Consider the following 72,089-nt stretch of genomic DNA (forward strand, 5'->3'; position numbering starts at 1 on the left):
TCCTGGTATCCATTGTAAACAACAACAAAAATAAAAATAAAAATGGGGGTTTGAAAGTAATTTATAAATGTGAGTGAATGGAAGGCTCAACCCCAATTACTCTGAAAAATATAGAATGCTCTGGGGTAGTGTGGTATTGGGTACCCATTTACCCCAAGGGTTATTGAATATTCTGAGGTAGAATGAATCCCAATCAGACTATTATGTTTTATTCATTATATTTTGTATACGTGTTTGTTATTTGTGTTATTGTGCCCACAATTGACAAGCCCTTGAGGTACACGAGGCTAGAAGTAGGATAAGGAAAACAAGAGTTGTTACAGTTATACCACAAAACATTAAAATAAATTAGGATTAATATGCAAAAAAGAAGGAAAAAATTGAGCGCCACAATATAGTTTGCTACAGGTAGAAAGCCATGGTGCAAGTCTATTGTCTGCAATTCAACAAATTGAATATCAGATTGAATGTTTAGAACAATTGAAGGCAATGTGGAATGAACACCAAAGGCCAAAATTATTTTATCTCCATAACGGGATAAAATACAAGGGTAGAAACAGACAATTGTATATAGAAAAAAAAGGAATGTTATTCAGTAGTGACTTTGGTCAGGTATTACAAACTCACAATTTGGTATTGTACTAAGTAATAATGCCCCTTATAGTACCAGAACAGAATTTAAATTGGAATATATTTGTACATTTTTCTTACATTATTTCATTTATGCACAGCAACCTAATTATTATTATTATTACTATGTTAGATTAAACTAGATTTTTGTTGTCAAATAAAACAAGCCTTTAACAAATGTCAAAATGAGTAATAAAATAATAAGATTTGTAACTCCAAAAAACGTGTTAACAATGATTAATCATCTAATTTAAATTCTAAGGTTAGAAAGGCTTTCAGATGACAGTCTCAATTAATTCGAAGAAGTACATGGTTGCATTTAATAAATTTAAAATATAAAATGAGGCCTTGAAGAGTTTTTCCTTAGATTATAATCCAACAAAAAAGACCTATTTTAAAACAGTTATTTTAATGTTTTTTTTTTTTTTTTTTTTTATTCACAGAAATATAAAATGGTGAAAACAAAAAAATATATTGTCTGCTTGGCACATTTATTCTGCTTACAGGACATTTAATCACCTAATGTTAAATCGAATTAATTTCTTACATTTTTTCTTCATAAAAATCACCACTCAAGATAAATTTCAAGAAAAATCACAAATTGATTAGAAAGTATATTATTAAAATTAGTCAACAGTAATTTGAGTTTGTACAGAAATATATGTTTAAAACTCAAATTATATATTTTGTTTTTATTGAAAAGACTTTGTTTTTCTCAACTTGTAATGTGTAAATGCCCTGCGTAAAATCGTTGTTTAAATTAAACATAAGAATATAAAACTAAAATGTAAAGCAACAATATGAGAATTAAATAAAATAAGCGTATAATAAAAAAAAATATTTACAATAAAAAATATTAAATTATTTACATAAATTAAGTTGAAAATTTATGAAAAATTACCCAAAATATATATTAGTATATACACTATATTACAACTCGATGACCATAATTATTAAATGAATTTGTTAATAACAAAAATTGCAATAAATTTAAAAATGATGTCATTATTGAACAAAATTTCGCTGTTGTTGCATGAGGAGCCACACTGCATTGAAAGTAATAAATAATTGAAAGAAAAAAAATATATTATCACCAGAAGTTTTGCTAGTAGCTTTTCAGTCTTGATTTTTTATTGCAGATTTTTGTTTTGTTTTGGAAGACTGTTCAAACGTTTTCTTTATATTTCTATAGAGTCCAACTGTCTAAAACTAACAGCGATGAAAAGTTTTATCTAAATTACTATTTTGTTTCCATCTACTCGATACATTTATAACGAAGTAATGTGACTATTATGTACAATGTTGATATCACAAATGAAGTGGTTAGTAAGGCACCATAAATTGATTATTATTTAGTCCCTGAATTAGCTGGCAATGTCGCTGACTTTTGTTGAGTTGTCATATACGGTTTTAAAGTTGATCGTGTAGATTCTCTTAAAATGTAATAAATTAAAATTCATATGGAATTTTATGTAGAAACCAGACAATACTAACTACCTTGGAGATATTTTTGCACCATCTATCGTTGTATTCGCTTTATAACCAGATTTTTGAATTTTTTTACTCAACCTTTGGACCCAATGTTTTTGGTCATCAATTGAATTAGCTAGGAGTAGCAGTTCTTTGGCACAATTTGGATCATAATTTAATTTACAGGGAGCTATCGCATCCTCTTTCCTGTCTAAATGTTCCCTGTGTAGTTTGATGTGACAACCTAAAAATCATACATTCAATCAGTCTCTTAACACTTTTCAGAATCAAATAATAAACTAAAATTAAGAGAGGGTCAACCAATTCTCAATCATTTTCCTAATCCTTCCATTCTTCTTTTAACATCTCATGAACTAATGGTCTGATCACAACGCGGTCTCATTTTGTTCACAGCTTTCTTACGAACATTTTGATATAAGTTTATAAGTTATGCAAATACAATGGACTCTGGATAATTCGAAACACAAGGGACCACAAAAACAATTCAAATGATCAAGATATTCGAATTATCAAGAGGAAAAAACAATAAGTTATTCTCAATAAACATTCTCATTTAAATTGTACATATTTAAAACACAAAAGTGAAAATAGATCAACTGTAAAACTGAACATTGTTCAAAAAATTCAGGAAGCGGTTTTTATTTCAGGCATCCTTTGTCTAAATGTTTTTCCAAAAGTATTCAGTGCTGAGAAAACACTGATAGCTGATTGCTGAACATAATAAACCAGAGAAAATTCAGACTCTTTAAGCTGCAAGGAAATAAAAAAATACTAGTTTTCAAAGTGAAAAGTTTGATCAAAATTTTCATTTTGAACTCTTCCGGTGCACAAAAAATCCATTTTTATACAAAAAAAACTTAAGATTTCTAAAAAAAATTTGGTCAACCTTTTGATGCTCAAAACTGTAAATCGTTTAAACCAACACAAAAATTTTATATTATAATTTTTGGTCAACATTTTCAAAATTACAAATCCTTTTGCACCAAACAATGCAGGAAAAAACCTAGTTCAATTTAAAGTTTTTATCAAAATTTTCTTCTTTTTTTAGCTCTTTCGGTCCTCACTATTGCAAATGTTTTACACCAAACAAAGCACAAAAAAATCTAGTTAATGTAAAAAAGTTTTGGTCAAAATTTGCATTGTTTTAGTTATTCCAGTGCTCAAAATTGCAAATCTTTTACGCCAAGCCACACACAAAAATTCTAGTTTAATTTTTAAAAATTAAAATTTTTGAAAAATTCAAAATGTTTGGTCAAAATTCTTCTTGAGCACTTACAGTGCTTAAAATTGCAAATCTTCTACTCAAATGTTGCAGGAAAAAATCTAATTTATTTTATTTTTTATAGTGAAAAAATATGTACTTCTGGTGCTCAATATCCTTTTCACATTAAACAACGCACACAAAAATCTAGTCTAATAAAAATATAAAAATATATTTAAAAAACAATAAATTTTTGGCAAAATTCTTATCGAGCCCTCCTGGTGCTTAAAATTGCAAATCCTTTAACCAAACGATGCAGAAAAATTCTGGTTTAAATAACTTTTTTAATACCGAAATTGGTTGAACCCCGTAACTTTAAAGTCAGTACAGTAAACCAAGATATATAATTCAAACAACTCACCGCTGCATTCTAAAGCAGGGGGTGGTTTAAACATATGCCATACAGGTTTTGTACACACTTCACAATTAGAAGGCATGTGGAAAGTAATCTGAACAAATTCATGACCCTTGACCGAAACAGTGCCAGGTTTACCATCTGGTCGAGAGTCCTGAAATGTATTACCATCCTCTGGTCTTCTAGCTTCCCCTTCTCCTGCATATAGTAACTGAAAAAATAGAATAAGTTAAGATTTTCAAACAGTTTATTCTATTTTTTTTTACTTAAAAGTAATAAAAAATATTTCAATAACAGACTTGAAAAATTCTAGGTATATCTTTGGCTTCGGCACGAATCACATCACCCTGAGTTACAGATCTCACGTGAAAGACTTTACTGAAAACATAAAAAATAGTGTAAAAATTGGAAGATCTGTAATTGTTTTATTTTATTTTTTTTAATTTAATACCTGAGGTCGAGAATAAGAGTGGGGTTTTGTTTATCACTCTCAGAATTGTAGAAAATAATTTTCTTCGATGATACAACAACATATAATTTTCTCCAACCATGCCTACGAATATTTTGCTTGTTAGGCACACTAAGCCAACCTTCCAATCTTGATTCTAAATAAAACAAACAAAATTAAAATTATTCAAAAAATTAAAAATATTTTTATAAGTTTTGGTTTAATATGAATGAAAATAAACAGAAATATTGATACAGAATGTGGACTGTACAAACCTTGTAGAAAATTGTCATCCTCATTATCAGCACTGCTTAGAGAAGCGGTTTCGCTATACAATGAGGCAAATTTAAGCTGAAGTTGCTCTATTTCTGATTCTTTGGAATCTAATTCCATCTGTAATTTTAATTTTGACGCATTCTCTTCTATAACAGAAGCTTGGAGTTCTTGCATTTCCTTCTGCCACTTAACCACTTCTTGACCATATTTCTCTCTCAACTATTAATAAATGAAAAAATAATTAACAAATAATAACAAAGTGAGCAGTGCAAACGTTACCATTGTAAGCTCCTGTTGGAGTTTCTTGCATTCCTTCTCTTTTCTCCTGAGGTCTGCAGATGAAACTTTGGCTTTGCCCTTCGATGAAACATTCAAATCCTTCCTGTTCATTATTTCTGCCAGTTTGTTAACAGCCTGTGCTTTAAGCAACTGTTCTTGCTTCAACTGTTTGTGCAGCCTTTCGAATTCTTCCATACAAGATTTAGCATTTTGTACATCTAAACAAAGTTCAGTATTAAAAATACATAAGGGCAAAAAGTTGAGCAAATAATACCTTCTTCCATGATCTTCTTCTGTTGAATTAATTCATCGTTATCTTTGACTAGATCATCAATTCGTTTCTTAAAATCTATTTCTCTTTCCTTGTACTAGAGTTAAAATATAAAGACAGTTTAGAATAATTTGGTAAAACTGGAGCAAAAAAATTCAATAAACAGACAAATAAAACTTACGTTAGTAATATTGGTATCTTTGGCAGCGCTATCGGCCCTGTGTTTGGCCAAAAGTTCCTTTAACTCTAGTTCTTTCATTGTCTTCTCTTTTTCAAGGTCTGCTACAGTTTCCTCAGCTATAGACCGGGCCAAAGCTTCACTGTCACCTCGTGCCAACGCCAACTGAAGTTGATGAGCCAAGGAGCCTCGTTCTTCTTCAAGTTCGTTAATGCTTCTGATTTTCTCCTCGATCTCATCCTTAAGCTGTTCTGACTGTGATTTGTAGAGGGATGTGAAATGTAGCTGGTCCTCAAGCTGATCCTGGAGATCCTTCATTTGCAGGTCATCGACAGACTTTTGAGTTTTGACCCGGTGGAGTTCTTCTTCAGTCTGCTTCTGCCTTTCCCTCAGCTGAGCGACTTCCTTGCTCAGTTGCGCCTCACGCGCTCGTAGTGCGGCGACCTCACTCGTCTGTACTGCGAGCTCTGTAGTCAACGCTGATTTTTTACCATGCTCTTGTTCCACTTGAGCAGCTAATGTTTTAGACTGGAAATATTGTCACATTAAGTTGCTAGTAGTTAATTAAATAAAGGAAGTAAATATTAAGTTGAAATATTTACTTTATCCAATTCTTGTCTATGTTCTCCTTCGAGTTTCTGCAATCTCTGTTGAATTTGCCGGTAATCAACTGTTAACATGCTCATCTGTCTCTCCTTTTCTTGATAATTAAGATCTGATTTCTGCCTTGCACTTTTTTCCTCATTTAATTTGGCTTGTAAAGCTAAAATGAATATAAAAAAATGTGTATTATACATTATTGAATTACATTTCACAAAATATGAACAGTACTGTCAATATATATTAATCAATTTTTCAAAATTTAAAATAGTTTAAAGGCTTACCCTTTACTACTTCCATGTTGGCTTGCTGATTGCTTAACAACCTGGATTTTTGGGTTTCTTCATGTGCTCGGACTTCTTGTTGATACTGGTTCTGAGCAGCTTTCAGCTCAAGACCGAGGCCGGCGCATTCTTTTTCCAGGCTACTTACTTTTTCACTAAGCATTTGATTATCATCAGACAACTTTGATTCTCTTATAGACCCTTTCTCCAATTCATTTGACAACATTGTTAATCGTTCTACAAGCAAACAGGAACAAATAAGAAAAAATTCTACAAAAAACATACAATGTCATACTTTCAAGTTCTTTTTGAATATCTATCGCATGAACATTGGAACTTTTTTCTTGTGATAACTGCCCTTGGAGATAAGCCACTTCTTGCTGTAGAGTGTCCCTCTGAGACTGTAAGGAATCTAGCATGGCCTGAAGTTCCGTTGCCAATTGTTCACTGACAGCTTTTGCCACTATGAGCTCAGCTACTTGCTTTCTCAACCTTGAATTAGACTCCGATTCACTTTTCAGCTTTTCTTGTTTTTCCTTGAGCTATTGAGGAAAAAAATTAATTAAACTATATTTTTTGTATGGATGAAGTTGCAGGACTTGGGCAAAATAAAACACAATTTTAAATCAATAAACTGTGATCTCGAAATTATTCCAGCTGGGTAAGCTGAGCCTCTACTCTGATGTTCACAGTCTTACCTTTTTCCTACAGACTACAATTAATAGACAAATAGTGAAAACCAAACACTTAATTGGTACATCTTCCTGACTGATCGTTCCACTTAGGACAAAATAGACTGCAATTTTTAACAAAACTTACTTACAATATTTGGAAGTATATTTTATACACAATACAATATTATATATATTTGATCAACTAAAATCTAATAAAAGAAGAAATTGAAGAAGCATAAAGTCTAGAAAAAATGAAGACTTAGACGATCGTGAACCCCCATATGTTGAAGAAATGATGGATGCAATAGGTAAAATGAAGGGATGATTGCCTGCCAGCATAGCTATTTAAGAATGGTGGAGAGTAATTCTACAAGATATTTCATAACATAATTTGCCACATAATGGAGGAAGGTCATATGCCCAATACCCAAAAACAAGGAATCAACTGGAGTGTTGAAATTACAGAGGCATTTCACTCCTAACATGAGCCCAAAATTCCTCGTTAATAAGTAGTCTACCGACAGAAAGAACGGAAACTATCCGGTATGCTTTAGGAAATATAAGTACGCAGGGCTCCTGCAACAGGAAGGCAACCGCAAATGACAGGAACTTCTGGCATAAACGTATTAGGGAGGTGAGAACCCGCAAAAGGTTATAGTGCCCTGAAGAGATAAGTGAAAGAGTTCATCTAGTTTCAAATTAAACACAAGTGTTGGCACACATTAACAAAGGATATATATGTATGTTAACAAAAAGTTTTGACTTTCTACTTTATTCTAGATCACTCTTAACAACCTTTACTATTCAAAATATCTTTCAAATGGAAAAACTATTTTATTTCTGCATCTATTTTCAAGGAATTTCAAAACACTGGAAAATGCATATCATCAATTGACAACATTTCCAGAATTCCAATATCTTTTCAAAACAAATATTACATGATTAGTTTGTACCTTACCTAAGCTAGCCTATTATTTATGAATTGTGATGGTTGAACTTAAAAAATTGAAGAAAAAAATGGAAGAACAAAATTCGAATAACTTTTGAACAATACAAATTTAACAAATACATGTGTCAAGGTTTGTTTTCATGCACAGGCACATAATTAATTAGAGCAGAAAAAATATTTAAAATATGTAACAGAATAAGGCTCTAACAAAAAAATATAATAAATATACCAAGAAATTATCATTAAATGTTATTGCAAGGTTTGTAGATGTGATTATGTATCAAAGCAGAAATTCTAGTTTTCTAGTTACTCGTCATTAAATACAGTTAAATATTTAAAACTTATTTATTAGACTTATTTAAGGATTATTACAAATTATTCTTAAAAGTTTAGTGGTCATACTTGACCATATTTCAATTAATTATACGTTTATCTTTAGTCTTGGTTGAGAGAAAAAGCTAGTGTCACGAGCGGGATTCGAACCCAATTCAAACTTTAGATAAAACTATAATTAACTGAAATAATTAAATACGATCAATTATGACCGCTAAATATATAAGGATTAATATAATAATTAAAGAAGTAATTAGTGTTCACTAACAGCTCCCCTGGCCATTTCAGAAGCCACTGAGAATCGAATCCTGATTACACATTTGAAAAATGAAAAAGGAGGGAAAATTCGAAGATAAGTTGAAATGAGAAGTTGGTGTCCGAGTCGATCTTGAAGTCACGATAGCTCAAGTGGTTAGAGTATTTAGCCGAAGGTCGTGGGTTCGAATCCTGCTCATGACACTAGCTTTTCCATCTCAACCAAGACTAGATAAATGTATAATTAATTGAACATATTGCAGATTATTCCAAAAATGTGTGCTTCCAATCGTTAGGTTTCATTTAAACTATAATTACTTATTAATTTAAATTTTTGTTTGAATTATATTTGAAACTGGATTAACTGACCTCTATAAAATGAAAACGACAAATACATAGTGTCATAGACATGAAATAAATAGTCCTTCAACAAAAAGCATCTAATATTAAAATATGGGTATGGACTTGAGAGAAGAATGTAGATATTGCATTCGTACATTTCACAAAACAATTTGTCCTAAACATTTCACAAATGGTGGATTGGCTCTTCAGTAACTTAAAACGTACATAAGCATATTTATGTTACAAACGCCGCATTTATCTTTTTACATTATTTAGCCAACTTAGTGACTGCTTCATTACTATCATGGAAACGACCCAAAATAACAGAGGTTTAATATTAAATGACGTGCTTCACGATGTCAATTACGTGCTTCACTTCAATTAAATATTCAGTGCATCTCCTAAAGAAGCTATTTTCACAAAAGCCAAGCTAAAAATACATGCAATACATGAAGTAAATTGTAAATTGTATGGTACAATATAGTGAAATGCGATAATTACCTATTAATATATAATCATTAAGGTCATATTTCTATACTCTTTGCATTATGTAATATAAAACCATAAACACGTTTAACACGTTCGTTATGGGCATCATTCTGGAACAACACAATAGACTGTTCCCCATATACCCACATCGTTCTAGAATGGTGCACTAGAAAAATAATCTAAAAATCTAGAAAACTCCCGCTTTTCACTGTTGGGTTTTTCAGTATGACAGGTAACTGACCATTTTTCAATTTGTATTTGTGTTCATCTTTTTACAATTTTTTAGAAAAAACTCATTTTTTGCATTTGTTGTGAGATACATTTCTTTGATGGTAAATCTCCCCCCCCCCTTCAAAAATACTTTTATTTGAAGAATACAGAGAAACTTCCCTTTATGGACAATTTAAGTAAGAAAGATTAAAAATGTATATTAACACTTAATTAATATGCATTTTATATAACATAAGCTAAATCCTCAAATCTAATTTATATATTAAAATAAATACTTTTAACTGTTATCTTTTATACAAAACATTTTAGTTTATCCATTTATATTTAGTGACCTAATTGATTGAATTACTTCTTTCAATTAATTATTCTTTTTATGTAAGGTTTTGGTTGAAATGAAAAAAATAAGTGTCACGGGTGGGATTCGAACCCATAACCTTCGGCTCAATATGCCGCTGCTCTAACCACTTGAGCTGTCATGACTTCAAACGAAGGCTCGATAGCTCAAAAGGTTAGAGCAGGGGCGTATTGAGCCAAAGGTCGTGGGTTCGGATCCTGCACGTGACACTTATTTTTTTCATTTCAACCAAAACCTTACATAAAAAGATTAATTAATTGAAAGAAGTAATCTGGTCAATAGACCACTAAATATAATGGATTTAACACTATAATTTTCTTCTTTCCTCTTAGTAATTTGAATTATTTTTTTATCCCTAGGGTTTCAAATTATCAAAATTTGACTATATAAATATATATGTAATAATAGCAATTGTGTTTAATTATTTATGATTATCATTAATAAATATTATATAAAAGTCTACAAATTTCAAGTATAATTATCAAATAATATCAAATGTCAGTTTTTATCAATTTATAACCTATTATTTTCATAATTATAATTATATAACCCTATATTTTTTAAAAATTTTAAGTTACTTAGTAGAAATATACAACTGTCCAATTTTTTCGTAATATACAGGCGTGCGTAAATATTGAGCGAGGAAATGACAGATATTGCTGTTTGTCTAACCTGATCTATTATGTACGTCGTTCCAGAATGAGGCACCCAAATATCTAAAAAAGCAATTTATTTAGCAAAATTTTAATTAAGGGCCATTTATAAACCTACAAAACTGAAATATTCCGAGAGTATCTTTACAAATCATTAATGAACGTGTTAACATTTTGAAAACAACTTTTTTTCAGAAATTTTTCTAAAAAGTTCCAATAGTGATTAAAACATTTATTTATTTTTGTTCAGTACTTTCTTATTGTTCATCGTCTACAGCTAGTAACCACTAACACAACACACATACACACACACGTCTTTTTATCTTTCCATTAAACTTATTTTATTTTTTCATCACACTTAATGCTGCATGCTAAAAAAAAATATTCCATGAAAAATTACTCTTTTTAACACAATCTGAATGCAATCTATGCACAAATAAATATTTGTGAGATTGTTTTTTGTTAAAATTATTTAGATGCTTTGAAACAAAAGATAATTCAGAAGCATTAAAATCCGAACAAAGTATTGTTTAATATGTATAAACAAATATTTGTAAAGAAGTTATTTCACTGTTTTACCACTAAAATCTGCCATTGTGAATTTATAAAATATTCCTCATATTGTAATTACTTTATTGTTCATGTTATATATAAAAAAAATAATAAAAGGTAAAAATTATATGGTGATATAATAATTTAAAAAGTCTCTAGATTAACTATTACCTTGTAAACATTTATAAACATACAGGTAAAAATCTATCCTACTTACTCTACAAGTAGAGGTCACTTCTATTTTCTACTTTCTTGAAGATAATGAGTTATCTTCTTGTTTTCGTGAATGTGACCATTCTGATGATTTAACAAAACTGTTAATTTTCTTCAGAACAAACAGAATGGAGAAATGTTTAGATATAATAATCGAAGGACTCACTTGTTTTTCCAATATAGCCACTTTGTCAGTAACTTGTTGGTTGTTATTCATTTCCCTCGTCCTCTTATTGTGTTCCTCTTCCAGTTTCCGCCTCACGTCTTGTAAGTTTGCCTCTGCTTTCCTTTTCTGCTCTCCTTCGTTTTCAGCTTTCCTTTGCCACTACATTTAATCCATATTAATTAAAATAGGCCAAAAGTGTAATGATTTTAATCTAGTCTTACCTCTTTCAGATCGTGTTTGAGTATGGCGAGAGATTTTTCAAGAGCTGTCATCTCTTGTCGTAATTCCACTTCCCTCTGAGTAGACAATTCCAGCTGGCTGATTAAAGAATTTTGCCTCAATTCTATAGCTTCTTTCAGTTTTCTTTCCTTCTCAAGCTCAACTTCCAACGCTGAAGGGTCAGTCTTAAAAAAAATTAATTAATTAATAATTAAATAAATTACTACTTCTAAACACTTATTAAACTATTTTATATCCCCAAGTTTGAGTCGTTCAAAATACAGACATCAGACACAGTTTTACAACAAAAATACTTACAATCATATCAACCTAATGAACCAAACACCACATGGAAAGAAAAAATTTATGTTAAGAGATTAATTCTATATTAGAAGGAATGTTTGCTGTTAAATACAATAAAATCACTTACGGTATCGACTGAACTCTGTCTGTTGGGGTTGTTTGCTGATAAAAGTCTAAACGTAAAATATAATAATTATAATAAACCAAATAATTAATCTTTATTTTAAGAATAAAAACTTACTGGTAATCCCGAGAGTAAGTGAAACCGACGAATGGTAAATGATTTCCGGCAAAGGCTTTTGGAGTAGGGAAATTCTCATCTGGGCTTTCATCTTTTTCAATGTCATCAAAATTTCTCGTATCAGCATCACCCGATAGTTCTGGAACAACTGGAGGAGCACCTAAAAGCAAAAAAAATAGATAAACACTCTTTTTTTTTTTTAATTTAAATTCATGGTATTTGACTGTCCAAAACTCACAGTCTCTCAGGTTGTCAAATGTCCATTGATCATTTTGAAAGAATGGATGTGCCTTTATTTCATCAACTCCTTTCCTTCCAAGGCGATTTAACCTTCAATCATAAATGATCAATATAAGTCAAAAATATTACACTTTAAAAATCATAACATACCTATCAGTTAAAAAACCACAAATTAAATTTTTAGCGTTTGCACTAATTTCAAGGTCAGGATCAAAATGAAGTGACTTTCTATGATCCATGATTTTACTGTATGTTCCAACGAGTGAATCGGCAAAAAATGGGGTGTCTCCGACGAGAATTTCATAAAGAAAAACCCCGACAGACCACCAGTCGCATTCCTTTCCGTAAGTACCTTCACCACTTTGTGATTGAAGAACTTCAGGCGAGATATAATCAGGTGTACCTACTGCAGTGTCTGATCTTACCAGGCCGTCCTAAAACATCAACCTTTGAATTCTAATCTCAACACAAAGCATGTAAATTCTTACAGCATCCATTCTCATGCAAGTGCCAAAATCTGCAAGTTTCAAGTGGCCATATTTGTCTAAAAGCATGTTATCAGGTTTAATATCCCTGCAAAATAATTAATTAGATCGAGTAAGTTGAGAAATTTTAATTTAAATCTTCACCAACTACAACAAATATATGTTACCTATGAACGAATCCCATTGAGTGTATTGCATCTAGTGCCAACACTACTTCAGCACAATAGAATTGGGCCCATTTCTCAGGAATATCATAGTTGGAAATTAAATTCACTAAATCGCCGCCTGGCATGTAATCCATGACCATGTAAAGAAATTTATTGTCTTGAAATGCAAAATGAAGCTGGACAATCCATTCTGAATTTGCATGTGCCAAAATATCCCTTTCTTCCCAGAAAAATGCTGAATCGGATCTTTTAATCTAACATATTTCAAAAGTCAACTTATATTCGATTAATAATACAACATTAAATAAATAATAATAATTACCATTTCAAACTTGCTTAATAATTTCATTGCATAGACTTTTTGTGTTGATTTATGGCGAACCTGTTTAGAAACATTCAACATTTAAGAATAGTCATACAAAAAATATATAAATTTTATTAACCATTACGACAGGTAATTGACTAGTAGTAGAAATAATGAAAATAACAATACAGATAAATATTTTCTATATACCAATTGGACTTCTCCAAAAGCACCTCTTCCTATTACTTTTATGAGTGTAAAATCATCAACTTTCATGCGCAATTTCCGGATCTCTGTGGCAACGTTGTTATCTGAAAAATAAGCGAATTTAATTAAAGAAGGAAGACATATTTTGTGACAGACAACCAAACACGACCAAAATTGTAACATGATCATCCTTATCATTGTGCGAAGCTTTTGCAACATTTTATCAGCCTTCAGTGGTTAGTTTGTAGTTGGCCAGCAAAGCACAGTTAAAAAAAAAAGGCTCAGCATCAAAAATGGAAAAATTCCTCGCTTCTGCCAAAGATGGAAACTTAAAATCAACTCCACAAAAGCAGAATCCATTCTATTCACCAAGACCTACAGTATTCAACCATGTCATGGCAGCAGGAAATAACATTCCTTAGTCAGGCTATGCAAAATTAGCAGCTGTTTTCTCTACTATCACAGGTCTCCGTGAAAATTGCTTTTAACAAAAAGCTCCCCTACAGCAGCATTGTTAAACCTATGCTTCTGTAACAATTCTCCAAGCAGGACATGCGTATGTCCTGCTTGGAGAATTGTTTGCCGGACAAAACTCAACATGTTATAAGTGATCCAAAATAAGTTTATGAGGCCTGCCCAAGATGGTCCAGGATTGAGCACCTCCATGAGATGACCAAAATGAAGACCAGTGCCATGGAGGCAAAGTCAAGAAGGTTACACTTCTTCAGCAGATGTGCTGTCAGCAGGAATGCCCTTTACAGGGTAAAAAGAGCCTACGACCTTAATAAGCACTGGAAGCACCAGCATGTAAGCCTAAGATTGAAATTCTGGAGAATAATAAATGTGATTGTGGCAACAACTTAACAGCAGAGCCAGATCATGTGGTATTTTCAAGCCCTTGAATGTCTTTAGGAATAATTTTTTAATAACCTGATATTAAAACCTTGGGCCTACTAATCAAGTTCCTTGAGGAACTACGACTCACCGGTGTGCTATAAGCACAGAAAGAGGAATACAACAAATCTTAAAATCCACACCCTGTCTTAATACATCTATATCTACATACTAATTCTTCCAATTTAACAATAACTGAATGCCTGCTGTACTCAATTCGTGTGGATAGAAACTTTCCGGACAATAATGCTATTCTATCATTTAATGATAAATTAGTTAAGGCAGCTCCACACATGCGGGATTTGCTGAATGCCGCCAAATATTTGCCAAGTCTCGAGATGCTTGTCTTGGCATTCGCCAAATAGCATGCCTACTTATACGCACGTGCGGGGCTTGTGTAACCTCTAGTTGTTGCGGAAATGGTGAATACGTTTTTTCCAAATGTCGTGAGAGACCTCAACTGATGGATAATAGTGAAACTGTAATTGTTGTAGTGGCTACAAACTAATTGAAAAAATATATTTAATTATATCTTTTATATTTGTAATTATTGTTTTATTTATAAAACAATGTGTGGTGATTAGTGATCGTTAATCGATATTTATTTAGAAATCGTGAGATGCGGCCTGGTGTGATGTAGGTTTCAGAAAAACATTTTCTTTATCGTGCCAACGTTTCGATCTTTATTGAGATCATCTTCAGAGCCTGGGATTTATAAACATTGTTTACATATAACAATTACATTTTGGATGTGGAAAAGTGAATTTATACAATGCAAAATATATTTTTTATATATTCAATCAAAGTATTTCTACAAGAGAGTAAAGCGACATATCTATGATTGCAAAAAACCTAAGCAAAATCCTACAGCACTCGCTACCCACCACTTTGAATTTCGACTTCAAAAATCCAAAAGTATTACACACAGAACAAAACAAACATAAACGTAATTTCTTAGAAATGGTTTATATCAACAGAGATAAACACAGCATCAATTACAGAACAGATACATGTAAACTCAGTCGCAGCTACGCCAATATCATTAATCAAATTCAATACAGATAACATACCTATATCATCACATTACATTCCACACATCAAATATTTTTCACATAGTCTAATTTCCCAACTATTTAGCTTTCTTTTTCCTATTTATCCCTTTCTATATAATCCTGAAAGGATTATCTGGCCGAACCATTACCAACACATTGTTTCCCTTCGTTGGCTTTTCACCTCAAAGAAACCGACACCTTATACAAAAATGTCTTTTCTGTACCGACATCCTTCCCCACCCCTTCAAAATCCAACGTATATAAACACAAAATAGCAAAATCTCACTGGCACTCTCGACACGACACGCAAGAATGGCACAATTACACAGAAGACACTTTGAGTGAGTGGAAATACTTTGATTGAATATATAAAAAATATATTTTCCATTGTATAAATTCACTTTTCCACATCCAAAATGTAATTGCTATATGTAAACAATGTTTGTAAATCCCAGGCCCTGAAGATGATCTCTATTAAAGATCAAAATGTTGGCACGATAAAGAAAATGTTTTTCTGAAACCTACATCATACCAGACCGCATCTCACGATTTCTAAATAATTATAAAACAATTTATGATTTGTAAGAGAAGCTTTCCAAATTATTGGCTCTGTTTCATAAACATCGAGGAACTCCAAAACTGTTACGTTGGGACAATCCAATCCTAACAAAAAAACAAAAAAAACTGTTGCTATTGTGTAAATTAATGCATCAATACTAGTTAACAATGGTATATCAATGAAAAATAAATAGTATTAAATAGAAGTATACACTCACTGTTGATTTTGATAACAGTTGACAGTTGGTTAATGGTGCGTACAGTTATAGTTGATTCCCGAATGTGTGGATGGTTTAAGTGCGATTACTTCACGAATATTTGTGCCCTTTGGAACGGACAAGAAAACCGACAAAAAGCCGAGCACGGCGAGCACCGGATATTGTTCTTTGGTGAATAGCCGAGCATCCACCTACACTAGTCGTGATTAGGCGAATACCGCATGTCTGGAGCCGCCTTTAGATTATACCAATAGTGAGCTGGTTGGAGTCGACCCCAAAGCGCCAATACAAACAGACCTACACTGTACTCGAGCCAATTTTAGATGAGTTTTTGATGCACTCGAGTAAAAGATTCTTCTAAGGCAAAATGTCGGAATTTACGAGACAGGCAAAATGTCGGGAGTAGCGAGACAGGCAACAAGTGCAATAGGCAGGCGAGATAGGAAACAACTTGACTACAATTAGCAGTTTAGTTATTGGCTTCGAAGTCTAAGCATAGCTGAATTGTTTTACCAAATGTTGAATAAACTTGAAAATTCGTTTACTTACATCTGTCCATGTAGGCCTCGACATTTTTCATCCGTTTGACAGCAGGATGATCACAGTCGGCGACGAGTGCCTGCACGGTATCCTGCAAAACAACGTATTACTCCAGTGTAGCTGCGGTTCGAAATACGCCAAAATTCATTACCAGTAGGCAGTCGACGTTGGCCACACTCCTCGGATCCTGTATCACATCTTCCAACTGCCTGAGGCGTCGTTTGCGATCTTCGTCACGCATATTGTCCATTGTCACATTTATTCAGAAGGGCGAATTTTTGGATGGGAAGTGTGCGGACGAGCCAGGCACATTTCACACCCGGCTGCCACCCTGGGGCTTAAGTCGTTGGGTCATCGTTTGAAGGCGATCCGAAAAATATTCTCGCGCCCAAGAAACACCGACACTGGTCGTTTCCAACTGTAATAAATGATAAAATAATGATGACAACGGAAACGAACCTTCCTGTTTCATTAACAACACCTTTTAGGCGCTGTCCGACTGGCGTTCGAACCGATTCCTCCTCCCCGGGACTAAATTACTCCTTTGAAATAGAAATACTAATCTGCCGATTTTCAAAGCTCATTGAGTACTTAAAGCATGAAAACTTTGTTCTTTTATTATAAAGTACAATAGTACATTTCTACATTTATCCATCATGGCTACCTAACTAGACTCCAGCTGTAACGCTCCAAAATTAAAGCCGGACGGACTTTACATTCCTAGGGGAAAATAATCTGATTAAACTTGAACGTTTGTTAATTTTTTCCTTTTTTTTACTTTTCTTCGAACTGAAAATTGGTAGCGTAATGGTTTAAGATAAAACGCAAAAAAAAAAAGTTTGAAAAGAAAGTTCTAATACTGGCGGGAAATTCAAATGAACTTTTTCAGTTCAAGCTTCAACAGGTTGTTTTAGTTTTTCTTTTCTTTATTTATTTATGTATAGACACAGTTCAAAGATCCTTTTACAAAGAATATAAATCATGAGGTTATAAACAAGTTTACTGATAAACAAAATTGATAAAATAACAAGAACCACAACAACAATAGCAAACATCAATAATAATGCATATATGTTTAGCAGTCATAATTGTCCTATTTAAGTATTTTAATTAATTATACTTATTCTTTAAAGTCTTGATTGAGATGAAAAATTGAGCCGAAGGTCATGGGTTCAAATCCCGCTTGTTTGAGACTTGTTCATCTCAACCAAGGCTTTAGACAAGAAGTATAATTAGAATTACAAATTATAACTTATAAGAAGAAGAAGATAGATAAGAAATAATAGATTAAAAGCCTTCTGTCAGCTAGTGCTGGAGTATTATAGAGAGAAAAAGACAGTTCTGAAGACAAAAGGAGTGAAACTCAAAAATTAAGGATTCTAATAAACTTATATTGAACTTTATCTCAAATTTCAGAGTGAGAAGATAAGTGTGGATTCCATACAACAGTATAAAATTCAAGTATAGGATGAATGACAGTCTTGTACAATACCAATGATGAATTGGGATTATGAAAATTACGAATGTTTCAAAACGAATGCCAGAATTTTAACAGCAATATCCGCACTTCCTAGTGCCATTATCATCATCATCTGCTGTTTTGCATGCCATAAACTAGGAATTAAGCTCTGGCATGATCATTTGTATGCCTTACTCCTGCCTGATTTACCTGATTTCAATCAAAGGTCTATGGAACAACTCCTTTTAGCTACACTCCCCAAATCATATATGGACAATTTTCATCTTAGTTTGGCCCAATTTATAAAAATAAACAAATATTATTTGAAATTGTGATACAAACTCACCATTGTTCAAATTTTCTAACAGGATAATACATCTGTTAATCAAAATCTCTTTGGACAAATTATTAATCTTTGCCAGTTCCAATCTTCACCCTAATATTACCGACAAGGACAAGGGATTCGCTACAGTGTGTATCACAACAAAATGGTAAAACATGAATAATAAATATATTAAGAGACTTAAATCCATCTCAAATAGAATGTAGACTGATATAGAAAGAACAAAATCCTAAACACAGGCCAGGAAGGAAAGACATATGCGAGTTATTCAAATTCAAACAATTATGTAACATAAGTAGTGGTACACAATAGAACGCAATAAAAGAAATGGGCAGTATTCTTATCTTAAACGATATACAGAGAAACAACTAGTGTATTTCAAACGAATGTTTGTACAATGAAGATATGTGGTCAATTAGTACAAAGAGAACAAAAATAGCTATCTTGTCAGATAGCTAATTAGCTGGATTCAATCCAACTCAATTCTGACTGACAACATAAAACGAAACAAGTAGGGAATGCAAAACTAATGCTATGACTAATTCTGTAAGTTAATATGATGAGTTGGTGTCCTAGGGGACTGAAGTCATGATAAATCAAGTGGTTAGAGCAGCGACAAATTCAGCCAAAGGGTTCGAGTCCCTCTTGTGTTACTAATGTCTCATCTCAACCACACTTTACATAAAAATTATAAATCAACTTAAAAAATATATTAAAGATAAAATAGTTTAGGGGAAAAACATATATAAAAACCCCAGGCATTACACAAAACAATAAATATATTAAACACAGCACAAGATGCAGGTACATGAGTACAGTAAATAAATAGAAAAGTAAATGAGACAATAAGAATATTCAGGTAACTAATAGAGAAATTCTTAACATCTATTTATGCGTTACTTTACACTATTTATTTTTCACAGCAATTGGTTAAACCTGGTTAAATCTTTTATGCTTTTCTGGTAGTTCAAGTCATCTCTAATATAAATAAAACAATTTCGGATATGTAAAAATGAGCTAATTATGCCATAAAATGCCAGCTAATTCTAAAAATTTACAATTGCTCTAGAGATTGGGTAAATAAGCTAGGTATGTTTAGCGTTAAATGCATTTAGTCATGTAGAGCACTATTTTGCACTACCTGGAGCTTACCAAAATTCAGATATATTTCAAGGTATTTTAAATTCTTAGCCAATGATATGGGAGAAAGTTATTAAGTTATTTATTATGGCATGATTGACAAAGTGTGATCTGCATTGAGTAAACATTCTTGCTACCAAGATTCTCCATTTTTCACAATATTTAAAATACCTATCTACAGTTTGTGATAATTATCTGCATATAGAATCGACCAACCCCAAAGGAAGCTCTCATAAAGTCCATATTAAATGTATCAAACACTTTTTTACTCGCAAATAATATGGATCTTGGTGTGATCAAGTAGACAAAAAAGCAAATTCAACTGCTTTCTGCCAAGGTTTTGGCCTATTTTAAGGTCATCATCAAGGCAAAACTATTTGAAAGGAGTCTTACAAATTAACATAATTAAGTTTTTTGTTTAACATTCCATTGTTGGAAAGATCTGTGTTGGGACTAAGTCTATATTCAAAGAAATTTGAAACCAGTTATTAAAAACTTAATTATGTCAACTTTTTTAGACATTTAAGATTGTTTTGTCCTAGTGATGATCTTAAAGCAGGTCAAAGCCTTGGCAATAACAATTATTTTTCCTCCCAGTTGACCATACTGGGACCCAGATTATTTGTTTTTAGCTTTAAAAAAGTCGTTTATAAAGATGTTAAATAAGGTTGGCCCATGAACAGACCCTTGGACAATACAAATAATTAAGGTGGGGTGAGTACGTCAATCCACTGGTTGAAAAGGATAGTTCTGTATGTATACAAACTGAGTTTACTCTTTCAACCAATCACTCAGGGTTTTGAGATTATATGCTCTTCGAGGACCTGATGGTTTGTTATGTTTGATATATGCTCTTCATCCAAATGGACAAATTTTATAGCTCTAATATCTCTTAAAGGAGACATTGTGCCATCAATCTGTAAAAAACTATTTTGTTGATTAGGTAATGTTAGGTAGTTAGGAAATTGATTTGGTATATATGCCAAACAATAAAAGACTTTCTCCATGTCAATAAGTACCATCCCCACATGTTTTTTAAAATAAAAACGATGGAAAATCACATCCACTGCTTTGGCAAGCAGCATTAAAGTAGAATGCCTGGGTCTGAAGACAAATTAGCAAGGCTGTCATTTTCATTTAAACCATCTCTAAATTCTTTGTAGTACTACTTTCTCTGCAATTTTTGGATGGGTACTCTAGGGATTGACACTGGGCAATACCAGGCAGAGTGTGATCTTTATTAGATTAGGACTGTCTTTTGCTACTCAGCTATCCAGGAAAATGAGAAATGAGCAAGTTGCAAGGGACTGATGACTGTAGATTCTGTATAACTCAGGGTTTACACAAATAATTGGGTAGGGTGAGTACATCAATTCACTGGTTGAAAAGGATAGTTTTGAATATATACAAACTGAGTTTACTCGCTCAACTATCCTTTTCAACCAGTCACTCAGGGTTTTATTATATACTCTTTGAGGACCTTCTTATTCATTATGTTTGATATATACTCTTCATACAAATTGACAAATTTTATTATTTATATTTACATAAATAAGTTTGCTTCAAAAATTGTGTGTCAGCTTAAACATAAAACAACATTAAATAGAAGCTTTATTTCTACGTTTTCATCAAAATATAAGTCAATATATTTTAACTTTAATAAAATGGGGAATTTTTCTAAGTTGTGACTTGTTTATTAGTACAAATTGTTCAATAACCTGAATGTAACATTTTTGTTTATTATTTTTTTTTTAATACAAATGTCAATGATTCAACTGGGTAAAGTACATGTAGTTAAAGAACGACGTTCCTTAATCTGTAGAAATGAGGTTAAACATCAGTACGAAAATCGTTGGAAATAAAGTTATCTTGGTACCGTACAGGATCAGTCACGTTGAAAAGTAAATTTCTCTCTATTTTTCTATTTTTCCTTCTAATAAGCATGTTCTGAAATTCCCCTGCCAGTAAATACTTTACAGTTAAATATCCCACAAACACATTTTATCAATTGTTGCTATAAGAAAGATAAAAATATTCTGTTGACAAGCTACAAAGACTCAATTCTGAAATCTTTTTAGGTATCACAAATGGATGGAGGATGAGGATCTCAGACTGCAAACAGCTTCTGACAGATTGACTCTTCACGAGGAATACGAAATGCAACAGACATGGTTAAATGATGTTAAAAGTAATAATCATCATTATCGGCCTCTTTGAGCGCATTTCTTATAATTCTTTCGCTATTTCAGAGTGTACATTTATTGTCCTGGACAAGGAAACAATGTTAGAGACTAATGATGAAGTAGGTATGTATTCAAATGTGCAATGAATGATGATTACCATATTGAATATTGACAGAATGTTGATGATGGATGCTAGGAAGTAGGGGTTTTTGTTGTCATAATTGACCACCAAGTTTTTGGTTGAGATGAAAAATTAGTGTCATGAGCAGGATTCGAACCCATGACCTTCGGCTCAATAAGCCGCTGCTCTAACCACTTGAGCATCGTGACTTTGATCCCCTCCGACACCAACGCCCCATCTTAACCTACATCCATTTGAATTTCCCCTCTTTCTGCCTAGTTAAAAAGAATAATTAATAGTAAGTAATATTTTAAAAAATCGATAGATGATTGCTAATAGTTTTTTTTAACAATAAAAAAGTTCTTTCGTTACATGAAGGCACGAATTAAAGCAAATGTTACATTGTCAGAGCAAGTGAAACATTTTTCCTTATAGCATTTTAAAAGAATGCCATTAGCACAAAAAGACAGGTTATAAGCGACAGCAATATACCTAAACATATAATTGAATAAAACGTGCAAAAAATAAGCTAAGGAGGCAAGAATGATCAAGCTAATATTTACTAATAGTCTTTACAATTGTGCCTGGTTAGAATTCTGTAACAAGAATACAGTTTTATAGATTGCAATACAAAATATACATATTAACGCCCTTGCTCTCTTTATTGAGCAATGGAATATTACCCTTAACTAAAATCTCAAATTAGCAATGAAAGTGCTTTTATAATCAGCAATCATTGGGATCTTTTACTTCTTTATTATTGGAAGAAGAAAAAAACGATATACTTATTTCAACTTTCTAATTTTTGGCGTGTTGTCAAATTAAAGACTAAAAACTGGGAGACTGACCAAGTCATACAACTCATATTGCCACAGTAACGGTCCTGGGTTCGAATCCAGCATAGTCCTTGGGTAGGATGTGGATGTTCTCACGGTTTGTAAACAGTTTGTATTCACCACATCCAAGGGAATTGGGTCCCGTTTCCTATCTTTACAAAAATTTAGACTTTTTTAAGCCCCATTAAGTCTTCCTGCACACTCTCCTGTAGTCTGGTTGGGCCCCCTCGGGTTTTGAGCCTCGTATATGTATGGCTGATATGGTAGCCATGAGACAAACCCCTTACTTTGGGCAGATTTCATTCATAAAAATAGTAGTTATCGGGTTTGGTTAAATTAAATTTTGTTAGGGCTGGAATGACCAAGCTGTATGTGATTCAACTCTGTACATGTATGTATTTTCATGCAGTATGGATTTAAGCTAATATAAATCATAAATCAGTAAAATTGCATTAAACTTTCAACCTATTTTTTTACCAAGAAGTACAATGTATTAAATATCCCTAACTACGTTTTTAATTGATAATTCTATCGATTGCTTATACCATATGGTTTACACCAGTCTATTCTATTTGTAACTGTGAAACGCCTAACATTGTAATTACAAAAACATATTTTTTTTTATTTTTAGAATCCATGATTGGAGATGCCAATGTGTATTTGAAGGATTCCTACGATGGCCTTGTCGGGGAAATCGGTTTAATGATCGCTGAGCCTAAATTCCGAGGAAAAGGAATGGGCCGAGAAGTCGCACTGTTGATCATGCGCTATGGTAAAAAACATTTTATTAACTCCTTGACATCACATTTGTAACTCTTGTGATTCCAGCTGTGACAGCGATAAAAGTTAAGAAGTTTGAAGCCATAGTTTCACTAAACAACGAAAATAGTATTAAAATGTTCAATAGTCTGAATTTTCAAGAAGTAAGTGAATTTTTATTTTTATTTCAATTCACTTATTTATTGTTTTGTATTTTTTAGGAATCAAAAAGCACTTTTTTTAAAGAGATAACACTTGTACGACAAGTCGATGAAGAATTTACCGATTATTTGTTCTCCAACACGAAGGAATACAATGAATTGCCTACAGAAGAAAATAAATAGAATGTGAGCTTTAATTTTGTGTGATTTTTTATTGTATATATTTTAAAAATATAATAGTTTATTTATTTATTTCTTATGAGATTGTATATCCCTATTTCTGAGTTTACATTTTATGCACTTTTGTAGACTTCAAAGCTGCCTTTGATTCTGTTGACCGACATTTTTTATTCTATACGCTTTACAATCTTTACTTTACCTCCTAATTTGTAATAGTGTTATAAAAATAGAGTCAAAAGCCTGCTTATGGTGCCCAGAAGGGAGATCTGAGTTTTTCAACATAAAGTACAAATTCACTTATTTATTAAGTTAATTAATTGGTCTGCTTGACCAATTAATATATTACAATTAATTAAGGTTTTTAGTTGAGATAAAAAAGTCAATGGCACGAGCGGGATTCAAACCCACGATCTTCGGGTAGATATACTGCTGCTCTACCACTTGAGCAATTGTGACCTCGATCCTCTTGGACACCAACTTCCCATCTCAACCCCACCTCTTGAAGTGTCCGAGTGGATCGATGTCTCGATAGCTCAAGTGGTAGACCAGCAGTGTATCTACCCGAAGATCGTGGGTTTGAATCCTGCTCGTGCCATTGACTTTTTTATCTAAACTAAAAACCTTAATTAACTGTAATAAAGTACAAATGTTTGATAAGGTTGTCTACTGAGCCCTCTCTTGTTTTCCTTTACATAAATGATCTCATTGATGTTCTGCCTAGGGGAGTAGAGATCAATGGTGTTGTTAACAAAATTTTACTCTATGCAGACATTGTCATACTTGCTGAAAGCCTAAAAGATCTTTAAATCCACGTTGATAAGTTGGAATCATACCCCGGGCTTTGGGGGTTGAAAGTCAACTTAGATAAATCAAAATTCTGGTATTTCAGAATGGAGATAGACCTCGTGCAATTGAACATATCAAAACAATAGTGTCACTGTCGTCAATGAGTATTTAACTTGTAAGTTAGCCTTTAAGAAACATTAAAATAAAAAGTCAAAACAGCTAATTCTGTATTGAAACCATCTGGAATGGGTCAGTCCACACCCTAAGTGCCAAACTACAGGTATTTAACTCAGGACACAAAACAATACGTATATCAGTGTTATATATGTAAAATAACTCAGTTTCCTCCAAAAATCTGAGCAGGAAACTCAATTATGCTGACCTTAAGCTCAATTTTCATATTCAGAGGTGGCTTTCAATTTCAAATTCAGTTAGATGTATGTATTTAAATTGATTTGGTATTTTTTACTTAAAATCAGTACCAGAATTATACATTTATGAATAATGTAAATTTATTTAGTTTTGCAGTATGCCACTTTTGCGTTGTGCGATTTTAATATTAACTTTTTATAATGATCACAGATTTTTATTTTTAGTATGAAACTAATAATGAGATATGTTTTTTGAAAAAGTTTTATGTGAGTTCACCACAAAACGATTGAGAGTCGTGTAAAAATCAAAAGAGACGTCCTTTATCAATTTTAAGGTTACTGAAACCGGTCGGGAAGAATCAAGACAATTCTGTGACTTCAAACTTGTAAGGTTTTAGTTTTTGTTGTTAGACTAAAAGTTAAGCGCCTAGTTGGTTTCTTATGTTTGATTACATTTAACTTTTTCACTTACTGGCTTTGCTTTTGGTCGTTTTATTTATTTATTTTTTATTGTAATACAATGAACGTCCATCAACCGGATAAACTGCCTTTTGAAGTTCAAAGGAATTTGCTGGAGGCTTTGATGAAGAATAGGAAATCTTTTGACTATTGGTCCGAGAGGAAGAACAGTTATGAAGAACTGAAGAAAAGCCTAAAAATATACTTGGGAAAACTCAGGCACCAAATTTACGCCCCTATAGGCAAAAGAGCTTTTATGAAGGGCACTGTAGTGCATACGAATGATGTCACAGTAGCTGTGGGCGATGGATACTTCTTCAAAGTCTCTTCTGCCAGTGCATCTGAAATATGCGAAAGGCGTCTTAAAGAAATCGACGAAATGCTTGATAAAATCAAGAAGGAGCGAGAGCTCCTAGAGAACAACCTCAATGTGCCGAAGAAACTCGAAGCTTTTGGTAATGAAGAGAGACAGGAAATCATCGAGCCGTATGATGAAGAAAGTGAAAAGTCATGGCGTGAAAAACACAAGGAAAGTGTGCGAGCGCATAAGCAGAAACTTGCTGAGCTTCGAAATAAGATCAAAGAGAGCAAAGGAAATACCGAGGAGGATATCATGAAACATCTAGACCTTCTTGAAATGCAGGAAGAACTCGAAGAAGAAATCGACAGGCTAGGAGGAGAATCAGATAGCGATGATTATGATGATGATGATGATTCCATAGAAGAAGATGTAGAAAATGAAATTCAAAGCGATATACCTGATAAACCTGTTAAAACTGAAAGACGTGTTACATTTGATTTATCAGATCGCTTCCAAGATATTAGCCTAGATAACAAGGATAGCAAAAATCTTACTGCGATCGGTGATTCAATTGAAGAAACATTAATCAGTAAACGAGCAATTGAACAGAAGGAAACTAGACCGATCAGCAAATTCCGAGCGAGAAAATTGAAAAACTAGATCTGTTTTCTTGAGTGACAGCTTTTAACGGATCATCTGGGAATCTTTTTCCTCCAGTCCATCTTCCCAGATGATCCAATAAAGTCTGAGTAATTAAACGTCGAGGGTTGATAAAAAAAAAAGACATATTTTTCTTGAATGTTCGATCAAAGTGACATGGAATCAATTTGAATAAAATGATAGGTATTCATTAATAGTGAAACATCGTACTGTGGCCTGATGATTGGAGACGATCATCCTACATATTTTTATAAGTTGAATTTATAGACTTGTACTGCCAATGTACTTCTGTAAACTATGATAAATTCAATTTGTATTCAATTTTATATGCAAAATGTGTCTGGCATTGTAATATTAAAAAAAAAAAATTCAATATAGAAATATAAGTGAATCGACTGTTTGCTCAGTAAAATATGAATTTTAACAATAATAAAATTGTGATTATTTTGTATAGTCAATTACTAAATAGATCAAAGTTAACCATTATCAAGAATTAACATGTACACTAACTTTGTAAACCTCATTCTGGTAACTTGTGGAAATAAAAACAACCAAATGAAATGGCATTATTGGGTAAAACATTGTATACCAAAATGTACTGTCCCGATTATTAAATAAATAGTAGACCCCTATAAAATGGTTCTGAGTCTGCAATTGATCCACAATGTAGTTGATAAATATGTTTGATCGCTGATGATTCTGTGTACAACCAATTGCTAACAAACATTTACAGACAACCTAATAAATCACAAAAATTAATTCAACAACAATCAATCATTGGTGTAAATTGAGTGCAACTCATTTCTGAAAGAAAAACAACAAATTTTTATTTTTTGCCACTATTTTAATTAATTCTTAATTATTTGTTTTGTCAGCCAACCTAAAAGCTAAATTTCCAAATCTTACACATAGCAATTGGTTTCATTGCTAGTTCTATTCAACATAGTTAAGTTTTTAGTTTGAAAAATAAAATAAAAATATATATTTCAGAAGTTTAAAGTCTATATTATTATTACCAGACAGATCCAGTTTTCTAATATATAACTTATGCAATTAACAGCATTTTGGTTCAGCCACTCTCAATTTTTAACATCAGACTTTAATTTTTGTCTTTGTGCTGTTTTTAATCTAATAGCTGGCAGATATGGTTAACAGAACCCTTCTTTTTTGGCACTCCAGTCTTCCATGGTGGTCCATACCAATTAATCATTTACCTCTAGATGGCACTTCGCTAATTCTTTTGGCGTTTGTTCTTTCCAAAATGTGGTACTCCTCTATCTGAGCTACACCTCTTGCTTTTTTGTACATATGGCAAGTAACACATATTGAGACACCACTATGTCCCTGGGTACCTCATTGAAAATGGCGCAAACCAAAACGTGTGAGTAACATCAAAAACTCATTAGTGTAGACAGACCCAAAGCTGTTTGACATAAGTTTTAATACATTTTTGAGGTGGTAGTGGCCATTGAGAGCTTTTTTGAAATAACAATCAGCCTATCATACCTCTAGCAAATCTATTTAAAATGGAAATGTGTTATTTACAAAGTTTTTGTTACGAATGAAAACGAATTTCATAAAATTACTCGACATTTCATCACAAACACACCGTGTCAGCCTAGTATGGCCATCTGCTATGATTCTTTTTCCCCCTTTCCTCCATGGCCTATGATTTGGACGACAGTTTTATTTGATGTGGTTTGTTGGTTATGATCCAGTGGTTCTGCATTCTTTACAGCATTGGTTTTAATATAATTTTTCACATCCACTTGAATCATTCACAAAATCAAAAAGTGTTTAAATAAATTAATTAAATGGGAAGATAATTATAGTAAAACATACAATTTTAAACAACACATCTATATTTCATATAGCTCACAAACAGAAGTAAAAAAGAATTTACCAAGGTAAATACTATTTTTCTAATAATCATCTGTGCCAACGCTTTGTTAAGAGAATGTATACAAATAATAACAAATTTCAATTTAACATAAAATCTATAAGAATATCTTTCATTTTCTTTTCTTTCTCAGAATTTTTATATACAAATATATGCAATATATACCTCTCAAATCTCTAAAATAAAACAAAAATAATTCAACAAAATAATATTCAAATATTTTTAACAAAGGTAGATATAATTATCTACACAGATACAATGTTCTTTACATAAATTATAAATAATTTAAAACAAATGAGCAAATAAATTTCTAAGACATTAATATCTCTTGGAGTACAAACTTTATATTTATGAATATTATATATTCATTACATTAATGCTTAACAGATTTGATAAATAAATTTTGTACACAAAGACCAAATAATATTGATGCTAGATGGATTCATGTTTTAATACTTTTCATAAACTTTGCTTTGAATTGTTTAAAAAATTTTGGTCCTAGAAAGTGATGTGATGCTTTGCTTTTTTTAAATTCATTTGTACATTGTTCTCAATCACAAAATCACTGTAATAATATCAAAAAATATAAATACTGAATATATGTAATAAAAATTCAATGATTATTCTTTACAATTTCTGGTTTTTAAAATTGCACATTTAAAAAAAGAAAAAAGCCTCTTTTGAAGCAGTCCTTCACATTATTTGATTCAGTTACAACTGGCATAAATCAAATACACAATCAAAAGATTAAATGTATATTTAATAAATAACTAATTTAATTAAATAAATGTAAATACAAAAATGTACACAAGCAGAAACTAATGGTGTCTAACATTTTCAGCATGGCTGGACTCGCCTTCAAACTGAAAAATAAACAGGTGAAGTTCATAAATTAACCAATGATAAATGTTTATTCTGTATACATTCTAAATCTGACAACTTATTTTTATAATGTATTGTATGTTTTACAAACAAAAATTAAAAAACTACCCTAATGAATTGAATGAAAATATGAAATATTAAATTGACATAACCCATAAGAAAGGCAAAATGCGTCTGACCCACAAAATTAACTGGAATAGGCTAGATTACAATGATTAGATTACTAGTAAATTAGGCCAGGAATTTAGTAAAATAAGTAGGTTTTTGATTGGATGTACCATTTAAAAAGTTGATGACTGTGTTTAGTGAAGTTTTTTGCCTGGAAATAAAATTGTGGAATGATTGAATATAAATTGTCTTACCTTGGTCAAAGCAGCTCGGGTTTATATAGCTTAGCAGATCATGTTCAGACATCTGTGTTAGTTCCTGCGGAAGTGGAATCCCTTCTTCGCATTTTTTCACCTGGGCCGTGCCCCCATTTTGAACTACCTTTGGGATTTCTGCAGTTCTGTTTTCAATGACTTGAGAGGCTGATATTACAGTGGTAGGAATATGCTGATCTATGCTCTTCCTTTGTATCGAAATTGCAGAAGGACCATCTGAGGTTGTAAAACTGTTGAGGATCACTTCAGACTGGAAGGTATTCGTCGAAGTGGTCTGTTCTGGCTCTAGTTTGGTGTTTGTGATGTTTAACGACTGAGTACCGGTGAGAATCGGATCTTGGCCGTTTCTTCCGCCTTGAAAACTGGAATTGTTCAATTCTGAAGAAAACAATTCAGGTTTAATATCAACATTTTCCGTTACAGTTTGGAAACCTGAGTTGGCTATCCCTGAAATTGCTTCCCTTCCAATAGGGAGTTCTGGTGTCGAAGTAAATACGATGTCCTGGGTAAACTGAGGACTCGACTGAGTTGTTTTCAAAGTTACATTTAGATTATCGTTGACATTTGTAGGAGAAAATACAATATCCGATGTGAATTTGTTGTCAGCCCTTGGAGACAAACTGTTTTCCACCTGTTGGGTTGTTTCTTTATTTCTGATTACTGCATCTTGAACATAATTTGTATTGAGAAGATTTCCACTGAATTGAGAGGGACTAGATAAACTCTGACTGCTTTCTCTGAGTGGCTGACTTCCAATAAAATCAGTGTTCATTGGATTATTAATACTGCTATTGTTTGCGGAGGTTGTTGTTGGGAAAACTGAAGGCAGAATAAGTGGATCTTGCAATTGGCTCTGAGTGGCTATACATTCTTTAATTGAAGACTGCATAGGTAGTTCTTGCCCACTGGTAAATTGAGGGCAGTTAGACAAATCATTGACAACAGCATTCATAATTAAATCTGGCGAGGTTGTCACTTGAGTGACATTTGCATCATTAAAGTTTGTGGTAGATATAGATGAACCATTTATACTGATTGTATCGGTTACTGTACGAATATCCTTTCCTGAAGAGAAAGACTGGTTCAAAATAAGATCACCAGATTCATTTACAAGCGAGTTTGTCAGCATTGCTGTATTTATGGGAAGAGAAGATTGTGGAAGAGTGCAAATCGGTAAAGTTGTAGATGGAATTTTGCTATCCATCGGAACCATATGTTTCATTGATACAAGAGCAGATGGCGATAAAGTCTCATTTGTATTCAGATTAAGAGGAGACGTTTGCATTGGGACTGGAGTGACATCTGATAAAACATCGTTAAGGATGATTTCCTGTTTTGGAATTGCAGACGGTTGAGAAGTTTCCAGAGATTGAGGCGAATTCAAGTGGTTTTCTGCAGTTGAATTTACAAAAGCATCCAGTTTGGCTGCCTCCTGTTCTCTGTTGGCAATGATCGATGCAGTTATTTGATCTTGTAATGTTTGAGGTCTCAAAATATCATCCGAGGCGATTCCATTCTGTAAAAGTACAGTTTGCTGGGAAATCGGAGGTGTGTAAACACTGTTGAGAGTGGGACTTATTTTTCTTGAAGAAAGGATCATGTTTATCGTGGGTGACTTCTGAGGATGGAGAGGTGAACTTGTATCTGTAGCGATTTGCTTATTTTCAATTCTTGAAAAATAGGTCTCAACACTCAGAGCTGGCAACGGTGTGTTCGGAGTGGACACGAATCTCCGAAGTGTAGCCATTGAAGGTGTTTGCGACGTCGAAAGATCGGCTGTCACAGGAATCGTTTGTGTGGGACTTGGGCTTTCTGCTTCTCTTTTTAATTCAACAGAACTCTCACTTATGATCATAGGCTGTGAACCTCGCCTTGAAGGAAGCACAGTCGGTGGGGGCATTAACATCACTGGTGGGATATCTTTCTCTTCTTTACCTTTAATATAATGTATTATATACGCAATTGAAAATACAAAAATAATATTGTAATAAAATAAATAACATACATTTTGCCGTATCATCTGCCACAAATGGCGGGGAAGCCATTGAAATATGGTTAGGAGGAATCATCAAGGGCATTCCTAAAAGGAGGTTTTGCCCCGGAAATGCAGGTACTGAAGAAATAGCTGAAAAACGTCAAAAACCAAATAAATATTAAGTTATTTGAAATCAATTACAATAATACTTCAAGAAGTTTTTTAAGTTTGAAAAAAATTTTTTTGTATAGTTTTGTTTTTCAATATTAGTCAGGGAGAAAGAGAATCAGAGAATGCGATGAGTTAATTCTGGGGGGGGGGAGGTCTTTACCTTTGTAGAATGAAAAAATGCCAGGGGCAACAGTGCGAATTGAACCCATGACCACAGAGACTACGACCCGAGAGAGTGACAATCACGCTGACTGCTCAGCTACCCCGGACCCCCTTTTAGGTTAAATATGTGTTTGTTTTAAGTAGTGAAGTTTATGTAGGGGGAAAAAAGGATTATATTATTGCAAAAGAAATACTTACTAGGAGCAATAGCTCTATTTACAATGTTAGGCTCCTGAGTAAGGGCTGTGAACAAATTAAAGGCCGATTAACAACTTGAAATGACATTTTTTATTGAGAGATTAAAGCTGGTCCCACCTGGAATAAAAGGGAGTTTTACTTGCCTTCGCAGCCTCAATTTCTTTTATTCACAATCAATAATGTTTACAATATCAAAAGAAAAATTGAAAACAAAAACAGTTTTTATTTCATATCGTCAGTTCATATGAAATAAATTAAACAAAATGGTTGAAAAAAAGCAACAACTGAGTTATAGAAATGGCTGCGAAGGCGCGACCAACTGTATCGGTGCCTCATTCAAACCAAACATATATTCACACATACACACAGAAAAAAAGGTTTGCTCAATATGGAGGAAAGCCTGTTTTTCCCTTTAGAAAATTGCACATGTAATTACCAAGAAATACAAATGATTTACAATTCACAAAAATAAATTATAAACAATTTTAACTTTTACATAAATATTATTTAATTAACTTTTGTTACAGTTATATTAAATGTCTTATTGGGCAACACCAGATAAGCTTGTTTTTCAATTTTTTTCCTCTTAAAAAGTAAATATTGAAAAATCCATTTAATTTTTCATCAAAATTCACTAAAAATCACTTCATGCTTCTGTGCTTTCTAATCTTTGTCAAATACCACTGCTATAAACACAATTTAAATAAATGTATGACTACAAGAGCCAATTTAAATATAAGATTTTTTAAGCAAAATATTGCAAGAACAGACTTTTGACATCAATCAATGTATCTTTATTTTATAACATTTTTGTATGTTTTCTTAAAAGAACGGCTTAAAAAAAATCAGAAAAGTTTAGCATTTTAAGTGATGTTAAAAGTTAATTAAAAAACAAAACTATAATGATAAAATATATCTATTTACATAAAGTTTTAGTATATGAAACATTTTTGACAACTAATGCAGTAATAATAGTGAGTGTAAAACCAAATGTATATTCACAAATATGTTTAAAAATGTAAGTTGACCTTTTATTAAATGTTCACTTTGTTCAAAACAACTAATATTTTTAATAAATAATCCGTAGTAAGTACTAAATGTTTTTTATTCCATCTCAAAACTGGCTTAAATAGCCAATTTTTGAATTTTACTATTCAATTCAATTGAAGATCATTCAGAAATTCATGCCTCTTTTCAATTGTAAATGGTTCTCAAATTATGCACAACATTTCTGTGCTAATTTCTTGCAATAAAGTGTTAACCAACAAACCTTCTTTATTATTTTTTTTTTAAATGAAGCATATTTATAACCCGATTATTTGAATCCCTGAGCCGCACCTGAGGAAGGTATTAGCTTAAAAACCTCTTTTCCAGAACCAAAATTTTTAGTAAATCACATAATGATAAATATCAACCAATTTTAGTCAAATCAAACTAAAGGTGTTTAACTCTTATCTTTCTAACCAGAAACAAGTAGTGAAAATAAACAACTTTTCAAAAGATTTCAATGCTATGTCAGGTGAACCACAAGGTGGTGTCAACATACTGTTTATTCTTTATATTAATGACTTAAAATATGTAGAGAGTAGCAATTTTTTTCTTTATACCAATGATTTGAATTTTTATGAAACCATCAACACCCATTAGAATAATCTTGATCAGTCTGACCCTGAACTCTACTCATGAATGGTGCCAACAGAATTCAATGGTGCTGAATATTAACAAATGCAATGTTGTCACTTACACTCATAAAACCTACCCCATTAGGGGTTAGATTCTTCTGATATCTCGAGTCTCCTTATTTACTTTCCAAATTAAACTGTAATCTTCCCCAGCTCTCATCCCGGAAATAAAATATTCTTCATTTCCGCCCTAATTGCATAAAAAAATGTCCCATCAATAGGTTAATTCACACAGCTAATACATATCCACACCTCTTATACCAAGATAATATTAGCATTTTTAAAAATCAATTAATATCTGCACTCAAGATATAAATGTTTTAAATCAGATTATGTACAATTTTCATATCTATTTTATTTATATATATATATATTTTCTCTGTTTGTTTAATATTTACAATTATATATTTCTACATTACTATGTTCAGTTATATTACGCTAGTTAGCTTGGACATGACTAATAATTATCTTTTTCAGTTAAGTTTTGTTTGTATTCTAACAATGTTAACTGCATATAGTTATGGCCACGTTTTATTTAATAATTCATACTTCCAAATATTTGTTATTATGTTTCTAATTTTGTAATGAATTTTTATATTAGCTCTCCTAAGTTTTTTTTCCTATTTGTTGTATAATTTTAATAGGCTTTGCCTGTAGAATAAATAAATAAATTGGTGCGGCCCTCCATTAGTGGATCTCCCAAGGGTACGGCGGGGTGATGGATGGGGAAAAAACCTGATTTTATAAATCTGCTTCTTGAAATTTTATGATGGCCAGTAATCAACTGTTATTCTTTCAGTATTATTGGATATGACAATAACGATCAAAATCCTATTTACTTCAATATGTAACATATTGTATATTATGTACATTAAAACTCTTCTGAAGTATATATTTCAAATAATATGTTCTTTAATCAATTTAAAATAAAATGTAAAATGTACTGTTATTCTTTCAGTATTATTGGATATGATAATAATGATCAAAATCCTAATTACTTCAATATGTAATATATTGTATATTATGTATATTAAAAACTGTTCTGAAGTATATTTCAAATAATATGTTCTTTAATCAATTTAAAATAAAATGTACTGTAAGATCATTTACAAGTCAGTTATATAAATGTTTATTAATACTCTGTAATATTAATTAATTAATATTTGACCTATTTGGATCTAACAAATTTTTATAAAAATGTAATGAGCATTTTTCTACAGTTGAAAGTAAGAAGAAATTAATTTCAAGTATCATCTCTAAAATTTGTATAATCATGAAAGAGTTATGTAAATATAATTAGTGTGATAACGCTTATTTGATAAAAGTGATTAACAAAAATTTATTTCATGCTAAGAAAACAAACTATTTGCTCATCCAGTGCTGACCCCATTAATGATTATTAATTTTTATATTGATTATAAAGAAAGAATGGAGATTGGCTTTGCCCCCACACATCATTCACACAACTGACTAACAAGCCCAAGGACATCACAACACAAGCCAACATTCAAATCCACACCGAGATAGTTGGTCTAGTAGGGGGAGTACATCCGAAGATCCTCTTCTTTTATTTTAGCACCTGAAAAAAAAGCTCTCCTTCCAACAGTTTAGCATTCCTCTTAATTTAGTCCAATGCTGTAACATAATGAATTGAGCACATACAAAAGCAAAAAAAAAGTGGAAACTAATTGTTTCCAAAATAATAACAAAATATATTAACTTTAAAAAAATAATAAAAAAATAAAAAGTTATGTTGTTTGTGTATTAAAAACTTTGTGTTATGTCTTTGTTATAATTTTAATGGTATTTTCATTTTTCAGAGCTTTAAGAAATATGATTGATCAAAATCAACTTAATTATATAACTAAATTCTTTAAAGTAAATATATATATTAAATTAAATGTTTCACTGAATCTAAAATAGGTCAATTTAGATTTTTTTTAAATATTACTATTTTTTAAAAGTATCCTCACCTTCTGTATGCATAGTTTTGTAAATACTACAAAGGGATCTTTCTGAATCAAAATCTTCAGTATAAAAAAAATTGGCTACTTCTTTCAATAAAAATTACCCAAACTAAAAAAGTAAATACCGCAGACAAATGTATTTTTGTTGGTATAAAATATTTAAGGGTCTATAAATATTTGTGAACAGTCCATACAGCAAAGTGTAATACCAACAAAAACAAAACATCGGAAACACACTTACGCCAGCGATTAAGGCAGACTTTAAGTAAGAACGCCAAAATGTTTGCTATTTTGCAAATATTTATAGCCCCGTTTTATAAAATGGCACAACATCTAAAAAGCGTCATATAAAATATATCTGTAAAAATGTAATGTGTGCATGTGTGCGCGTGTAGGTTAAAACTAATGGAAGAGAACCTGGGGCAGGGAAGGGCAGTACACCCAAGCGCGTGTCCAAACTCCTCGAGCTGCTCGTACCTCCGATGATAACATTCTGCTGGGGACGAAGAAAGCAAACGCATAGAAATGTCACAAACTACTGTGAGCTTTAAGCTCTTGAAATCATACAACATAACTGTTTGACTCGTGTCATATCCACATTTAACTTTAATACTGTAATACTTTTATTGACGCAAATAGAAAATGGAGAGCCTGAGACTTACACAAGATATGACATAAGGCAACAGAATTGGGCTGAGTATCACATCTTTTAAAATTGCCAGTTATTTTGCATTTAAAAAATGCATATAATTCGTAATGTGATGCTCTTATATAAATGCATTCAGTATAAAATTATAATGACAGAGAAGTCACAACAGACATATTCACAAGATTCATTACGATTCATTCCCACATGCACCAACCTTAAAATCTCAAACACAGAAAAACCTCTCATTCATACCTCCAATCACTCTCTGCGACCACTTTGTCATTTGATAAAAAATTAATATGAAACTAAACAAAAATTTATATTTTTATTTTATGTAAAAAATATTTTATTTTGTTTAGCTTCAATTGCTTCAATTTAGGCTAAGTATAAAAAGTAATATTTATATATTATTAAACATCACTTCACTTATGTTCACACTTTTAATGTACAATCATTGTATTCATTCGTAATTTATGAAATTAAAAAAAAAATTTTTTTAGAACATCATTTTGTGATGTTTGATAATATGGTAATCTATTTCTAACTGAAAATCTCATCCTTCAATCTACATGCCTCTTTCTCATCCACGCAAAGCCCTCACTTCTTTAAAGGCAGGACCATACATAAGATTAATTATGTATATATTGATTTTCTCAATTAAATATTTTTCTTTCAAAAATTAGGAAAATACATATGAATGATCACAGCCTGCTTTAACACAAAATACATTTTTTACAATTGCTTAACTCATTGAAATAACATCAACACTGTCTATTGAAATGTTGACCAATAATGAGGTGTGACTGTTTTTACATTTAGAAAATAATTTGGATAAAAACAACTGTTTTCTCTCTTTAAGACACTTAGTAAAATGCATTTTGTGCTTATTTAAAGGAGTGGGCATAGTGCAGAGAGTGATGTATGTTTTTATTTTGCATTACCTTGCATATGTGAAGTGCCAATCGGAGTATACATAAATGTATGCGCTTCACTGCTCCTTTCACTTGAAATAACATTTAATCTCACTGCAACAGATTCTTTAATATGTTCTTGTCTGTAAGCAGGTACAACACATACCAAGTGAGACTGAAACACAAATAAACAACATCAATGATGAAAAAATATATTTATATAAGCATTAAATAGATTCATCTCACAATCATAGGGATTCCAAATTTTAAAAAATTGAAAAACTATTAGGATGTAAGTAGACTTTTTTAATTATTTTATTTTTTAAATTTAATTAATCAAATCTAACAAACAACTAAATAGAATTACAGTGAAACTTCCATATAATGGACACTTTTGGGAAATGAATATTGTCTGCTTTTGGAATAAAACTGAAAAAAAAGTTGTATTAAAAAAGGGACCACAATGGGGATTACAAGATATCGACACCCTTGAAACACCTTGATTTGATTTTTAGCCTTTTGTTTGGCCATTTAACGAGCATAATTTTGCATAAAGGAAAAATTAAACTGTCTTTTGAAACTTTTCCTCTATGACAACGCCCATATTTTTATTTATTTTTTTTTTTAACTGCATAGTTTAGCCAGAGGTGCTGTTAAAAATACAGCCACCTCATTGCAATTAAAAATGTTTTTGGTAAAACAATCGGCAGATAATTGTTCAAGTTTTTTTAACTTGTTTTGTACAACCTCAGTCCTTCGCTCCACTAATTGTCTTAAAAGAAATCTTATACCATGTTCTAAATTTGTCGAGCCAACCTGAAGATGTTCTAATCAGTTTGCCCTAAATGTTTTGCAACTTCTTAGGCCTTTTATTAGAAAACCGGACCAAGCAAATTTTAAAAGCGCGAGCATGGCAAAACTATTCAAATACAACCTGGTCTATGGCCAAACCTGGCATTTTAGGAAAAGATCTGCAGGATTGGCCATTTCCGAGTTTGTAAAATTTATCTAAAATTTCCTATTTATTGTTAGAAGTTTTCTTTGTAAGGTCTTTCCGATGGAAAACTTCATACACTTAGTTTTTCAGTTTCACTCATTTTCTTTTTTTTTTAAGTGCCAAATTCACTGAAGAAATACTTAAACAAGTTTGCAAAGAGGCATATTCAAAATCTAGGAATATTGAGAGAATGTTGGAAGGCGAACAAAACACGAAGTGAAATCAGCGAATCTCCAAAAACATTCATTTCTGGAGGTTGCTGTCCTCTTGTTGGAGAGTTTTAGAGTTAGGATTTATTTGAAAAAGTGTCTGTTTTATGGAAGATTTTATTATTGTAAAGATTCTCGGAAATCAGAATTTGTCTGTTCAAGGGGGGTGACCACTTTTAAGTGGTGTCTTTAGGAAACTTTCACTATATATTCAAATCCTTTCTCTTGAAGATTCAATTGCCATTTGTCATTGAAGTATGAAAATATTAATAACTGGAATTACCACAAATTTTTTATTTCTGTTCAGAGATGAATGCAAATTTTTTGTTATTATTTATCTCTTAGTTATTGAAGCAATACCACAAAATAAAAATATAAATAAACCTGATACAATGGTCTGTTTGATTTTTGGTTCAAATGCAAAATTAATTGATTTGCATATCATTAATATTCAAAACAATACATTTAAGGAAGGAAAATGTTATATAAATTTTTAAATGCTTTGTATGATAATATGAAAAAATTTCTGAATGACCAATTTTAAATCATTATTTGTTTGCAATATTTTTGACACAGACTTGTTAAATAAAAATAAACAATACCTGTTGTAAAAACTCCTTATCAGGTTGAACAAAGGCTTCCCAATAAGAGTCAGTTCCAAACTCTCCTTCGGAAAAAACTACTTTTGTGTCTTTGAGAAAGTTTTTTCCAAGGATAAATAATTCAAGTCCCCCAGCAGCAGGACAAGATGACAATGACTTTTTACAAATTTCTGGTACACCAGGAGGTTGAGCTGTAAAAATAAAATTTAAAAATAAACTCAATAAAAAAATCTAGGACCAAAGTAAAATGAAATTAATAACACAACTCACTGCAGATAATAGGTTGAGATGTAACTTGAAGAGTTTCCGGGATGTTGTCATCATTAGTGATTACTGTTCTGAACACCATACGACAACGTGTAGACTTCTTTTTGCTTCGCCCAGAACTCTCTTCTGGAAACCTGTGCTCCACATCTACATTCCTCTCTTTTAAAATCCCAACACAATCGCATCTGAAAATTTAATTCTAATTACAATTTGTTTATATGTATATTTTTTTTTAAATTCACAAACCAGAACTTACGTTGCGATCATGTCTTTTGAAGGATCTAACTCTATTTCTATTAGCACGGTGCCATTAACTTTTTTCTCAACACATGGTGTCGAGTTTTTACCAGAGACTCGACATGCCTGGTAAAACATGTGTGGAGCAACACGCCCTTGGTCTGTGCCAATGTACACTTCAAGTGTTGCTGGCTTGTTATACCCTGTTAGCTAAAATTAAATCATATTTTTTATATTGGTGGAATAAATAAAAAATATTGTATATTAATCTAAACTTTTAGAAAAATATATATTATTTTATACAGGGGGTTATAAGCACTTTTATAAAATTTATTTAATTCCAGGAATTAAGATTTGCTCTCATACTGCGAGTTTGACAAACAATGACATAATGTAAACAATAAAGGCAATTAATATTTACTTTAGAGAAGAAGCAAATTATTGAATTAAAAATGAAACAAGCGAAATGGGTTTTTTAAAAACTTTTTGTCATAACTTTGTTAGTTTTTGACCAATTTAAAATCTGATTGCACCATTGTTTTCAGCATAAAAAATCCTTTAAAATGATGTATTAGGATGTATATGATCTGATTTGCAATTTTGATGTTGAAATGGGCCTGAGGTACACTGCATAATTTTTCTCCAAAAAAAGTAAAAATTTCAAACTTCATTAAAAAAATATGAAAGACTTTGTTTTTGGATAATGTCATTAGTTTAAGAGAAATTCAGCCGGGTCATCTAACAAGGACACCCTGTATTATCACAAATATGGGGGAAAATTAAGATGAAGTTAACAAGGAAATTAAAATTAAATAAATAATTATCAGTATCAATTCATTTGATTTTTAGAAGACTGTTTAACCATTAAATCTTTATCAGCAAACAAGTTATATTATCTCAAAGTGCACTGATCACTGGTTCATTGACTCCTCCATTAGGCATCCTTACCAACTTCAAAAACAAATTAGCTTTCTCATTCAAAACATTTACATTTTCAGGAGGTTTTCAAGGATTTTCACAAGTTTAATTAATGGCTCGGCATAGAAAGCTAAAAAACCATTATTCTAAAAATAAGATTTATAAAATAATAAAAAAATCACCTTGACGATGGGAAAACTGTTTCCCGTCCTGTCTTTAACAGCTCCTCTGCTTCCTTCTGTCTGGTATCTTGCCCTGTGCTGCATTTCAGGCTGAGACAAGATTTGCAATTGAACTTTGCCATCTCTGCTGACTCCAACTGACTGACTGACAAAGAGCTGACCATTACGTTTACCTTTTCCAGTAGAAACGTTTTTACTCTCTCTTTGACTGAAATAAAACAATATTGATAATAGCTAGATACTTAAGTTGTTTTTAAGATATTAGAAACTGCACTAATTTATTTATAAATTTAATAAATGTAAACATTTTATTTACTGGTTTGTGAGCTATTAATATATATAATAAGAGAGATAGTAATTACCAGATAGGGACAACTGCTGGTGGCTGAACAATTCTTGTTTGAGTAAAAGTAAAATTGTCATTTGCATTGTCACATTCCAATTTCACATCCAGCCTCTGCCGTTTTGTTTCTCCAGTCCAGCAGTACTTAAAAGGAAATAAAATTATGTAAAAGAAATAACACAAGAATTACAAATGCTTTTTGGCATTTACTTCTGGTTCAAAGAAACTTGTTTGTGTTGTCCTAGGGACTGCAAATTCCAGGTGGTGATCAAAACCCAAACCGGAGTCATTTGAATTATCACAAGGATCGACTGTTATAGAAGGAACTTCATCCCTTTTATTGACTGAAATCATAAAAATTTTTCATTTAAATATGTTTTGAAAATATTTCTTATTAAAAAAATAAATAAAAACAATCTATATATACCTATTGATTTAATGCGCTTATTGGCCACACCTTTGATATTTTTTCTCTGTCCTTTGCCTTTCCCGTTGGCTGCTTTCACATTTCCTATAAAACAAAAAAAAAACAATATTGAAAAAGGCAAAACAAACTATAAATTAAGTTTTGGTATTAATGATGTTTTACATTTATTCAAAAGAGATTCACGCTTAATCATGTAAGGAACTCACAGGAACTCAGCTGAACATTTGATTTACACCATTAGAGGCATGTGTACTTTTCAAAACTAATTATCACCACACGTGTGTTAAAGATGTAGGTTACTCATAGCCTACATCTTTAAAAACCACCACAGAAATAAACAATAAATTAGTCATAGATGTACTAGGTTCTTTTAATTACAAGAAAATATAAGCAGTTTTTTTTTTTTTTTTTTTTTTTTAATTGAGTCAACTATGTCAACAAATCTAATCAAAACGATTTTGATCACACAACAATAGGCTAGTAAGAAATGTAATAAATAACTATAAAGAATATTGTACATATTCTTTGTTCTAATAATATTTTGAAATCCACTTTAAACGTTAAATAAATAATTCTTGTCAAGTACATGCTACTTAATACATTATTGTCCAAATTCCTTGCTAACCTCTTTTTCCTGTACACCTACTTGTTAGCAGTAATTAAAAAAATGGAAAGCTTTTTCAAATAAAATATGACTACTGGTAACCTATCCTCGAAAGCTGTAGGTTCAGGCCAAGAAATCTCTTAATTTATTTATTACTGTTGTACTGAGAGCAGACTTTTGAGTGCTCATACTGGAAAGAAGATATCAATCGGTACAACTTGACACTACTTTTATCAAAAACCGATGAATTAAAATTCCAAAGGCTTTCCAGGATAAATCACTAGTGTTCAGAAATATTATGTAAAATATACACTTTTAATGCATAACTGAAGGTTTATCTGGTAAAAGACTCCTATCCTATATGACCTCATGACTGGAGAAATATTTAAAAAATTGGCAAAAAAAGGGTTGGTTAAACTAACACACATATTTAATACTGCAATCAGACTAAAATATGTTCTCAGAATCCAAAATATGCAGAAGTCTTCATGATGCAAAAATCGAGGAAACCACCAAACAAAGTAAAATCATACAGTTGCTTCTACCTACAGATACTAAAACGAATAAAACCCATTGTAGAAAACAAGAAAATCATTACTGACTACCAATTTGTATTCTAAACAAGACATTCAAAAATAGACCATTTCACCAAGTAACGTGTTAATAGAAAAATCATTCAAAGAGAAACAAATTTGTTCTGCTATCTTCCTTGATGTCTCACAGGCTTTTAACAATGTCTAGCATCAGTAAAATAAAGGGGATGTGCTACCAAAGCAGTGTGTAGATATTATCCATTCCTACCTAACTGAAGACTTTTAGAGTCAAACCAAAAAAGACCAATATTCAACTATGAGGTTGTACCACATATCAAAATTTTACAAACGCTCCAAAATAAACTCTTACATAACATTGTCGATGAGGTCACAGCAGAAATAGAATGATTTGGCACTGAACACCAATCTCCCCTCACCAGCACAAAAATTTGGAAGCGACCAAATTCCTACACAACCGAAACATTTGTAGAAGGTTGGGAAAAAAAACCATTTGAACTAGTGTAATTAATAATTTTGTGAAATGTAAATCTTTTTGTACCAATCAATAGGCTAATATGTATGTAAATATTTATTTATTGTATATATAACAATGTTAAATTAATGGTCAGTCTAATAATACCAAAGGGAAAAACAGCCATCTGCATGTTTTTCCCTCTGTTCTGTCACCAGTCAAGTCTTTCACCAACCAATAAACTGAATGTAATGTACATGGTGTTGGTGCTGCCTGCCTCTCTGGAGTCTCACATGCATGAGGTCATGTCACCATGCTGCAGGTGTGTAGAACAAGTTTCTGATGCTTCATATACACACATATCATAACTACATGATGAGACAAACATGTTGATGGTGCTGGAATTCATGTAACCATTACATTTTTTAAGCAATACGAAGCTAGTACCAGTACACTCTGCTGCCAAATAGGTAATTATTGCTTGGATGACAGGTACGTGTACAGGAGAATAAAAATCGCTCTCATGTAACTTAGCCAGTTAGAAGGGGTTTTTAATCTAATAAATTTTCCCCAAATAGAAAAATAATGTCATGTAATTATTAATAATTTAGTTATAATTTAACCAACTGGAGATAAGTGTCACTAGACAGAAACTCCACTAAACCAGTGTATTTAATGTATATATTTGTTAATGAACTTTCTGTTTTTTCTGGTCTCTAGATTTTACATTCTAAAGATCAGTTTTAACAAATAAAAGGGGGAAGTATATGTCGTTGAACTAGTGGTGTTTGTATTGATTTTATTTGTATGAATACATGTATAAAAAGCAGTAAATTATTTTTTCTGTTTCTGGTCAACAAACTTGTCCGATTTAATTTCCTTTGGCTACGATGTGTCCTTTTGGCTATAAAGATTATTATGATTATTATCAAATGACGCCCAGGATGCGATTTCATAACTTCTCAACATATTAGTTTTAAAGAAACACATTTGGCAGAGGACGTGTTTTTCTCTTATGAATTGTTTTGGCCTTCAAGAATGCCAATTAGCCGACCGCAAAGGATGTTCTAATCGAAACGAATACAAAATGTATAATATGAAAAGTTGTTTTCAAAATAATAACGAAAGAAATACAACTAAGAAACTTCTCGTGTGTAGAGTAAGAATTCAAAGAATTTAACAATTTCCGGTGTAGCTATAGTATTTATCGTATTTCACTGTATACCATGACGCCGCGTATTGCGTACTACAAAACAAACGAGAGAATAATTCTGTCAGGTACTTTTTTTTGTAAACCAATTTATAAAAAATAAGTCCTTAGCCACGTGGACGACCTATTTTTAAGGTCAGTTTGTTATTATCTCAATCGTGGTCACAGAGCCGCTATTCCTCAAATTTTAGTCCTTATGGTAATCTTCTACATGAATAATTTAAATCGAGACAAACACGACCACTACTAGGTACATCCAATTACGGTTTAGTCCAGTCTATTGGACAATTTTTTAAACGCGATTGGTAAAAAAGTTGCACAAAGTTACAAAACTCTATAGTCGCCTACTCAAATTATTTTAAAAAATCAATAGATTGATGTAGATTTCCTGTGGGAAAATAAACACTGAACACAAAACAGACTCTTCACCAACAATTTTCATGACGCAAAACATTCCTGGGTTTCTATTTCATTCATTCCAACGCACTTATCATTCTAATGCAAGTTATAAAAAATGTTTTAATATATATAAGCTTTTTTTGCAAAAAAATGTTCTTGTGTGTCAAGAGATAATAGAAATGTCCAATATAAAATACAATCATAAACAATAAAATGGTCTGGTTGTTATACAATGCAATTTTATTTGATATTTATATTACCTAAAAAAAGTTTACACATGTCAGTTAAAACTTAAGTTTAAAAATTCCTAGAACACTGTGATAACATATTTTTAGCTTAATTTATAAATGCATTGATATAATTTTTTGTAACTTTCGGGGATTAATGTACACTGGTAATGGTAATTTATACTACATCTATTTCTTTACATTCCTTTTCTTACATTCTCGCGTTTTAAACCTACTAATTTCTCTTACTGACCCTCCAGCCAGGTTATGATGTCTTATGATTCGACGGTAACCAACTCTCTCCTTTCTTTGTCCTATTGCTAGACTCTCTGTCAGGGATCTCAGGGCTTCGTCAATTGTGGCTAAAATGACACAATTACACAGAAACAAGATAAAACCATAGTCTGGTTAGCATTACCACTACCGCAGAGTACTTTATATCCCAAGGTATAATTCAGAATATGCCCGTCCTTTCACACAAATAAATCACATTCACACACCTGACTTCGTTCACACTATCCCAGAGTTTTCGATATTCCTACTCAAGAGTAACTGGGGATAATAAACCTCCATTTACGCCAATATAAATTTACACACCAGACTTCGTTCACACTACCCCAGAAAACTTCATATTCCTGGAGGTATTTAGGGATAAGCCTCTCCATTCACGCTTATAAATTATATTCACGCTTCCCTATAGCACTGTACATTCCTTCAGGTAAACACCCTCTATTCACCTAATAAATTACCCCATGCGATCCTTATTTCATTATCACAAATTTCATACTAGACAACTAGCAATTTCTAGTTGAATTATTGTTTAAATCCTCAATAAAATAAATATAAACTTTGACTTAAAATTTTGGTTAGCATATCACAGTGGATTTTCCATGTCAAACTTGGGTCAATAAAGACGCCTAATAGTTTTAGAACGACAGGGTGATCAGGTACCATTTAGATCTTTGAGACCACAGACTATTATAAAATTTATTGCTCGATTATCTTTATTATACTCGAGTATGTTTATATAAGGACTTCCTATGTAAAACCATTATCTCCTGTTGATAGTCTGTTATATTTTTTTCTTTTGGAAGTGAAAGTATCAAAAAATCATGTCATATTCAAGATTTTGCTTTATTATTTCTTAAGTCAAGAAACAGTTCTGTTTGAATATAAAAAATTCGGACTTAAATTCTGTATAAGGCCAAACAAGGTCGGCAAAGAATAAAAAACAACGATTAACAATTTGTGGTTAAAAATGTGAAAATTGAATTCTATTTTGAACAGTGGACAACAAACACGATCAAGGCCGACTGGAAACCATCAACAAACAGACAACATACCTTCGTTCGCAGAGCCTTCCCCTCCCTCTGAATCTCCCAAAGCCCCTGAACAAAACCAGAATGAAGGGAAAGCTGATCCGGACAAGGCAATTAACCAGATCGTCAAGATAGAAATATTTCTTCCTGAAACCGCTTCTGTTAGTCACCGTTCCGGCGCCTACCCTGGGTTAAACCCAGGGGGAGAGATGTGGTCATCCTCGGACAAACGGTCATAATTATGTCAAATGAAGACAGAGAAATTTTAAAGGATTTTTTTAATTGTTTCTGGCTTTAAATTGCTCTCGGGAGTAATTTACTTCGTCTTATCTTATCGCACTGTTAAGATAAATCCGAGAAAACGTGGAACGACCGCAAAAATTATCTCAGCCTCCAAATTGCATTTGTTTTGCATGAGAGTATACAGAATTTAAATGCAACAGACATGATCAGAATAATTCTCGTATCACAATAGAAATAATTTATTTTCTGCCACCCAGTTTAAAACAAAAGCCAATATTAATTATGCAAAAAACGATATTCGCAGAGAAACTTAGACACTTTTTCTTTTTAAAATTAGAATTAAATGTTATCTAATCGTGTTGTCTATTTTCCAAAGACCATTTTCACGTAGGAGTCCAAACATCATATTAATAATTCAAATATGTAATTATGGTTTAAATTTTTTCTCTGAAAGGCGAATATTATCACAAAGATACGATCAAAACTACAATCGATGCGGTATATAGTTCAACTCTGGTTCTACGCCTCAGTAAAAGCGGTGGATCGCTTGTAGAATCTATTAGTAGAACACCAAAATAACTTTGTGAGCAGACTTTTTTTTTTGTTAATTTATAGAGCTGTCTTACGGCATCGTTCACGATTCTTTACATTGTCAAGTATTTTTAGCCTATAAATTACACAATATTTGCAACCGAAAATAAAAAGTCTGACGTATTAAAAATTTGAATTTTCTACCAACGGTTGAACGACTAAGAAAATAGAATACCATTTACGTCAGAATACCATAAATATATACTATCACAATTAGTTAATTAAGAAATAAATTAGAAACGGCCAACCTGAACGTATTCAAGTTCAGTCAAACTGTCGAAAAATAAATCAAAAAATAAAACTTCATTAATACAAAGGGAAGTGGTATTTAGCAGCTATTTTCATTTTTTTTATTAGGTTAATGTTATTATTTATTAGGTAGCAATAGCAATATCGATCAAACTGTCTTGTATGACCTTTAAACCCTCCTCGATATTGGGAGTCGTGTAAAATCGTGCAATCCTCGCACTAAAAATTAAAGGCAAGTGGGGTAAAAAAGTCAATCACGACGAAGCCAAACAGAACGCTTAGTACGAATCAAACGCTGGTCAATATTTGACTTTGTACGGTCAATTGCTGAATTGATCTCCGAATTGATTTTACTTAAGCATGAAGAACAGCCTTCACTCTGGGAATTACCAATTGATTGAAAATTGAGGTTACTTAATCGAAAAGGTCGTCGACCTTTTAACATTCATCTACGATATCTCTTTTAGGGTTCGTTATCCTTTTAATTAATTTTTATTTAAAGAACAATAAAATATATTAGATTTAAAGGATTAAATGTAATAAATGGAATTTTAATTGAATACAAGTTAACACTAATAAAATGCAAATTGTCCACCAGGCCAGACACATGCAAGGGTCTTGAGGGGTTTGGACCCAACTAGGAACACTGCAACTTCTAGATATTTAAGTAGGTTATATATTGATTCCTCATTTTGATTTTAGCAATAAGCAATAATATAAACTATTTTCATAATAATAATAAAGGTGGCATTGTATAATAAATTTGTTAAACTTTCTCTGTGATTGCAACTTCTAAGAAAGGACTTGTTCATAGCGCAAGCTAATTCGCGAGATAAAAGAACCTACAGATTAAATGCATTTAAAAAAAAGGTTGATACAGCTTTTAAAGTAATTATACACTTTATTTATACCACTACCCTATAGACAATTATCCACCATTTGTTTTAAGTATTGGTAACACAATTTTTTTAATCGCGGAGACCCTAAAATATTATCTTGTGACCCCTCAAATTCATCTACTCCTCTCTCACTCCAAATAAACAAATAAATATATATGTAATAAGGTTTTTTATTCATTTATTAACTTTTTTAAGTTTTTTTAAGGCAATAAAGGAGCCTGTAGGTAGTTTTGAAAAAACCTGAAGTTGCGTAAACTTGGTTGTATAGGTGTTAAAAATTCACACATAACTGTTTAAAATAATAAAGAGTTTTGAATGTTTAATATTTACAATGCTTTATCAATAGTTTTTTTTCTTTGATTGAAAGGCTATCTTAATTGAACATTTATTTTTCTTAATTTATAAACAATTAGGGTGTTTATAAAACGTGTTTCAAATGATGTTTAAGACCGTCTATCTATTTTTTAAAAATAAATAAATAAATGTTTGTTGCTTAGATATTAGAAGGTACAAAAAAACTACAAGGTCGACCACTATGACCGGAACTTGGCTATAAATCTGTGGTAAACTGGTTTCAGGTTTCCAAATTCAACGGACGTGCTCAGGAGTTTTGAGTTGCAGTTGAAATTTATTAAATTGGCACATTAATGATATTGACGTCAATCCGACGTCATGTCCGTTCTCCAGTGTTCAGAATGTGCCGTTCACAATTGGAACTTAATATACCACTGACAAAATATTTTCAACAAAGCCTCAAAGGCAGCATAGCGGGATTTCATGGTAGATCGAAGATGATGATGAATGCCCATCTATCATATAATAAAGAATACAATCATAATTATCATTAAAACAACTGAAAAACACAAACAACACGAATTTAATTCAGCAGTAGTTTTGTAAACACAGAGGGCTATATTTAAATCCTTGTCACATCAATTTCCTAAAAACCTAAACACATTTAAATGTGTTAAATGTGTACTAACCAGCACTCTGTACAGATTGATTTTAAGGCCCTTTAAGAAGTATAAGAGTTATGCCTCCCTAATGTCTGCTCTTGGACCAACCTTATTTAATATCCTTTTTATGTAAGGTCTTGGTTGAGATAAAAACAATTATTAATTGAAAGAAGTAACTTGGTCGATTGACCACTAAAACATAAATGGACTTATTTAATATATTTATAAACGACCTACGCAAGCTAAAAACTACATCTGAACTGGCTCTCTTTGCCGATCTAAGGGCCTTTATATGAGCTTTTAGGGTTTTGATCTTATCTGTAGAAAAATCAGTAGTTGTTGATAGGGGTTTTAATTATTTTGAAAAATGAAGGTCATATCTAACACTACTAGTCGACACAGACCACACATTGTCATTCATGTTTTAATAAATAACTCACTAAGAATGTTAAATACCTTGGAATGTATCTAGATTCCAGACGATGTTTAATAAGCGTTCATGTATGGACGGTAAAAATAGCAATTGTTACTACATATTAATCACATTATTATTACATTAATCACTTATGGTGCTAACATATGGAGAAATTAGACTAAATCAAATTTGCTAAGCTCCAAGTAGTCCAAAAGGCTGCTCTAAGAAACAGGTTTCAATTGTAATCTGCCAAGCTTTCGACCTATTTTAAGGTCATCACCAGGGGAAAACAACTTAAATAAATCTAACAAAATGATATAATTAAGGTTTTAATAATTGGTTTCAATTTCTTTGAAAGTAGACTCAGACCTAGCAATCCTGAGTTCCCAGATTCTAGAGTAAAACAGTGGTCGATACATCTAACACTTTAAACAGAAACTTTGTCAAGCTAAAAACTACATCTGAACTGGCTCACCTTGCTGATGATACGGCCTTTCAAAGAGCCTCTTCAGGGCTGATTCTATCTGCACAGAATTATCAGTAACTAAAAGATAGGTGCTTTAAAAATAATGAACAATGGAGAATAAGACCTACTAAAGGCAGCAAGACTGACACACTGGGCAATACTGTTTACTCGACGCAGACCACACATTGTCAATCATGTCATAATAAAAAGAACCCACCCATACCATGGTCTAAGAATGTTAAATACCTTAGAACGTATCACGATTTCAGTCTTAATTTTAGTTAATATATTGAGAACGAAAAAATAGAAAGAAAAAACATGGACCATTTTATGGAGTCTTTACCCGGTCTTTAAGAAGCGTTAAAATGGAAGGTAAAAATAAAACACAAATTAATCACTTACGGTGTTCCAATTTGGGGAAATATGTCTAAATCATTTTTTTTAAGATCCACGAGCCAGATCACAATGCTGCTCTAAAAATTATTGATGGGTTTCCACGTTGAACTCGGTTGACTACAAGTATGTAACCTTAAACCCTAAACATACCTATAGCTTATTAATCCACATCTATGGAGCAATAGTAAATTTTTATAATCCATGGATAAAAAGCCCATTTGCACATATCATAAATCTTTTTATTTATAAAAGGGATAACTTAAACTACCGTATAAGCATAAAACAGTCAAACAGTTAAGTCTTTGACTACTAGTTCTTTAATGTGCATGGTATGTACTTGAACATTCTTACTGCCTTATTTATTTGTTGAACTCATGTATCTGCATCTAATGAGGTATTTAATGGTTTTATTGTTCTGTATAACACGAGTTTTTAAAAATATTTTGTACCCTGAACTATTTTATGTTTGATGTATTTGTTTATGATAAAATGCTTTTTATATTTAACGTAGACTAGGTGAAAAAGGTGCAATAATACCCTGGAGCCAATGTGCAAACAAATAGTGCAAATCAAAAATTATATGCAATAAAATTCATAGATACATAGTTCTATAAGAGAACAAACTTTAAAAAGAAAAATCTGGACAACATTTCTGATTTCTAATGACCAAATTAAAACACTTATTTCTAATTACAAAGGCAATTAGAATAATTGTGATGTTTACTCTCCCAAAGTAATTATTTAGAGGTATGTTTTAGCGGGCCATCAATTTTTTTTATAAATAATTTTTTTCTGGGCAACCACGTGTATGTATTTTAAAAAAAAAGTACGGTATAGACTTTTGTGTCTTTCTGCTCCGGTTTTAATGGAACCTGTATCATTAATATAATGAGTATTATTAAATTCCTTGTAATTGTAGGCACATAAGGTCAGGAATTTAAAAAAAAATTAAACTTGTTTTTCTTTTTTTCTGGCTAATCTAGTTAATATCCGGCAAAATTATATGACGTCTTTTAATCGCAATTACCTCAGCTTAATTCTACTCATATTCTCAGAACTTCTGGCCCAAGGGAAAACGATAATTTGCAATACAAAAGGTTATTTTCGTTGAACCAATTACTCATCATCATTTAACCATTTTAAATCCCTTCCTGGATTCATAACGAATCGGTATCATACTATGAATATTTTAACATTTAATACTTTGATAAGTATATTTATAAGTTCATAATAGATTTGGACAAATAACTGATGAACTTCATCTACCAATTTGGTTTAAATTGATTGAAGTTCACTAGTTATTTATTTGTATCTAACGTCGAAATAAAAGATAATAGGCAAAAAAATGAAGAATAGTGATCATTTATATCTATATTATTGACTAGATTAAAAAAGAGAAAAACCTTTGGCGACAAAATGTAAAAGAAAAAGTTTTAACAATCCACACTCATTGAATATGGCTTGAAGCCTAAACTTGTATGAGTGAAGTGAAAACCGACCGATTTGACCTATCACTCCTGACAACATAAATACGTGGTCTCAATCTTCTGTCTAAACAAACCAAACCATCACAGCGTAAGCTAAATCAATAAGACCTCTGCTCACATGTCAGTATCGACGTCTTGCCTATGCATGTTGTATCTAATTTCAAATCCGTTGTAGATACAGATATCGAAGTGAGAAGAAAACAAACTGCATCCCCTCCTTTTATAATATACTATTAAAAATGAGATAAAAACGGAATTTCATTAGAAATATTTTCTTTCTTGACTCTGAGCCTTCAACAGGGAGAAATGGCAGGCTGACTAGCGGGTCTAGTATTTCAACCTGTTTTCAAAGGCTAATGCAATGGGGGGAGGCCGTTAACATCTACCCTAGATATTACTGGACCTTTCGAAAAACTTGTCTCTTTCTTAGTTTTATTTTTCCCCCTTGGCAAAGAAATACCATGATTTCAACACAGAGAAGTACAAACACGTTTCTCCTCAGAGTAAATTCAAATTGTATGCAAGATATAACAAACTATAAACGACAACAAAAATCAAAATGAATATAGATAAATTAGGAAACTAGATGTTGTTCCGTTCGGTGAGGAAGCAATAATTAGTGAAACGTTTTAACTAACATATCACCTATAAAAAGTAACTACATTAACTGCAGGTTCACCTTACTAACTTTTGACAACTGGCCATGAATCATTTCCCCGAGGAATTAAATATGTTTAGCGCAGCCGAATGTTATAGTTACAACGCAAAAAAGCTCCAATAAAAATAAAACAAACCAACATTAAATCAATTTCACTTAATTTGAACTTTCAACATTTGATAACTTTTTTGTCAAGTAATGCTACTTTTAGTCAGAAGTGCTAACCGACGTGCTGGGTAATAAATTTAAATAGTTTATTTGCATAATGCAATATGCATGAGTGGAATGGCGATCAAGCAATAACCCCCGGCAGAAAAACAATCGCTAAACCGGAGGCGATAATAATAGTCTTGTCAATTTCTTGTTTGACACGAAAAGGGCATGTGACCGTAAACAAGGTGAGAGTGGAAATAGAAAGCTGTTATGATCACTGAGAAGAGAGGTGGACACTCATGATTAGGTCGTCCTGAAGACTCGTTAACTCAAATGTAAAACCCCATTAAAAATCATTAGGGTTTGCTTTTAAAAATGGAGATTTAATTTTAAATGTGAAAATTCTTGTTTGCATTAGTGGAAACATATGGTTTTTTTTTAAGCGATCTGCAGTATTCTGCATAATTAAACTAATCCTGCATAATAGGAATCAGAAGGTATCCATTGCAATGAAAATTTTAACCCACATAGAATAGTTATAAATATAAATAATATAAGAGAATTCATTTAACACGGACCTTTTTTTTAAATGTCTAAAAAACTAATCAACAAAGATTATCTGCTAGATGATAAATCCTAAATAAATAAATAACGGAATAAAAAAAAGTCTATATAAAAGCAAACATTGACTTTACTAATAAAAATTGAAACAAAACAGAATCCAGAATTCAGACTACTTAAGTGCATGAATCATCTATAAACAGCAATTAAAATTTTATATTTTTTAGATTTGAAAAAGGGGAAGTGAGATTTGATTTTTTTAATTAATATAAACTGTGGCTATTTGAGATGTGTGATATAGAGCACAAGAAAGACAAAGTAACGTCATTTGCTTATGTGAATGATTTAGTGAGCACCTTGTTAAAATACGACCGAGGGAATTCCAGTTTCTAAAGGCTATTTTACATTTATCTGCGTCCAACTCTCAATGCCGCCGACTATAAAGACTATTTTACTATATTAAAGGAGTAAGATAGCTCCCATCCGTTATGAAAATGTTATCTGTAATAAATCACACAATGAAGTTTCTATGGCATTATTTTCTACACAAATTTCCAAATCGATGACAGACGATCGATATGACAAAGGGCGAAGAAAATAACACTCAAAATTCATCCTTGTCTCAGACCGCAGCCTGGAATTGATAAATTTGGAAAAACCGCCACGTCCTTTAGATAGAGGCTAATGGGAAAAAAGACTGCGATACAGATAGGAGTAATTTTATAGTTTTATTTTGACAAACAAAAAAACCTTTTAATTTTTAAATCAACGATCCGACGATAAATGGCTATTAAAAACAACGCCGAAGTTTCTGTCTGAATATAAATATAATACGAATAACATTTCAGGTTTTGGAGAAAATCAGGTCCTCTGAAAACAGGTTTTTAATAACAACATTTTTTCGAACTGCTTCCCCCATTTCAGTCAATTCAAGCTTAACTCATCGAGGACCCACTGATATTTACCAGTTTAAAAGTGAAGTTTTGAACTGTGATTTGAAGATAACAGAAAGTATCGTAAATCTGTTATCCCAGAAATTCTAGAAAACTTTGATGGAACTACCGTGACAATTTTACAGTATCTCGACTCCATACCGAATCGAGTTCAGATAAAACGCTGAGTTCACATTTATTCTTGATTTGAAATGATTCTAAAGTTTAAAAAGAAAAAAATTGGCCTCTATGAAATTCTTATTGCAAAACGATAAATTTGGAACAGAATAATATCAAGCCAGTTCGGATTCGATATCAGACTAACCAAGATAATTAGGTCGATTTTACACGTCATCCCTAATAATAACGCAATAAGAAATAATTAAATTTGTCTGTCGATACGAGAATTCTGAAGTTGTCGTCGATGCTCGCAAATCCACAAAGTAAGGCATCAAGCTTGAGAAACTTTTTTAATTTTACACTAATTAACAATTTCCCTTTCTATGTCAGGGGAATCCCGATTCATCAAAGGATCAAGGAGGTAAAATGTAATTAGCGAGTAATCAAAATATAATTCGTTGCAGCCTCGTACAATTAACAAACATTTTTATAGATAATTTGTGCCCCACACCCCATTACAAATTAGTACATTGCACAATTTGTGTATTTAAGTGCAAGTAGATTCATTCCATTTAACGTTGATGCAAGTGTTTGTAAGTGTAATAACAATTTGGTCAATGTTATGTCCATTGACAATAGAGTAGCAAGTATTAAATTAAACCAATTGAAAAAACATCGACGGTTTAATGTCACTTAAATTTAACAAATGTAAATTGACTCGTCCCAAGTCCTTCAAAGCTAGAATAGTTGGCAAATCGGTCAAGCTTTTGAGTCGAAACAAAAATTTACTTCTTTATAGTTTGGATTGTAAAACTGAACTTATATTATTAATAAATAACTACGGCGTTTAGTTTTGCACTATTATTAACAAAACGTAGGTAGGTAGAAAAAGCAGACCTAAAGTACAGTATTAATCAAAACGCCAATTATTTCGAATAATATTCTAAATTTAATTAACCTATTTTAAAATTATAATGGATAATTTTTACAACAAGGAAAAATTTTCATGACATTTCTGCGTTTACAAACAAGCCAGATTGGCAGAGAAGGCTGATTCTCTTTGCATTTTCAAGGGGGGTTGCTATACTGCGCCCTTTAAGAGCTATTGTATTCCATTCTTCTGAAATTTTAATTGATGTTAAATTAAGCATCCTTTTATCTGCGAAAGAAATATATTTACTTTACAATAGAAACACTTATTATAAAGGAGGTGAAAAGGGCCTTATAAAAATTTCTAACAAACCCCTTCGTTTCAGAGTTCAGACTCAGACTTTTCTGATATTAACCAAATGTTAGGTTTAGTAAATCCTGATGGTGCTGATATAACCACGAGCAGCTTTGTTAGACCAGCCTTTTTTTTATCAGTTAAAAGAAATTATATAAATAAATATAATAAATAGGTTTTATAATAGGGGGATGGTCGGACAAAATCTCTGCCTTTTGAAGAGATCATCTCTCAGTCTTTTCTAATTTAACAAGATGTTAATTGTACCTTTTATTTACGAAAGAGATATTTTTTGTTTTAATAGAAAAAGCTTTATTGTAGAGGGGTTGAAAGGATGGTCTAAAAAATCTTCCGACACATTCTTGATTGAAGAGATCATCTCTCTGTTTCCTGTAATTTAACAAAAAATTGTATCCAGGAAAGAAATATTGTTCAGTATATAATAGAAAAAATGGACAAGTTTTATAATTAAAGGGGATGATTGGAGTGAATAATCTGGGATTTTCCAACCTTTTGAGAAGAGATCATCGCTGAGTCTCCTCTAATTTAACGAAACGTTTTATCTAAGAAAGAAGTATAGTTTAATGTACACTGAAAGGCAAATAATTCCACCCAATTGATTTTTTTTTCCGATACAAGAATATAAGAACCCTTAATTGTCTCATTGTTTTTACCAACAAATATTTTTTATGCTGTTTTAAATTGGGAATATCTATTAGAGGTAAATACACTTAATCCTTAATCCAAAACAAGGATAAAGGATTTTTCAATGTTTATTTTTTTGCGTAATTTAAACTGTTTATTCAGTCTCATTTGAATTCTGAAGCAATAAACTGTTTACTTTTCATTTTTGTTTTTCTTCATTTCAATTTTGAAACTTAAAAATGCCACTTAGTGCGGAGGATGTTGCGCGTAGGGTGGCACTCATTTGATGGTATGCGGCTGTCACCATCGGAGTTCCCAACGAAACACTGCGAGACGCCGTTAGACGTTTTCAAGAAACTGGGTCCTACCATAGAAGGCCCGGTTCTGGACACACTAGGGTCACAGAACAGGATGACCGTTTTTTAACTTTGAGAATTTTGCGAAACCGGCACCTTACTGTTGTGTTCCAGCGATTCCTCAGCTCCAGGAAGATCGAGGTGTCCAAATTTCTGAACGTACTGCTCGAAGAAGATTAAATGAGTATGAACTGATGGTTTTTCGCCCCGTAAAAAGACCAGAATCGACCAGAACACTGTGTTGCACGGCTCCCATTTGCTCGAGAACACTGTCTGGACAATTGGTATGGTGTACTTTTTACAGATAAGTGTAGATTTGCCCTATGATCTCCAGATGGGCGTGAAAGAGTGTACTTTTTCCCATAGCCAGCCTTTTCGACGTAGCTTAGTGATGGTATGGGCGAGAATTCAATGGAGAATCGCAAACAGTTGGTTGTTGTTCGTGGATGGTGGTCTTTGACGTCCACTCGCTATGTGGATGATCTAATGCACGACAATGCCCGTCCACATGTCGCTCGCATAGTACAAACGTACCTTCAACAGCAAAACATCAGGGTCTTAGCCTGGCCAACAAGTTCTCCAGATTTGAACCCCATCGAACATTTACGGGATAACCTCAAAAGACGAATAAGAGCACGTCCATCATTTCACATCTACCATATACTCCACGATCTTGAAAGGACTCTTCGTGAAGAGTGGGCTCCTCATCTCCAGAAAAAGAGACATTTCCAGGCTGGTAAAAAGAATGCCGAGACGTCTTCGAGATGTAATTAAGGCATGAGGAGGAAATATGCGATATGGAAATGTTAATTAAAAATCTAAAACAAATTTTATCTGTCCACCTTTTTTTCGATTTGTTAATTTTTAATTTTCCTTAGCAATTCACATTTTTTTAAACTTTTTTAGACAAAGATTCAATTATTCAACGTTAAAAAACGTGAAACTTTGATTATTATATAAAAATATATACAAATCAGGTTATAATACAAATGGGTGGAATTTTTTGCCTGTCAGTATATAATAGAAAAAATAGACAAATTTTATAATTAATTGATTAGACTGAATAATCTGAGATTTTCTTAACTTTTGAAGAGACCATGAGTTTTCTCTAATTTAACAAAATTGTTTTTATCAAGGAAAAAATATTGTTCAATGTATAATAGAAAAAATAGACAAATTTTATATTTAAAGGGCATAATTCACCTGAAGGATCTGGGATTTTGCAGATTGTTGAAGAGTCCAAGAGAAGACCATCAATAAGTCTTCCCTAATTTAACGAAAAATTCTATCTTGGAAAGAAATATTGTTTAATATGTAATGTAAAAAATAACATAGTTTTATAATTAAGGAGATGAGTATGCAGAATAATCTCTGAGATTTTCTAGGCTTTTGAAGGGATCATCTCTGTCTTTTCTAATTTAACAAAATATTGTTTTTATGTTAGATTTAGGAAATCCCGATGTTGTTGATACAACCACTGGTATCAGACCAGTCTATTTTTACCGTTAAAAGAAATGCTCAGAAATAGGATGTGTATAATAAAGTTTTATATGGAGAATGGTCAAACAGAATAATTTCTGAAATTGTCTAAGCTTTTGAAGGGATCATCTCTGAGTATTTTCTTTTTATCTATAAAACAATTATTATTCAATCTACAATAGTGAATTTGTATAATTAATGAGGGCAAAAGGATGGTATAACAAAACTTCTGACATGTTCCTGATCTGGAAGACTTCGCCAACTTAGATTTCAAGGGTCAGCAATTCTACGACGCTTTTGTCAGATCAGACTTTTTACTTGTTAAAAGATAATTGTACATAAAATAGCACAACTTCATATTTCATCTTTTGATTTTGCCTAATTCTTTTTAAGTAGTACATTTGTTTTAGTTAGACCATCCTTTTTATACAATATAAGAAATGTTATTTTTATATATTTCTATTTTAACGTGAAGAATTTATTTAAGTATTAATCGGAGAGTGAGAAATTTTTGTATGGGACGACAGCAATCCTGATCAAGAGAAACGGCGAAAGCCGGGGAGAGCGAGAGAGGTCACCGACGGTCTAAGTCTCTATCAATCCTGGCAACGAGGAAGTCAGCGCTGATAAACGATTCTACGATTGTCGTAAAAGTCATACCGTCTGGGCGGTATAGAGCCAGGGTTTATTCTCAAATTCTGCCGAAAAGAGGCACCTTGAACCGTTTTCAGTTCAGCGGCGCTCAGACGATAAAAGGGGAAATGAAATAGGGGGACGGCGATAGAACGAGATAATGGCCATTTCAAAGTTCAATCCTAAACTGGGTCCCAATTCAAACAGAGCAATCTCGACCCGGGCCGATCTTTAAATTCAATTTCGATCCGATTTCCAAACAGAACTGAGCAAACAGGCAAATATTACGTTCTGATTTCGGCCCGATAACAGGTACAGGCGGTACAAAATGGAGTTTTCGCTTTTCGAACTACCTGTCACGGCTTTTATCAGATAAACTAACCAATAAAGTTGTTTATAGAGATAAATCTTATCAGCGGCATTTTGTTATGAAATTTCATTTTTTCTGCTGATTATCACTTCTGGACTAATTAGAATTGAAACCCCGTTGTTCCTGGGCCCAGCTACTAGGCCAGCGAAAAAAAAACCATGTAAAGAAATATTTCATCCCCACTCTCGCCTTGCGCGATTCTCGTCCAGGAAAGCGAACGGCTAAGAAAACTGCGGACTTACAACGTTAACAAAACGGATTTGCCTTTCAAAAAAGCACAACTAAAATATCTCACGGTTTAAACATAAACTGACAAAGGATTAAAATGTATGTTTGGATAATGGAAACGCGTTCGTGGATAACTGGAGCGATAAAATCACCGCTACAGCAAATTTAAAAAAAATTGTCAATAACTACAAATTTTAAGTTATAACAGTCTTACCTGTCGATCTCTGCGCTTTGCCGCTGGCTGACAGCTTCGTCCGCTGTTGAAACTTGTTGTATTTTAAAAGCATATTTCAAAGAGGCCTAGACCATATATCAGACCCGAAAATAAAAACATTAAACGAGGTTCCGCTGAGCAAATCATTAACTGGGAATGGGCCGATGAAATTAATAAAACGAAACCAAAGAAACGGGGTTGGATGGAATAAAATAGACCTCCAAATAAAAACAAGCCTATAACCAAGAGAGAATCTGGATAACAACTGAAAAGAAGTGAAGACGTCTGGGAGGGCCGGTGAGGGCCCAATCGCGTCACAGCACAGCGATCAAGGAGGTCCAACCGGTCTTCCCACGCTTCATTCTCGGCAGAGTCCCGCCCTCTTTTGAATTTGATCAGTGATCACACACCCAATCAAGAGTGACTAGCTTTTAAGCTTTTTTTTAAAGCTATAATCGGGGGGGGGGGGGGAACGTATAGAAAGTAACTGTCAGGATAAGGAAAAATAACGAGGTGCAGAACAAGCTATTGAGTCAGGATAGGGATAGAGATAAAAGAGGTGGTCACAGTGGCCTCTTCACCTCTAATATCGGTAAAACGTGAAATACGTGTTCAATTCAGTTTTTAGTTTTGTTATATTAAAATATTTAGAGGATAAAATCACATCAAAATACGATTTTGGACTCAAATAGGAATGTTATTAATAAAACTACATATTCTTTGTTTTGATCCTCTGTATGTAAACAAAAAAATTTTATGTGATTTTACATTCCCAAATTTGATCAGTACTGCTTTATACTTTAACAAGAAAGATCTTACCAGTTCAGTTCATCACAGTGGAAATCTGTAGGTAAAATTGCTAAAACTGGAAATAAAAGTATCTATAGTTCAGACTATGATTAGAAATTATAATGGGTTGCCTGCAAATAGTCCTAGATCATGAAAGCCAAAAACTTCAATTTCATCATGGGTGTGCCATCCAATGAACTGTTCACAAAAATTCAAAAACAAGTGCTCCTACAATAGTCGCTAATTTACTATGGGATTAGAACATAAACATAATACCTCAAACAGTACATAATACATGAAAAAGTAATAATCACAAATCGTGATCTACTTGCAAAAAGTTAAATATTGGCAAAGTAAACTGAGCTAAGCAGCTCGCATATCCAAAAATTTACCTTGATTGGCCTTCTACCTTTTTCCAGATCAATGTAAATTCAATATTTTTAGAGTTGTTGGCAATGTTAAGAGAGTTAAGGAGAAAAAATGAAGTCATGAAATCTGTTGCAGTAAGCACACAATAAATTCACTATCGTATTGGTTTTGGATCCTTTCTTTATATGGCCATGAGTTGTAGGGTCCTGTTAGCAAAATCTGTTATGATTTCAAGTTTCATACTGCTTACTCTTATGCATTCTTATACTGAGTCATCTCCAGCAGAGTCCTTAATTAGCAATACCTTATAGTATATGTTGTGATCCAGCAGGAGAGTGTACATAATTTTAACACTGATTTTACACAATTTCTTTATGACCTGGTAGATAATGATTTTGATTTTGTTCCTAACCAGTTTTGTTTATAATCATCTCTGTGCACTGATTATGTTCAAATTCAATGAGCTGGTGACATTTTGGCTATGTATTGATTTGTGTGCTAAAATTAAACTTACAGACAGAAAAAATAAAAATTCACTGGATTCAAATGTGAAATTGATAATTCTCTCAACCATTTCAAACAGGAAGAGAACAGATTATATTTCGCACAGGAAAAGAAAATTAGGAAAATTATAAACCTTTTCACTCAAAAATGGTATATGGTGACCTGATTTAAAAAAAAGTGATAAAAAAAAAGTTTGTTATAGTCATTGATTGATTATTTGTTAGATTAAAATCTAAAAATAATAATATTAATATTAATAATCAAACAAAATCCTTAAGAAGACATTAATTATTCAATGCCTATCCATAAAACAGTGTCATAAAAAATTTAAAAAATTCTACTTTTAATTAGTTTCGAACTTTTCCATTTTGGCATTCGTTTTTCATATTAGCCAAACGAAATCTGTGATTTTTCTGAAGCCAGAGATTGTTCCAACATAACATGTTTCACAACCTTTTCAATTAGATTACCCTTTTTGTTCTTATCAGTTTTCCTCGCTTTGCATTGAACAAGGTTGGTTAGTCTTCCTTTTATAGTTTTTATGTAATCGGTTATGTGTTGTCCAGACAGATGTTCTATTTCATTGATTAAGATTCGCACTGTCAAATAATAACCCTACAAGCCGACAAATGTTTATTGTAATTATTCTATCATTTGTAAAGACATAAATGTATATTTACCCAAATTTCTGTCAATGCCTCTTTTCGTAGGTCTATCGGTTTAGAATCTCTGTCAAAATGAGCAACATGGAAAGTCTGTTCACCGTCTACCTCAACAATGTTATCAAATTGAAGAGCTTTTCGTTTTGATCTTCTCCAGCACCGTCTCAGAGCTCTCAATTCCGAAATTAAGTTAGCAATATGCTACAAAATTAAAAAAATATATTTACTGTAATTTTAATTAGAATGACAATTTACAAAATGAAGATGTAATGTACATTTTTGGTTGCTTCTGCACAAGTTCTTTTGTATTTGACAATTATTCTTGGTTTTCGGCTAATAAGCGATCTCAAGTTCTTAGCAGAGGCTTCTAAGTGTTTCCTCTGTCTCATAAATTCTGCAGCTGACGAAGGATCCTGTCTATCATCAATATGACGGTGAGTGATAAAGCGATGTAGCATGGCCTAAAATGGATTAGTATTTTTTTTAAACAATTAAATCAAAACTTCAGGCAGTATAAATATCTCACCAAAAGCGTATTCCTTAGCTGTTTAGGATCAACAGACGCTTGGAGGCAAGAATAAATTTCATTTTTCAATTTCTGAATTAACTGTTCACTTTCATACCGCAGATCATCTTGTACTTTTAGTTCAGAACTTAGACCGACACAATGCTTTGTTAGCTGAGTGACCATCTTTTTAGTTCGACTAATTAGCCGATCTTTATTCTTTAATACTTTTTCCAACTAAAAAACAAGATCATAAATTAGTATCAATGTCTAGTAAAAAATATAATCAGTACGCACCTCGTCGTTAAGTGCAGTATAACGCTGGAATTTGTCCTCAAGAGGCTCTAGTTTTTGTTTTAGGGTGTCGATTCTAACATCTCTTACAAATTTTTCTTTCATAAAGTCACGCTGCGATCTAATCGTCTTAATTATAGCCACGTTTGTCTTAGCAACTTGATCTTTGCGGCGAGCAACTTCTCGTTTTAATTTTGTAATTTCCTAGCAAAATTTAATGCGAGATTATGTTGTCAACATTTTTTTTTTATTGATGCTTACAGCTTCTTTTTTGAAGAGATATTGCTTTAACTTCAATTGGTGGGATTTAAAAGTGTGTATGTAAGTTTTGCACTTCTGCAATCTTAGATTCAGCCTATAGGAAATCAATTTAATTTTTTTTTTCAATATAACAATTATGGCTGCATAGTATTATCAAATGAAATATTACAATTATTTCTCTTTTTATCAACTGTCATGCAAATTATTATAAATAAACTATAAACTAACTTATTACTCCTTTTCATAATTATTTTTTTGTGAGCAAGAAGAGTTGTACGTGTTTCATTCTGGGTAGCCATTCTTTCTTCAAAATTGGTTGTGATATCGTCTATTTCTATAACTCGATCTTCTTCTAGCTGTTCTGTCAATTCTGTATGGTTGATTTTCAACTCATTTATTTTCTTTTGAAGCTAAAATGATTTTTCAGTAAAGCGAAAGCAAACTTGCATGAAAATATAAGTTTCATGTTTAGTTATATGTTTAGAAAAAATGTATATACAGACACAGTAATTTTTCTGCACAGCTTGCAAAAGTAATTCTGTCTTTTCTTTTGCTAGATCTTCTAAAGTTCTGTGAGAAGCTTTTTCTATTATTTTCAGTTTGCTGAAAATGTGATTAATGAAAGTTATGTTTAAAATCTAAGTGCTTTTAAATTAAACCCACAATTTACTAAGTCAGGTTTTGTGAATCTTTGCATACAGTACGTTTTTATTCTATTGTGAAATATATGATTATACAGAATAGCAAGAGGAAACCGTTGTTAGGAAGAAAGAAGGGGAAGAAAATAAATTTTATTCTGGGTCTTTAAGCCCCTTTGTATAACAAAAATTACAAAATTTGGTACAATTTTTATCATGATAAATATATACATAGAGATTTAAATGTAATAACAAAAATAAATAAAATGTACTAAATTAAATAAGAGGGAAAATAACATAAATTAAACTTACTGAAACGACATAAAAATAAAATAGCTGAGATTTGTTATTTTTTAAAATCTGATTATTACTTAAAAGTAAAAACTTACTCCCAATAATAATTAACATATTTCTTTGTTTCAAAAATGATATTTTCACTTCTCATATTCTCTTCTTCCACTTTTGCTTGGTATGTTTTCTTAAGATTTTCTAATTCTTCAGCATATTTTTTGGAATTTTCAGCCATGGCTAAAGTGCAGTCTTCAAGTTCTTTCATATGAGATTTTTCAAGGATCTAAGTAAATATAACAAACAAGTATTGAACTACAATTATCGCCCTCAGTCACTACAGATAAAATAAAGACAAACTTTAATCTTATTTTCTAAATCAGCTATTGTTGCTTTATAGCCATTCTGAATTTCAGTGAGATTGTTTTCATTTTTTGCAACCATTTGCTTCATTATATAATCATTTTCTTCATCCATATCTTTCAATTTTTTTCTCAAAGTATTTAGCCTTTTTTTCTTGTCAGCCCAGTCTTCGTAAGTGACCATAGTTTCTCTTAGAAAACTGAATCCGTTGTTAGGATCAGGAACAACTCCTTCTGGATACACAATTTCCCAAAGACAAAGTGCACCACCTTCATCGATTGTTATTAGCGTCAGTTCATTCTGAGTGATTAATATCTGAAATGATTGATTTCAACATAAAATAGAATTGGGTACAAATTCAACTTTTTCATACCCGTTTTACAGAAGTTGTATGCATGGTATACTCAACATACAATACGTTATTATTAAATGGAAATAAAAATGAAAGTATCGATCCATTCTGGCAGGCACCAAACATCATACTTTCTGTATTAGAGACGACAAGTGCTCTTAATGCCCACTCTTTCATATCGTATATTTTCATGAGCTGAATAAATTAAGAATTTATTATTATATTTATAATAATTTATTATAAATAAATAAAATAAATTAATATAAATTATCTTATTTATAAATTAAGAATTCAATAAATATAATGAAGTTCTCACTTACATTTCAATAAGAATATTAAAATGTAGGAAAAAATTTTCTCACTTACTTTCTTGTCATGAAATTCTTTTATAGTCCCTTCAAATGTAATCAAATATGTCAAATGGGCATCTTCAGCGTGAGCGACATCATAAATTCCCTTACAGCTTGTTTCAAAATCGACATCTCTCAATTCCTTGCGCAAATCCCATTTGTACAGGGAGCCTTGTTCACCACAAGAAAACAAAATGTAATCGTCTTTTAAAAAACGAAGATTAAGAATCTGTAAATGTACATTTCAAAGATCTAACTAAAGCGATAAAGTTAGACATGAACAATGGCATCATAAAATTTCAGTCGATTTAAAAATAATAGAATATATATTGTAATTGTTCCTTTACCTCCTTAGAATGTCCTTTCAAGATTTGAACACATTTCAGTGTTATTGAAGAAATGATATGAACATCATAGCCATTTACAGCTGCAAAAATTTGTCCTCCCCATGAAAATTCTATTAATGGGCAATGTGGGATTGCAACGTCCTTGATTGATCGAAAGTCATCAACAAAGATGACAAGTAATTTTAATTTGGATTGGAATCCGACAAGGCAGAAAAATCCGGTGGGGTGCAAAGCTGCACTGTAAATATCCTCATCGAACACCTTTCGGAACTTCATTTTCCTTGATCTATAATCCCAGAGCATGAGAGTTCTGTCAATCCTCCCAGCAGTGATAAAAATTGACTTCCATATGGCTGAGGACACCGCTGCAATCTGTCCGTTGTGCATACCGTTAAACAATGTGTTCATCGGAACATTTTCTGACTAAATTGAAAATATTATATAGAAAATATCACAAATTATTTTATTATCTCTCTTACATCCTTCCAAGTGTTTGGACTTTGCAAAGGACCATAAAATATTTCATTTCTTAAAGTCGTGCATATTAAAGTCTTCTCGTCTTGGCTAACTGCTATCTGTTGGATGGTATCTACCACGCTTAAATCCAAGTCGCCAATAGCAGGACCATTTGCGAGGTAAACTCCTCTTTTATACCACCTGAATAAATTATCAACTATATTTTATGTACATATGGATTTTATCAAATTTGCTGATGAACGATGTAAAATACTTGGTATTTTTTAAGGTCTTTTCATTCTTTTCGAAAACAATAACCATTCCGACTCCACAAGTATATGCAAAACCAAGTTCATACCCGGTAAGGTGATTTACCGGTAAAGGTATTATGTCACTGTTAAATCCTATGCCTTTTCCTTCATTTCTTTAAAAGAGAATGTTAAAATTAATTAATATTTTTAAATAAAAACCAACTGTTGATATCAACATTTATAGCTTGGTAATTTCAAAACATTTTGGTCTACTCATTCTCACTGGCTTCTTTTTTTTTCTAGCATTAAGTTATCTTCAAAATTTGGTCTATGGCTTATTTTCTCAATTGTGTCCACACAGACAATCATGCAAAGATAGTGAAATGAAAACTTAGACAAAACCAAAAAGAAAATGCAAACCAGAATGATTGGAGATGATCAATCAATATTTTTTATGATGTGGTGTGGTGAGGTTTGTTAGGTGGTACACCTATAGTTTAAAAAAACATAATAAATTTGAACACCTAAATTCCATTTCAGAAACCGAAATCTATGTAAAGATAAAAAAATAAATTTTAAATTAAAAGAAATTATATTTGTTATTAATGAAACTTACTTATCATGTGATTTCAAATCGATCTCATTCACAGTTGCAGCATTGTAGACTCTTTTCAAATTTCCAAACTCAATAGCAAGTAATTTGCCATTTTCTGTACCGACGATCAAGTGATTTGGAGAAATCCAACATGCACAAGTAACATGTGTGCTCTCCGTACGTCTGTAACCATATTGTATCCAATCTTTTTCCATGAAATGCATCATTCGAAATACTTCAGGACCAATAAATATTAATCTATTTTGATCTGAAGGATGACAAATTATCTAAAAAACCAATTTTTATTTTATGGGGCAACATGATAAAAGTTAAGGAAAAAAATCATTTCACTAAATGACAAAACTAATCTAATTTTTGCATCATTATTCCTTTAAGAGTGTCTTGATTAAAGTTACCTGATCAATGATTGCTCTGGATTTTCCAAGGTGCGCTTTAGTTTCATTTATTACAACGGCCTTTTCCCAATCATATAAAAGCAACAGCCAGTCAGGATCTCCTATTAGTGCAGCAATGTGTTTTCCAGTGCATGTAAATGAAAGCGCCCCAAACTGTGTAGCTGTACAATATTTAATTGGATTGATCAGATATTTTACTTGCTTTAGAGAGATCATGCTAAATATAGTGATCGTCGGTTTGTTGGAAGTTGTTTCTGAGACAGCGAGATAATGTCTATATAAAAAAAGGCATTTAATTATTATTAAGAAATATATTAAAAATGGGCAATTGAGAAAGACACTATTTTTATAAGTAAAAAATAACCAGCATAAATCAAAAACATTTTTTAATATTATTTGCAACTTAATTATTTTATCTTGTAATTGTAAGTTCAGTAAATTTGCCAAATTGGTTCAGCAAGCTGTAAAATTTGTTACCTTTAATTTTTTTTAAAGATGTTTTGATCAGGTAAATACTTTTTGACTGTGGTGTTTGATTCATTGTCAGAACTGTATGAAAACTATATTCTAATCTCTTAGTAACTATCTTTTTTACCAAAAGTTAATATGGGGGACCACGGTAGCTGAGTTAGACTGTCCCTGAAATTTTCTAAAATGCTCCCTTTCCCCCATATAAAACATCAGCACAAGTACTGTTCTCTGGCTAATATAAAAAAACATAAGGCCATAAATAAAACATTTAATATGAGGATACAAAAATAAAGGCGTATCTAGCTAAACTATCAGAACAGTGAATTGGAACTTCATCAAATAAAATATCATTTTGCTAAAATACCTCACTGGATTTCAGGACTTCAATAATTCCAGAAAATTAAAAAGTTGACGCCCTTGAAAGAAAAGAAGATGCCACAAGCTGACAGAACCATAATTCTTGTATGGGAAGGTCTTACAGAGTTCTCACATTACAGAGAAAATAAAATAAGGTGAAAAGTAATGCATATGTTCCCCATGGATGCAAGGTTGTAAAAACTAGTATAAAGAAGAAAAACTACATTTATAAATTCTGACAATTTATTTCAGATTTCACAACTAAAATGTTGCAAACAATCATTTTTTATTCATTACACAAAAATAAACAAATTAATGTTGAATTAAATGATTATTTATTAAAAATATATTTCACTTATTACTGATTTTTAAAAACTCAACTCTGCAAAAGTGTGTATTTTTTGAAGTAAGCCTGAAATGCAGTTTTGAAACCAAGACACTCTCAGTCTTAAATAGATTTTCCTTTTTAAACACCATTCACTCAAGTAGTACCACCCTCCAAGAAATTAACACATTTTTATAATATTTCATTTTATATTATTATTATAATTATTTATTTTCATTTTATAACTAGTTTAATTGAAGATCGATATGGTACTCAACAGACCGCCATAGTCCTTCTCACACTACACATTCACACTGATAAATACATTCAATCTCTATATACAGAAAAGGAACCACAAAACAGGGTGGCAGATCAGTCTAAGAGTCCCGGGTTCAAATTCAGGACAACTGAGTAACTCGAGTACTCACAAATGGGCTTTTTTTTAGTAAAAAAGTATTTAGAAAAAGCATGAAACAAGATATCTATCATATATATACAGATATCTACAATTCTCATTTTTGGTGGTATTCTTATAAGAAGTATTCTGCTATACAAAAAAGTGGCGCACTTTGAAATTTTGATTTCTTTTTTATGTTTTTGGCCATATTAAAAATAATTTAATAATTATAATTAGATGGAAAGTATGTGTTTTGTCACTGATTGTGAGTGCTACTTAATTCCTAATTTGATTTAAAATCTCCCCAATGTTAATTATCAACAAGGTATTTAATTCTTTGAAAATACCTTTATTCAAGATTGTGGGGCACGAAACAAATCGATTACAAAAATGCGCATAATCGGCAGAAAGTTGCTACAAAGCACTTGAGGAGGAAGAAATCAGCGTTACACTGCGAGAGTTTTAGATTTGCCTAAAATAACAGTTGTTGGACATTCAGCAGCACCAGGAGACTGCAAGGTGTACTGAGAGACCAGGGTGACTGGACCAGCTGACAACTGATTTATCCAATTTCACAATCTGAAACATCGCTTTCCACTACTTCTGAAACAACTCAAAACTTCAAACTGTGTGGGACGTGCCTATTAGTACTGAAACAATAAGAATGAGACTTACAGAAATGAGTCTACATCCCAGAAGGCCAGCAATAGGACCATTACCAGGACCACTTAAAGTTTGCAGGGGACATTGACTTTAGACAGAAACTGTAATGAAGGGTTAGGTTTTTAGACGAGTCCCAGTTTTCTCTCCATTCGCCAGATGGATGTCTTCGAATTTATTGAGGAGCTGTAGAGATCTACAGCCAATACAACATTGCCAGAAGAGGGTCTTTGGAGGTGGTTTAGTTATGTGTTATATGTTTGTTATATGTTATATGTTTAGTTAGGTGGTTTTAGTGTGGAATGGGGCAAAAATGGAGTTACACATCTTTAATAGGCCATCATGTAATACAGAAATCTAAATGACAAAAATTCTTGAATAATATGTGGTGCTATTTACTCCTTATTGGGAGCAATTTTTGTTTATGCAAGATAATGCAAGACCAACTGTCACCACTGTGTTATGCAGTACTTTTGAGATGTCAATATTTACACTGTAAGAAGGCCAGACTGTATCCATGATTTGATCACCACTGAGCACTTTTTGAACGAGCTGGTAAAATGAATAAATAAAATCTAAAAAAGCCTTAGTTGAGATGATAGTTTTGTTAGTTGAGATTTGAGATACAATTTCTCAAGTAGTGATTAAAGATTTAATTAAGCATGTGACAAGAAGATTAGAGTGTTTTATAAGAGCTAGAGGATTAAAAAAAAAAAAAAATTCAGTTTGTTTTATAATGTTTTATGCTAAGACACAAAAGTGTAATTATTTTTTTCTTTGAAAGAGAGGAATATTTTCACACTAACCAAATTTTTTAATAAATACATCAATTATAAAAAATGTGGGTGTTAGTAAGACTTAGTACATTACTTAAATTATCAAAATTTCAATATACACCACTTTTTTGTGGAGCAGTGTATATTTCAATTTGATTTTTGTGATCATTTCATTAACTTAATTGAAAAGATTATTTAAATGAAGGTATAAAAATATATTTATAATATTGTTTAACACATTTGGATATTATTGTGTTTGTTGTAATTATTATTATATATTTATTTTTTAATTTTAAATAAACTATAAAATATAACATTTCTTAATATAATATTTGTAATAAAAGCATAACACTAATGATTTTTAGTTCTACAGAGCATTTTATACAGGCACAAAGTACATCTTGAATTGTAAACCATTTTCAATAAGTTTTTTTTTTTTTAGTGAACTGTGCACATTTCTCAGATGATCAAACAAACTTATACATTCATCTTTTGTTTTAATTATAAAACAAAAAGTCATCTAAAATTATTTTACTGTTGAAATGTTTTATTGCTATTGGGTTTAGTTGTTAGTTTGCAAATGAAGAGCTTACCGATCTGGAGACAACACCATCGCCCTTACTATCCTATCAGATTTAGTGAGCTGTAAGTAACGTTGGCGTCTTGTTACTATATCATCAATCACAATGGTCTTTCCAATGGGATACATGATTCTGTTATCATCCAAGAACTGAACACTCCCGCTGCATTGCTCTGACAGGCCGCAAAAATGTTTTGGCTTCAGTTTGTGTACCGGTTCTTTTAGCTGGATGCCCTCAGCCTTAGTCCGGTCCTCAACGTTTGGTCTTATGCTAGCCATGTGGAAAAAATTGGTTATGATCTATTTAACATAAATATGAAGTAACAAAGTGTGGAAATCAGAATGGTTAAATGCTAAAAGATTATTCCTAAATTGCAATAAACAGTTGTTGACAAATGTTTTATTTTATCTTATATTTATGATATATAACAATGGTTCAATTGAAACATTTTTTTTTTACTTTCAAAAATTCATTATTTTTAGATGTGATATGTATTGCAGAAATAGAACAAGAAAACTCAGTACTATCATTTAAGTATTTATTGTGAAGATTATATCAGTTGAACTAGTTTGAAAATAAATTCATTTAATCTCATTCAAATATTTTCTCAATTAGATATTCTAAAAAGGTTTTTTTTCTTTCTGTACAATAATTGGATAGAATTTCATGATGTAGAATCTAGTTGTATTAAATGGCTTTATCATAAAATGAATATTGGCTCTTTATTATTATTATATAACAATGAGGATACAAGATCCTCTTAATATGCTTTCATCTGTTAGGACCACAAACCTATCCAATATCCCATCCAAAGACATGTTTATAACATTAATACTGACACATTTCCAACACAGAAGAACCCATATTCAAAACCGATATTACTGAATCTGATACCACTTTTTGACTAAAATTGTTCCGATTTCACTATTTTACATAAGATCAGCCTTTGTATTTGATCTTTGTATACCATCAAAAAACATTTGAGAGCAAATACCACTTTATTTGTTAAACTAATTTTATAAGTATTTTTTTAGTTAGATTTGAATGACAAGGTAACAAGAAATAATTCATTTGTGTTCACCAAATTTATTCTTTAAAAAATAAATTAATAAAATAAAAATTCAAAATCTTGTGTGCTCTTATTGGTGAAGTACTATGAACTGGAATCTGGCAAAACGGTTGCTTTTTGCTTGAGTACCCAGGCACATATATTTGGAGAGTAACAAAAAGAGAAACAAGGCAGCTAAGGCCAGGATGTTCCACCCTCCAGGTTTAACCGCAATCTGGCACTCTGACGCTAAAAACGCAATGAAAACATTATTAAAAAAAAAAAAAAGTGGAAGCATCAGTGGGCCGGATCGGCAGTGTCTGTCGATAGGTGACCCTCAGAAGGTCTCTCCTTAGAAGAAGGTTGATCCTCGACCGATTAAGAATAGGCCATGCGAGGTTGACACACAAACTCTTACTTTTGGGCCAAAGCCTGTGTATGTATTTGGTATGTAGAGAAA

At 32.0% G+C, this 72,089-nt stretch overlaps 5 protein-coding genes across 7 annotated transcripts; 2 read left to right on the plus strand and 3 right to left on the minus strand.

Annotated features, from left to right (window-relative positions):
• Positions 1-1,044: 1,044 nt before the first annotated feature.
• LOC106672584 (rho-associated protein kinase 2) lies at positions 1,045-17,405 on the minus strand. Of its 2 annotated transcripts, XM_014404119.2 has the most exons (26): positions 17,195-17,405; positions 16,865-17,131; positions 16,723-16,804; positions 13,455-13,555; positions 13,263-13,322; positions 12,941-13,194; positions 12,777-12,861; positions 12,439-12,722; positions 12,287-12,378; positions 12,049-12,208; positions 11,935-11,980; positions 11,823-11,834; positions 11,507-11,689; positions 11,286-11,444; positions 6,369-6,615; positions 6,074-6,310; positions 5,792-5,952; positions 5,193-5,717; positions 5,015-5,108; positions 4,741-4,958; positions 4,461-4,680; positions 4,189-4,342; positions 4,037-4,115; positions 3,744-3,948; positions 2,128-2,344; positions 1,045-2,063 (listed from the first exon to the last, which is right to left on the minus strand). In XM_014404119.2, the coding sequence occupies exons 2-26, from the start codon at positions 16,961-16,963 to the stop codon at positions 1,979-1,981; spliced, it is 4,059 nt and encodes a 1,352-aa protein (XP_014259605.1). In that variant the 5' UTR covers positions 16,964-17,131; positions 17,195-17,405; the 3' UTR covers positions 1,045-1,978. The 2 variants fall into 2 exon arrangements, with proteins under 2 accessions (XP_014259605.1, XP_014259606.1); XM_014404120.2 differs by lacking the exon at positions 11,823-11,834.
• Positions 17,406-21,381: 3,976 nt separating this feature from the next.
• Positions 21,382-23,912, plus strand: LOC106672556 (N-acetyltransferase 9-like protein). The gene is made up of 6 exons (XM_014404080.2): positions 21,382-21,556; positions 21,734-21,843; positions 21,905-21,961; positions 23,427-23,567; positions 23,624-23,718; positions 23,776-23,912. Exons 1-6 carry the CDS (start codon positions 21,480-21,482, stop codon positions 23,896-23,898), a joined length of 603 nt encoding a protein of 200 aa, XP_014259566.1. The 5' UTR covers positions 21,382-21,479; the 3' UTR covers positions 23,899-23,912.
• A 1,487-nt stretch (positions 23,913-25,399) lies between these two features.
• On the plus strand, positions 25,400-27,038 carry LOC106672610 (unconventional prefoldin RPB5 interactor-like protein). The gene has a single exon (XM_014404162.2). The coding sequence runs from the start codon at positions 25,573-25,575 to the stop codon at positions 26,470-26,472; it is 900 nt and encodes a 299-aa protein (XP_014259648.1). The 5' UTR covers positions 25,400-25,572; the 3' UTR covers positions 26,473-27,038.
• A 1,273-nt stretch (positions 27,039-28,311) lies between these two features.
• On the minus strand, positions 28,312-59,854 carry LOC106672568 (nuclear factor of activated T-cells 5). Of its 2 annotated transcripts, none has more exons than XM_014404094.2 (13): positions 59,575-59,854; positions 41,535-41,618; positions 41,318-41,451; positions 41,127-41,251; positions 40,765-40,972; positions 39,684-39,874; positions 39,431-39,612; positions 39,161-39,351; positions 37,383-37,527; positions 32,144-32,188; positions 31,643-31,762; positions 29,617-31,572; positions 28,312-29,235 (listed from the first exon to the last, which is right to left on the minus strand). In XM_014404094.2, exons 1-13 carry the CDS (start codon positions 59,645-59,647, stop codon positions 29,231-29,233), a joined length of 3,459 nt encoding a protein of 1,152 aa, XP_014259580.1. In that variant the 5' UTR covers positions 59,648-59,854; the 3' UTR covers positions 28,312-29,230. The 2 variants fall into 2 exon arrangements, with proteins under 2 accessions (XP_014259580.1, XP_024084318.1); XM_024228550.1 differs by lacking the exon at positions 59,575-59,854 and adding an exon at positions 46,323-46,521.
• Positions 59,855-61,555: 1,701 nt separating this feature from the next.
• LOC106672600 (cilia- and flagella-associated protein 57-like) lies at positions 61,556-71,024 on the minus strand. The gene is made up of 18 exons (XM_014404147.2): positions 70,594-71,024; positions 67,015-67,288; positions 66,620-66,885; positions 66,027-66,176; positions 65,776-65,953; positions 65,297-65,719; positions 64,966-65,178; positions 64,621-64,794; positions 64,245-64,562; positions 63,986-64,170; positions 63,462-63,561; positions 63,187-63,368; positions 62,959-63,052; positions 62,701-62,901; positions 62,425-62,640; positions 62,174-62,359; positions 61,917-62,099; positions 61,556-61,851 (listed from the first exon to the last, which is right to left on the minus strand). Exons 1-18 carry the CDS (start codon positions 70,857-70,859, stop codon positions 61,624-61,626), a joined length of 3,837 nt encoding a protein of 1,278 aa, XP_014259633.1. The 5' UTR covers positions 70,860-71,024; the 3' UTR covers positions 61,556-61,623.
• Positions 71,025-72,089: the final 1,065 nt, after the last annotated feature.

This window comes from Cimex lectularius, unplaced genomic scaffold, assembly GCF_000648675.2.
Source record: "Cimex lectularius strain Harlan isolate CLEC.00 unplaced genomic scaffold, Clec_2.1 scaffold139, whole genome shotgun sequence".
NCBI classification, from domain to species: Eukaryota; Metazoa; Arthropoda; class Insecta; order Hemiptera; family Cimicidae; genus Cimex; species Cimex lectularius.

Bases quoted from the DNA above. Each gene is read 5' to 3' on its own strand.
- LOC106672584 (XM_014404119.2), bottom strand. From the start codon at position 16,963: ATGGACAATATGCGTGACGAAGATCGCAAACGACGCCTCAGGCAGTTG. The intron at 16,805-16,864 runs GTAATGAATTTT...GTTGTTTTGCAG, and splicing joins CCAACGTCGACTGCCTACTG to GATACCGTGCAGGCACTCGT. The intron at 13,195-13,262 runs GTAATTATTATT...GAAATATGTTAG, and splicing joins TATTAAGCAAGTTTGAAATG to ATTAAAAGATCCGATTCAGC.
- LOC106672556 (XM_014404080.2), top strand. From the start codon at position 21,480: ATGAGGTTAAACATCAGTACGAAAATCGTTGGAAATAAAGTTATCTTG. The intron at 21,844-21,904 runs GTAATAATCATC...TCGCTATTTCAG, and splicing joins ATGGTTAAATGATGTTAAAA to AGTGTACATTTATTGTCCTG. The intron at 21,962-23,426 runs GTATGTATTCAA...TTTTATTTTTAG, and splicing joins AGAGACTAATGATGAAGTAG to AATCCATGATTGGAGATGCC.
- LOC106672610 (XM_014404162.2), top strand. From the start codon at position 25,573: ATGAACGTCCATCAACCGGATAAACTGCCTTTTGAAGTTCAAAGGAAT.
- LOC106672568 (XM_014404094.2), bottom strand. From the start codon at position 59,647: ATGCTTTTAAAATACAACAAGTTTCAACAGCGGACGAAGCTGTCAGCC. The intron at 39,352-39,430 runs GTGAGTTGTGTT...TTATTTTTACAG, and splicing joins ATCTCAACCTATTATCTGCA to CTCAACCTCCTGGTGTACCA. The intron at 37,528-39,160 runs GTATTGTTTATT...TTTGTGTTTCAG, and splicing joins ATAAGGAGTTTTTACAACAG to TCTCACTTGGTATGTGTTGT.
- LOC106672600 (XM_014404147.2), bottom strand. From the start codon at position 70,859: ATGGCTAGCATAAGACCAAACGTTGAGGACCGGACTAAGGCTGAGGGC. The intron at 66,177-66,619 runs GTAAGTTTCATT...TCTCTTTTAAAG, and splicing joins GATTTGAAATCACATGATAA to AAATGAAGGAAAAGGCATAG. The intron at 64,171-64,244 runs GTTTGTCTTTAT...ATATTTACTTAG, and splicing joins ATTTAGAAAATAAGATTAAA to ATCCTTGAAAAATCTCATAT.